At 41.0% G+C, this 70,235-nt stretch overlaps 14 protein-coding genes across 14 annotated transcripts; 7 read left to right on the top strand and 7 right to left on the bottom strand.

Annotated features, from left to right (window-relative positions):
* Positions 1-1,075: 1,075 nt before the first annotated feature.
* Positions 1,076-2,902, top strand: MELLADRAFT_86486 (uncharacterized protein; the record flags this gene model as incomplete). The annotated part of the gene is made up of 7 exons (XM_007410052.1): positions 1,076-1,090; positions 1,161-1,458; positions 1,531-1,608; positions 1,680-1,772; positions 1,864-1,893; positions 1,976-2,017; positions 2,097-2,902. 7 exons carry the CDS (start codon positions 1,076-1,078, stop codon positions 2,900-2,902), a joined length of 1,362 nt encoding a protein of 453 aa, XP_007410114.1.
* Positions 2,903-3,818: 916 nt separating this feature from the next.
* Positions 3,819-6,444, bottom strand: MELLADRAFT_86485 (uncharacterized protein; the record flags this gene model as incomplete). Its single annotated transcript, XM_007410016.1, has 6 exons — positions 3,819-3,854; positions 3,896-4,027; positions 4,134-4,556; positions 4,629-4,931; positions 5,036-5,503; positions 5,614-6,444. The coding sequence occupies 6 exons, from the start codon at positions 6,442-6,444 to the stop codon at positions 3,819-3,821; spliced, it is 2,193 nt and encodes a 730-aa protein (XP_007410078.1).
* Positions 6,445-7,747: 1,303 nt separating this feature from the next.
* On the top strand, positions 7,748-9,155 carry MELLADRAFT_106589 (uncharacterized protein; the record flags this gene model as incomplete). The annotated part of the gene is made up of 6 exons (XM_007410053.1): positions 7,748-7,819; positions 7,891-7,974; positions 8,051-8,137; positions 8,450-8,464; positions 8,644-8,892; positions 8,961-9,155. 6 exons carry the CDS (start codon positions 7,748-7,750, stop codon positions 9,153-9,155), a joined length of 702 nt encoding a protein of 233 aa, XP_007410115.1.
* Positions 9,156-11,648: 2,493 nt separating this feature from the next.
* On the bottom strand, positions 11,649-13,144 carry MELLADRAFT_56116 (uncharacterized protein; the record flags this gene model as incomplete). The annotated part of the gene is made up of 7 exons (XM_007410015.1): positions 11,649-11,959; positions 12,031-12,141; positions 12,233-12,459; positions 12,531-12,673; positions 12,737-12,816; positions 12,882-12,939; positions 13,014-13,144. The coding sequence occupies 7 exons, from the start codon at positions 13,084-13,086 to the stop codon at positions 11,890-11,892; spliced, it is 762 nt and encodes a 253-aa protein (XP_007410077.1).
* Positions 13,145-13,715: 571 nt separating this feature from the next.
* MELLADRAFT_86483 (uncharacterized protein) lies at positions 13,716-15,599 on the bottom strand (the record flags this gene model as incomplete). Its single annotated transcript, XM_007410014.1, has 9 exons — positions 13,716-13,863; positions 13,940-14,070; positions 14,136-14,228; positions 14,306-14,389; positions 14,452-14,601; positions 14,658-14,771; positions 14,828-14,953; positions 15,021-15,286; positions 15,347-15,599. 9 exons carry the CDS (start codon positions 15,597-15,599, stop codon positions 13,716-13,718), a joined length of 1,365 nt encoding a protein of 454 aa, XP_007410076.1.
* A 1,964-nt stretch (positions 15,600-17,563) lies between these two features.
* On the top strand, positions 17,564-18,744 carry MELLADRAFT_106587 (uncharacterized protein; the record flags this gene model as incomplete). Its single annotated transcript, XM_007410054.1, has 2 exons — positions 17,564-18,060; positions 18,153-18,744. 2 exons carry the CDS (start codon positions 17,564-17,566, stop codon positions 18,742-18,744), a joined length of 1,089 nt encoding a protein of 362 aa, XP_007410116.1.
* A 1,414-nt stretch (positions 18,745-20,158) lies between these two features.
* On the bottom strand, positions 20,159-21,567 carry MELLADRAFT_106586 (uncharacterized protein; the record flags this gene model as incomplete). The annotated part of the gene is made up of 5 exons (XM_007410013.1): positions 20,159-20,590; positions 20,665-20,741; positions 20,829-21,053; positions 21,185-21,446; positions 21,544-21,567. The coding sequence occupies 5 exons, from the start codon at positions 21,565-21,567 to the stop codon at positions 20,159-20,161; spliced, it is 1,020 nt and encodes a 339-aa protein (XP_007410075.1).
* Positions 21,568-22,403: 836 nt separating this feature from the next.
* On the top strand, positions 22,404-26,320 carry MELLADRAFT_106585 (uncharacterized protein; the record flags this gene model as incomplete). The annotated part of the gene is made up of 9 exons (XM_007410055.1): positions 22,404-22,857; positions 22,935-23,194; positions 23,519-23,545; positions 23,858-23,935; position 24,009; positions 24,348-24,591; positions 24,617-24,891; positions 24,961-25,584; positions 26,211-26,320. The coding sequence occupies 9 exons, from the start codon at positions 22,404-22,406 to the stop codon at positions 26,318-26,320; spliced, it is 2,073 nt and encodes a 690-aa protein (XP_007410117.1).
* A 2,571-nt stretch (positions 26,321-28,891) lies between these two features.
* Positions 28,892-31,267, top strand: MELLADRAFT_86480 (uncharacterized protein; the record flags this gene model as incomplete). The annotated part of the gene is made up of 6 exons (XM_007410056.1): positions 28,892-29,913; positions 29,977-30,059; positions 30,127-30,368; positions 30,442-30,667; positions 30,732-30,770; positions 30,849-31,267. The coding sequence occupies 6 exons, from the start codon at positions 28,892-28,894 to the stop codon at positions 31,265-31,267; spliced, it is 2,031 nt and encodes a 676-aa protein (XP_007410118.1).
* Positions 31,268-38,145: 6,878 nt separating this feature from the next.
* Positions 38,146-39,540, bottom strand: MELLADRAFT_63255 (uncharacterized protein; the record flags this gene model as incomplete). The annotated part of the gene is made up of 5 exons (XM_007410012.1): positions 38,146-38,568; positions 38,643-38,719; positions 38,812-39,054; positions 39,173-39,449; positions 39,517-39,540. 5 exons carry the CDS (start codon positions 39,538-39,540, stop codon positions 38,146-38,148), a joined length of 1,044 nt encoding a protein of 347 aa, XP_007410074.1.
* Positions 39,541-43,261: 3,721 nt separating this feature from the next.
* Positions 43,262-44,690, bottom strand: MELLADRAFT_106583 (uncharacterized protein; the record flags this gene model as incomplete). Its single annotated transcript, XM_007410011.1, has 5 exons — positions 43,262-43,684; positions 43,760-43,836; positions 43,921-44,163; positions 44,276-44,537; positions 44,667-44,690. 5 exons carry the CDS (start codon positions 44,688-44,690, stop codon positions 43,262-43,264), a joined length of 1,029 nt encoding a protein of 342 aa, XP_007410073.1.
* Positions 44,691-45,833: 1,143 nt separating this feature from the next.
* On the top strand, positions 45,834-47,076 carry MELLADRAFT_63253 (uncharacterized protein; the record flags this gene model as incomplete). Its single annotated transcript, XM_007410057.1, has 5 exons — positions 45,834-46,060; positions 46,162-46,208; positions 46,287-46,460; positions 46,523-46,594; positions 46,745-47,076. 5 exons carry the CDS (start codon positions 45,834-45,836, stop codon positions 47,074-47,076), a joined length of 852 nt encoding a protein of 283 aa, XP_007410119.1.
* Positions 47,077-49,423: 2,347 nt separating this feature from the next.
* MELLADRAFT_77793 (uncharacterized protein) lies at positions 49,424-51,486 on the top strand (the record flags this gene model as incomplete). Its single annotated transcript, XM_007410058.1, has 4 exons — positions 49,424-49,490; positions 49,683-50,336; positions 50,468-51,168; positions 51,265-51,486. 4 exons carry the CDS (start codon positions 49,424-49,426, stop codon positions 51,364-51,366), a joined length of 1,524 nt encoding a protein of 507 aa, XP_007410120.1.
* A 1,080-nt stretch (positions 51,487-52,566) lies between these two features.
* MELLADRAFT_71895 (uncharacterized protein) lies at positions 52,567-53,628 on the bottom strand (the record flags this gene model as incomplete). The annotated part of the gene is made up of 5 exons (XM_007410010.1): positions 52,567-52,937; positions 53,030-53,183; positions 53,246-53,280; positions 53,358-53,417; positions 53,508-53,628. 5 exons carry the CDS (start codon positions 53,553-53,555, stop codon positions 52,788-52,790), a joined length of 447 nt encoding a protein of 148 aa, XP_007410072.1.
* Positions 53,629-70,235: the final 16,607 nt, after the last annotated feature.

Here is a 70,235-nt window from a genome sequence, read left to right as displayed (position 1 = left end):
CAACCATATCCATACTGTCATCCCAAATACCCTTTTCTTCACAGCCTCCGCAATCAACCATGATTCTACCCATATTCCATGCAAGTATGGATTGTGCGCATCTATCACGCTGTTCTTTGAAGGAATATACTATTCATGTGGACATCAGTTGAATATATATTCCATTGGGCTTCAATGGATCTGTTTTACTGCAAAGAATTGAGACTATCTATGCATAGCAGACAAGAGAAAGATACACAATCTTTGCAAACTCGATATTGGCTGTATTCCAAGGCTGTGAAGGAAATTGGAAACTAGTTTGAAGGTTTAGTATCACCTTAGACTTGCCTATTCACTTCTTTCCTTGCAGAACTTTTTGACCATTTATGAAGAACCTGTATCTACATGTACAATGTACTTGCTGGTGAGTCTCGAGAATTTGATGTATCAAATGGATGCTTCATGTGATACAAATTTCACGTCAAGAACAAGAGTTAATGGCTGTGTGGCCGGACTTATATATATATATACGTTTTTCAAACAATGCAGACGCTTGTAACCTTTTTTACCTCATAGAGCTCTGAGTGTCAAGGGTATTGGAGTCTATGATTCACTTCATTGTTCAAAAACTTCATGTGTCGAAAGCCATGATATTCAAAAGCAGTCAATACAACACTGTGGATTGAGGTTCTTGTACAATCATTGTGACTGTTGCAGAAAAAGGTTCAGTTCGAGCTTTCAACTGGGTAGGTATCTAAAACAAGACTTTATCTCTCGCAGCGGTGACTTGCAGTCTCAAAATCGAGGTGATATTCCTTCCGCCAGCTCCATAAAAACCAATGTGATGTTCGCCATATGTTAATTTCCTTCCCTTGCAGTTGATGTACGCAGCATAATCCGATAAATACATTTTTTTGAGATTTCATAGTCTTTGTGAAAATGTTCGGATTGATTTCATTCCAACGGTGTGCGCTGTATGTTCTATTATCCCTTTCTCTCCTGGGAATTTTAAATCAAAACAAAGCAGAAGTCGTTGGTATGCATCTACGTAAGGAACCAAAACTTCTGATGCTTACAGAATCGGATAGGCCTTTCAATGGAGCTCAACGCGGTGAGTCCTCAAGCCGCTTCAAAACGGCCAAGGAGACTTTGTTAGGAAATTTCTCTATGAAGCTTAACAGGGAACCACTTTAACAGGTGCATATCAACAGCTATCGTGTGATAAACCCAATGATCAGAGCAGAGACTCATCATGGTTGGCTCCGAAGACGCACTCGAGCTTAAAGCGAATATCGAGGGACAACAAAGTGTCTTCATGCAGGATGTTGTATAATGTCGTAGACAGTGTGATAGGAAATCGCGACGCGTTCAAAATCAAGTCTTCGCGAAAACTTAGCCACCTATGGAGCAAATTCTCTTCATCGAAACTCGAGCATCCCAAAAAACCTGTCCTTGAAAGACTACATAGTTTACAAGAAGGTTTGCACTTTTCCGTTTCTTCCTTCTTTAAAAGTATATATTGGTTTAATGATTCCTCTTGAACTTATCCAGGAAGGAAGGTGAGCGATAGATTGTTATTCGACTCGCCTGATGGTCCCTCACCCAAAACTGTACTGAGTGGTCCACCAGGTTTGTAAGCTTTCAAAATTTGACGCCTATCGAGATGAAGTTGATTGTGATCTCTTTTGAGCTCTGTCCAGATGAATGGAATATTGTAAGGAAGATGTTCCAATCTGAACCCGGAACCCCAACAAAATTCCACTGGCAAAGCCTTCTGAGCCCCAAAAAGACAAGTATGTAGGATTTTAAGATGTTTTCTACATTTGAAGTTCAAGATCATCTTCCTCTTACTTATGTAATTCAAAATCTCAAACTTTTGCAAAGTTATTTGGTCTCCAGAAGTATTAGAAAAAGGTAAACATAGTCCATATTTGTTTCCCGTGATGATAACAACTCTAATGTATTAAACTTTACGCGTTTGATTTCGTACCGAAAGCTCCAAGTGGGCAAGTAGTGGTGGAAAAATACATAGACTCTTGTGAGTGCTTCATCACTGCCCAGTGACAAGAGATATTTTCTGATTTGACATGAATCTCAAAACTTGGGTTTGTCTTCAGTTGATGCCGAAGCGTTTACCCAATATATTGCGGATCAAGAACGAAAAACTAAACAACCTCAACTCTCAATCCTAAAGAAATTGACAGAAGGAAATGAGAATACAACTCCAGATCAGTTCGCCGAAATGATTGACGTATTAGAGCCTGTCTTACGCGTCCACAACATGAGGTTGTTTCCAGAGGCAGATAATTCGGATTTCTTTCAACCTGTATTTACGATCACCAGCGACTTGAAAGCGAGCATTGAAAAAATTATTCTCAAAACGTTGAAAGAACATCTAGAACTCAACAAAACCTTTTCAAACCCAGAACAAAATTTATGGATTTTCCACCGATCTTTGAAAAATCGACTATACGAGGAAGCCAAAGGGAGATTTAGATATGATTTATTATCCCTTGAAAAAGTGGCCAACAAAATTTTCAAGAAAGCAAGTGATAAAGAATTTTTTACGATAATTGATGATGATCTACAAGAGATTGCCGAAAGATATGCACTTTCAATTCTTTTAGCAAGACTTCCTATTGCTAAGGGACATCAAAACTTGACAGAAGACAAAGCGCTTTACATACGACAATGTTTAGGAAGTGTATACGCTTTCACTTTAAAATACAAAAGCTTGACCGCAGAGCCATTACCGAACGCTATCAATGGTTATTATTCAAAAATCTATCACCGTTACTCGGATTGTCCAGAACTTCGTCATTTTGCAGAGAGATTACATCAAGAATATAATTCAAAACTTCCTGAAAGTGAGAGGCATGATATCACTGAGATCACTGTAGATGATGAGTACATCAAAGAATAGAAAATTCAACTTCATCTAGTGGGCGGGATTTGAGAGATGGGAAGACACTCAATCTTTTATAAACATGACATGTTTTTTCTCTTTGGCAAGCTCGCCCATTCTTTCTCCAAAAGTGAATTCCGCTGAGTTGATCACTCACATTTTTCAAGAATTTCCAAGGTATTGTTTTCTTTGTATTTTTTTCTTTACTAGATGCAATACAATAGGCATGATGGTTAAGCAGGATGTCTTTCTTGCTACTTTTGGGTGTTGAACCATGTCTTTACCTTGAAAAACATGTTTATGTGTTCTTTGAGAAACAGAAGTGATGTAACGTCTTTTTTTAGCCTATGATTTTGAGCCAGCAAGGGACTTGCACCAAACTTGCACACTTGATAACCTCAGGTTTGAGGCTTTTGCAGAAAGCAACCTCAACTCACTTTGACAAAAGGGGATTAATGTCCTTGTGAAAATCAGTGTACACCCAGCACACTGTGTTGGTGCACAATTTTCTAACCCACATAGAAATCCTCGGTAGGCAACCATAAAAACCATAAAAACTTGATAATAAACCAGTTAACATCATAATAAAAGTTTTAAACCAAACCAATTAATAAAACCCAATGTAATTAAATGTAAATAATTTTCCCAATTACTCAAAACCCAAATAACCAAAAAACCAAAGTTCCTTAATCAACATACATACATACATACATAATCTGATGAAATGCTTTTTTTTTCAATTATTTTTTTCTTGTTACAAATTAATTTCCATGATAAGTTTAAACTTTAATCCATCTATTTCAGTATAAAAACATTTCTTTCTTCATTAAACTCTAAGAATATCTAAACTAATTCCATAAATAATATTTAAACCCCCAAACCCCCAAACCCCCCAAACCCCCAACCCCAAACCCCACTTCAATCAAACCAATTCTTACACCACCTCTTCAAATGTAAAGCCAAATCCCTTCTATTCTCAATCAATTCATCAATCTCACTCAAAAAACAAACCAATCTAACATAATCAAATCGGCTTCCAATCAATCCGTTTTGATGATTTTCATGATTAGAATTCGACAATTTCGATTCGTTCAATGGTTTGATGGGTAATAAGATTTCTAATTTCATTAATCTTTCCCATCCCTTTTGATTATCAATCAATTAATCAATCAACAAAATCAGAAAATCAGAAATCAGAAAATCAACCAATCATGACCAAATCTTCAAGAATTGATGAAAGTAGACATACCATCTCAAATGCATCCCGACCATAAACCTGGGACCTACCAACCCCAACGCCCACAAGTTTCTTCCGATCATCTCCAAACCCACTTCCTCCAATTCCTCCAATTCCTCCTGTACCAATCTCATCTTCATTCAAAACCATTCTCTTTAAATGTTTTCGATAAGAATCCCAACACATCTCTAAATTAAACATTCTACTCTCATAAACCGAACTCAAATGTTTAGAAGCAATCAAAATCGTTAACTCAATACTACTTAACAAATTCCATTCCATCCACCATACTATCGGTTTAGGTTTTTTGATTGAATTATTAGTTTTTTTCGTTGGGATTGTAGATGGTTTGAATGGAGATGAGTGGCTTAGGATTGGAAATTCAATGGTTTCGTCATTGGTTAGGTTATATGAAATCGTACTGATTAATTGATTCTATTGAAAATCAAAATCAAAATCAAATCAATATTTTACCAAGTTAAGAAACTCCAATGAACGAAACTCAACTAATTCTTGTAAAACCTTAGGAACCCCATCCGAAACCAATCCAAACAAATTCTCCAACCAAACCTTCAAATCATTGAACTCTAAACACCCCTCAAGTTCTTCATTCCATTGTTGTACAAAACTCTTTATCATCTTTTGATTTTCTTCATCATCTGTTTTGATCTTTTCAACTTGATTGTGCTTTAAACTTAATAAGGATTTAATTAATTCTTTTCTTTCGATTAACGTTTTTGGGGAAAATAAATATTGGATTCTAGATTGACATCTAGACTTGACTCTTTTTTCTAATCTATCTAAACAATCCTATCAAAAAAGAAAAAAAAAGAAACCCCCCAAAAAAATCAATTAAATCTTTCTTTTTCTTTTGATTTCGAACAAATAATAAATCCATTCAAATCAAAACTTACCACCACAGCAGTCGTTCCAATCACACAAATCCCACCTCTTCTTTTATTACCCTGAACAATATCCAATAAAGTATACAAAAAAGCTTGACGATCAAGTAAAGTAAACCGATCAAACTCTTCCAAAACGATCACCAAGGTTTTCGAAACCTCAGCACCCTCTGATCTTTCCTCTGATGGTGGTTCAAGTAAATAAATTAAATTCTTTAAAGTTTTTGCATACGTATTAAAACTTGTTCCATCTTCAACGATCATCAATTCTTCTTCTTCTCGATTTCCTACTACTTCTTCTGATGATAATCCTAAGTTTTCAATCTTTTCTGTATTAAGTGCTATGATCAATTGTCTTGACATTTCTCTTAATGCTAACTTATCATTCGTTTGAATCAATCCATTCAACCTGATCGTAATAAAACTATTAAGTCCAAACATCTTAGGATCTTCAAACAAACCTAATGTCCTATTCACAATCTATCTCACAAAGTTTATTGATTGATACAAAACATCATATCAAGCCCAATCAAGTTCACCTTCAATCGGTGTTCTCTTCATCATCAATAGCAAAAAAAGTAATCACTCACAGCTGTTTTTCCACTCCCTCTTCCTCCACATAACAACAAGACGTTTCCTTCATGTTCAACAATCGTTCGGTTCAAGACCATCCTTAACTCTAATTCGGTTTCTTCTAATCCAACTAAACATTCAATCTCATTTAACATTAATTTCTTATCAATGACCTCCTCACCATCATCTGGATTAGGAAATTCGATCGGTAATGGTGATGTTCCTGATAGATGTGGTAATAGAGAATGAAGTAATGGTAAGACAATCTCTTTACTATAAACTTTCCTTTTAGTTTTAGAATTTTTCGTTGGAGTTTTAGTTATGTTGGTGAGTTCATTTGGTGTAGTACCTGTTGCAGTTTTCGAAAGCTCAGTTGATGGTGTTGGATTTGTCCTTCCTACGACTGCCCTTGTTCTAGATCTTGTAGGTGTTGAAGGAAGTGGTGAAGTTAAATGTGGGCTTGTCTTTCGTATAGATGGAACTGCCACAAAAGGAATTGAAATAGGTTTAAACGAAGAAATCGGACGAGACTGTAAAAGGCTTGAACTTGGAGTAGGTTTAGATTGACTTTCTAAATCTTTGAGAACAGACACTGAACGAGTTGGAGATCGAATCAAAGTTAAATCTTTATTAGATTGTAAGACTGAGTTTTTCTTGATTCTAGATGATTGACGAGTTGGAGAAGAGTTGGGAGAGTCTTGAGATAAATCGATTGGTACATTTCGATTCGAGAAAGCGGATGCCGGTGGTACTGGGGTATTGAGGGCTAATTCTGCTATTACAGCATCATCTTCCTCTTCCTCATCTTCCTCCTCATCATCTGGATCTGGTTCAAACCCACCACTCATACTTTCATCTGCTACTGATAAACATCTTGCATCCACTTCAGATAAAAGGCAATCACTCAATACGTAGCTTTCATCCAAACCATCTGGCTGTTTTCTAGATTTAGAGTTTGAAGGTTTTTGATTTGATTTATGATCTGAATCCGATTCAACAAATTCTAGTTGGATCAAAGCTTTCAACTCGTCTAGAAAACTTTGATGACTTTCATCTAATTGTTTCAAAGAGTTTGATTCTTTATGATTGACTGATCTTCTTGTTCTATGATTGGGTTTGTTAAGATTAATAGATTGTGATAAATGGTTGAGTTCATCTAAGAGTTCACCTTCTTGATTAAGACGAGTATGATTTTCACTGCCATTGAGTTCAGATCTACGATCTAATCCAGATTGGATGATCGAAAGTAAAGATTGAGGATCAGTTGTGATGATATTTTGTAGTTTAGATAACTCTAGTTGATGTTTTTGAAACAGTCGAGTTAGGTTTTGAGATATGAAATTAGGTAATGAAGCAGGATTTGAAGATGGTCCTGATTGATCGTTTGAGATTTGTTTTCCTTTGATTTGATGAGAAGAAGAAGGGTTGATAAGATTTGAATGAGATTTAGATGAATGAATGACATTCTTTTGATGGTTTGTATTAGATTTAGTTAATATTTTCGAATTAGATCTAGTGATAGGTCTCTTCAATGCTAATTCATCATCAGAAGTAGGTTCTTCAAGTCTTTGTTGATTTTCTTTTGTATCTTCTGATTTCTTAATGATCTGATGATTTGATAATGATGATGGAGATGATAATTTGATTCGTTTTGAAGAAGATTGAAGACTAGTTGAATCTACTAAATCTTTAAAAGGTGTGATTGGAATTGGTCTTTTACGAGTTGATGATCGAGTGAGTTGAGATCTGGTGGGTGTTAAGTTTGATGCTGATTTATCGAAATCTGATTTAAATCCAGTTGACCTTTTAGTACTTCTTTCTGATGAAATGATAGTTTGATTAGTTCTTGTTCTTGTTTGAGTTCTTGTTCTTGTTCTTGTTCTTAATCCTGATGTTGGTATTGGGATTGGTATTGGGATTGGTGTTATTGGTTTTGGTGATGATTTGGTTTTTCTCATCTTGTTGTTCTTGTTTACCTTTGATTACCATTCACCAAATCCGATTCAATGGTAAATCATTCAATCCAAATGTCATCAACTGTAACATTTATCAAAACATCTCATCTATCTGTGACTCTCTAGGTGACATTCCTCTGAAACTAAAACCTCCAAGAATGTTCAACACCAAAAGACACAAATCACCACAACAAACATGAACCAACCATCACATTCACCACCACCACCACCACTAAACCAACCATCACTCATCACTCCACTACCAGAAGTAATCCATCACTCTATCAAATCCAAAAGAAACCCTTCATACTAATACTAATCCCAATCATTCAAATCTAGATCCCAATCTCGATTCTCATCTCACGACATTTATCAACCAAACCCATCAAACCAACCCAACCCCATACGATCCAAGACTTAATCGTAAGTTTCAATATTCATAACCTTTCATCTTCAACATCTTAGAACTTTTATTGATGATTTTGTATCGGGGTTTCAGGAACAAAAGTCTTGGAAAACTTTAGCTGATGTCACGGCTGATCAAATCATCCAAACCGATCTGAACGAAACCCAAAACCTTTTACAAGTAAAGAAATCATTCTACACCAAACCCATCCTTTGATTTGAAAATGAAACTGATTTTACAATCGGGTTTGAATTCTTTTGGATCTATAGTTATGGTCCATCAGATTCGAATGTTTAATAAGACAAAACCAACCGAGAATCCTTTCCAAAGAACTTACTCAATTCTTTAAACTCATGCACAAATCGTATCACTTAAACTTTACCAACTTATACCAACTCATTCCATTTTCGATTCTCATCATTCAAGCAAGACTTCCATTCTTATTAAACCAAAATGAAACCTCTTTGAACAAATCAATTAATTTGGTTCTAGAATTGGTTAGGTATTGTAAGTTGATGTGTTTGAAAGGTATGGATGTAGGAGTAGAAGAATGGAAGAGTAAGTTGGAGTGGTTGAATGAGTTGTTAGTTTCGTTTTTAAGTGGGAATGAAACTTTTTCGAATCATCAAAAACTTACAAGGATTGATTACGATTTGATCCATGATTTGGTTCTTGAATCTGATCAGGTTTCAAAGTCTCAAGTTTGGATCGAGAATGGTGATGTAAGATCTTTGGAAACTTATTTGAGTTCCATGGATCATCATTCGCTTTTGGATACGTTTCTTTGTGTGGCTAAAGGGGATTGGAATAGATGTGAAGTGAAGTGTCAGGAAGCTTTACAGAATGATACTCTTCTTCAACTTGATTCGAATTCTAGAATCCTTTTTCAAAATTCATTGGCTTTGAGTTTGTTATATCAAGGTAAAATTTCAGAGGTTCGTGGGTTTTCCTTGACTTAAAATCAAAACAAATCAAACTGACCCGTTCGAAAACGTCTCTTAAGGCATTAGAGATCATGAAAACTTTAATCGATTCGTTGAATGAGAATACGTTATTGAATTCATTGGTTTTTAATTTAGTCACTATTCTTGAATTAAGATCGATTCATGCTCAAGAAGATAAACTTAATCTTTTAAATCAACTTCAAAATCAATTCTCAATTGAAAGTTTAAATCCAATCGTATTTAAATTAGATTGATTTTTGACTTTCTTTCCTTTGTATTTTATTGAGTTTGTTTAGATTTTTTATGGGGCTTTTCTGGGGTTCGTTTGTGGTTATGATCTATCAAGTGTATATTTATTTGAATTAAAAGAAAGGATTTTTTCTTATCATGTTGGGTTTTACTGAGGATAATTCAAGTAGTATGTTTCCTGAATTAGTTTTTCACTTATGAAGATACTTACAGCTGATTTGCAAAGAGTTTGGAAACTTTGATCTATGTATACAACTTCAATAAATCGGTTTAGAACTCTGATCAACCCCAAAACAGAACGAGAAAGAAAATGATTATTATAACCCGAAAGAAATCTAAATCACACCTGGATTTCGAAACCGAATCGAAAGAAGAAGAACGAACGAAGGATAAGTAAGTAGATGGTTTGCAACGATCAAAAGAAACCAAGTTGATGGATGTATCAAAGAAAAAAACCACTAACGAAACATATTACGTTTAACGTTTTGTTTTAGACCACTTAGTTGACCGTCTTGTAAATCGATCTCAACTGCATTAATCCCACCTGATTGATCATTTAAAATAGCTTGGATTTCTTCATCTTTTTCTTGGATGGTTTTCTTTTTCGATTGAACTTGTGGGTCTGGGTTTGATGGTTTATGAAATTTCTTTGGGGGAAAAAATCAGATTAGAAATCGGTTTATTGAATTTTGGTTTGAGTGCTTTGAGGAAGGATACGAACTACTAGATTGGGTTGATTGGGGGATTGGTTATTGATGAGTTGGGTTGGGGTTGGTTTGCTATGGTTTTTTGCGATGCGGTTGGACTTGAAGTGATGAGGGATTTTGAGTTTGATGGATCTTGTGATGTTGGAGAACATTTTGAAAAAGTTAATCGAAATAAATGGAATGGAGGGAAATCAGAACTGAGAACTAATCAAACTTAGCTTTTTGAGGTTGGAACATCTTCATTAAGTATATGAAAATGAAAGTGTTCATTAGTTTCGAGCAAACCGTCGATCACAAAACATTTGACCTGTTTCCATCAAACATTCACAAAAGTCTCTGCATGCAGAATGAGCTGGAATACCAACATCCTCGAAGTTGTGATGATACCAAATGACACGACTGACCAGCAAGTGGCAGGAAGGTGCCACAAACGTATCAAGGTCATCGGATCATCAGAATCCTTATATACACCATTGAGCTCAATCAAACTGAAGTTCAATTATCACATCGGCTTTGGATCTTGATATGTACCTCAATCATCACCATTGCCACAACACAAGAAAAGACCAACATCTTAAAGATCTCAAAAATATTATGATTCAAGATGATGCATATAAACTGGTCTTTTGAAGAAAAAAATTACTTGAGTATCGTCGAATGAAACTTTAGCATGTTGATAAAAATTCACCAAGTCATTCATTTTTCAATTCATACCTACTTGAAATTCAATTCAATTTGACATTAGCTGACTGATCAATTTCTTTGCTGGTGGCATTGTCATCAGGTATTGTTTCTGGGTTACCTTTTGTTGATGGAGTGTTAAAGATATAAGGGAACATCTCTCAAATGATTGCTTCTTCTGAGCAGATAGAACCACCTGTGTTATGGTGGTTCATCCCAGACAATAGAACTTGAATTCACAACAAATTCCTTGGAGATTTTCCATGTTGATATTTATAGGATGACAAAATTTGCATCTTTGCAAATACTGCCAACAGGAAGTTTTGGACTATGGATCTGTGGGGACTGAGGTGCACTGCCTTGGGTTACACAATCCAAGGCATCCTCAGACTTGCTTAACTCTCTGACATGTTGTTATGCACCAAAAAATACCTTGGATCAAAACCTTGGAAAGATTTTGTCCAAGATTTGAGATCTGAAGACACCTTGATATTCTCAATCTGAGGCAAATATGCTGGCAGTGGTGGTAGACAAACAGACATTTTTTCTAAAATGGGAAAACTGCCTGGCTGTTAAGTAGGTGTCATTGACTGCAGGTTAACTGTCATATCTCAGGCCACCTGAAGACAGGTCCAAAAGCATCTTACACATATTGTTCAGGAATTTGGCCCTTGGGGTGAAAATGAGGTGATGTGGAACTTGGATTTTCTGGAGGTCTGAAGATGGTGATAGTAGGTGTAAAAGTCCTTCCAGAAGTGCCATTGAGGTGGTTACATGGTTGAACCATGTTTGGAAACCTCAAACTCTTTGTCTGAGAACAGTCAAGCTTTTAGTACTATTGCTCCAAGACCCACTTTGTGGCTTCCAAATATGGTTCATCCTCACCCTTTCTGAGGACATGGTAAATGTGAAGTGATCAAAAGGGGCTTGCTTAAGCTTGGGACTCTATACACACAGCTCAGCACCAATCCAAAACATGAATGTTTCACATAGCTAAAACACCAGCATTTGTGTGGCACCAGTACCCAGCCTCAATTCATATGCATATAGAAGCCCAGATTCTCTTCCCTTACCTCACACTCAACTTGATCCTAGGTTTGAAGATAAAAAAACATGATCAAGATGCTTCATATATTGCCCTCGCCTTTCCTTCATGGCCACCGCTCATACAGGAAGACAAAGAAAACGAGTTTACAAACAAAAAAACGCTATGACTACAGATGTCTTGCCTTTGACATCAAGATAAAGCTTTCAGACGTGATTCTCTGGCTCTCAAGCAAAGGAGATAGATAAACATACCATCTTATTGATGGATTTTGATGTCTTTGCTAGGTAGATCTGATCCAGTTTTTCACTTTGCGGAGCTGTTAGTTAAGACTTTGTTGATTTGAGATCGAAGACCAAGAATAGAGGATACAACACTGTTGAAGAAAACACATAGGATGAGATTATGCTAACGAGGTTAAATAAGATGAGATGAAATGAAACTGACCCTGCGGCTCCAATGACACCATCATTGAGAGAATGATATCCCAAAGTAGAGGTAGGAGATAAAATATCACAACTGTCTTGAATTAATTGCAATCGAAGACCAGTAGATTGTCTGTCAATTCAATGAAATAGAGTCAATTAGTTTAACATGTTTGGAAAGAGGTGAGCAGGAAATCAAAAGGAAAAGGGAAAAAAGATTCAACTTGAGATAAGATTTGATTTGATATTTCTTATGATCTTCTTTTTCTTCTTCATTTCGATTATGATACTTATCACGTTTCAAACTCAAAACTTTTTTCCTAATTTGATACAATTGTAAAATTGAAGAAACCAAATTCATTGCGATCCCTGCCATCCAAAACCTAGCAGCTCTTTGATTGACAGTCGCCAATGTGGTTTTATCCAAAAAGATGAATTTAATCTTGTCGGCCTATGTCAAACAAAAAAAAGTATAAATATGACGGAGATTTAGAGATAGAGAGGGAAACAGGCGAGTCTGACCCAGATGAGCATATCATTGAAGAGATACATCGAATAAGACAGTTGTCTACCGATCGCTAGAGTTGAAACAACAGGATCTGAACTCGTCTTGGTAGCTTTCAAAGCAGCTTGTAGATGCTCTAAAGGTTTTCCGAGTCGGAAGACTGTTTTACAAGTTTGATCAGTTGATGCGTAGAGAGAAGAATAGAAAGATTCATGGTAATTACGTTTACGTGATACTCCAAGTGCCGACTTGAGGTTATTGAACCTAGTGATGGTAAGTTTATCGTATCCATTGGATTGTAAACTGAAACAGAGCAAATCAGCCGGTCAAATGGTTTTTGATAATTGAAATCAACTTGTTTAACTTACAACCAAACCAAAAACCTTGAGAAGTATTGTATAGTCCTATATAACTTATCTCTACCAACTAGAATGTATGAAGAATGTATTAAAATCGAGATGGAATGTAGTTTGGATTTGAATTTGAATTTAAAATTTTACCAGATGTTGATCCTACTTTGAGTGATGAAGTGATAAAAGGATGAAGGATAACTTGATTTGCTAAGCTGGCCATCTTTCAATCTTGTCGTCGTCGTCGTTGTTGTTGTTGCTGCTGGGTGGTCTTGCTGGTGGTCAACAGGATTGCAATGACGTTTGATCGACTTTCAAGTTTGCGGTGCAAGACTGGAACTTAGGCTTAAGTCACACTTAACCCCGGCTAATTAATCATACCCGAGGCCGGATCCATGGACTTCCACACCGTCCTCCAACCTGGCGCATCCAAGGTGATGAGCTCCACATCATCACATGACTGTTGGACGGAGTGTTAACAAGGAGTCCGCACATGCATGCATATCCAATGGATATCGGTAAGTGTGAGGGCAATATCAGAAAGAGGTCCTTCTGACATCTAGTATGGCGAGCTCTAGACGGATCCTACACGAACTGTAGCCAAGAAAGTATCTCGAGAGGATGTGCAGTGGCCTGTCCTGAAGACAAACGTCACATCTAATTTCAACTAGTGAGACCAAGCTTGCGTCTTGTTTCAAAATTCAGACGCATTCAGCAGCTGAGGTTGCAAAAGAAACATCCTTTAAACTAAAATGTTGCACATACGGATATTAAAACTATCACAAATTATACTGAGAAAGTGAAAACAAAAGCATAGAAACAAGCAAGTACCATGAAGGATTTGTAAGTCGATCAAGTTGCATACATACGCCAGTCCCCAGTTATTGACTCGATTTCATGATCTGTGGGTACCCTGCATTGATAACGTTTCTTGATCAATTTTACCGTCATACGTCCATCAAAGAAACCTTCATCCCTTGTGAGGACAAGAACGCCAAACCTATAATGAACGTAGAAGAAGTAATACAATCAGAAACTTGTTCATCTACCTTGACTAAAATGAACAGGTGACCTACGCTCTTTGATAAGTTCGATCTTTCTCACAAAGACTAGAAAGCTTGACATCTACGCAAGACCATGGAGAAGAATCGGGACCGCCCCTGCGGTTTATAGGAATGGTCAGGTGGTGTTCGACAACTTCGAGTCTCTATAGCAGAAAGTATTAGAACATTAGACAACATGAAGAGAAAGACTGAGAGAAAGAGGGATTACAAGGTAAGCAAATCGAAGTGTGGCCTTTGGATCTATCTGCGCGTTGATCTCTTCGTCTGTACGACGGTCATTCTTATCGAAAAACCGAAACAACTGAAAACAGGCTCAAAACCGGATCAATACGACAAGAATAGGATAAAAGCGAAGTATGTCAATCAAACCTAGCTTACCAGTCCTTGTAGGGCAATTATATCTGGCACTGCTTGAACAGGATCATCTAATTTTCTTGTTGGTGTGTATATGTGAGTCAAAAGCTACCAGATAGTAAAGAATCTTAGCTCAATGGATAATATACAAAATGTTGCATCAGACTTACAATCAATCTGAATTCCTCTAGGACTTCTCTTAGTTTATCTCTGAAAAGTCTCATGAATATTTCATGATCATTCTTGTCTTCTGAAGTGGTTCCAAATCTTGGAGGTAGATACTCAGACTTCCATGAGTCAGATTTGCTGTTAATAGCTTGCTATGATTCGATTTTTAGCAATCTTGAATGAAATCCATAACTTAAGATCTTCGTACCATAGCCTTCTCATAAAATGAACCCTCCATCGGCTCGGTTTGGGAATCTATAATAATGTATGATTCGATTGTGTGACAGCGTAGGGTGAGGCGCATCATTCTCATCAATTCCGGCTGGAAAGATGGATAGTCAGTACGCGGAACGGGATCACATAAACAAAAGCACATACACCCAAATCCGGATCTGGCTTCCAGTGGTCAGAAGAACAATTTCCCAGTTGCTGTTTGGCAAAGTCTTGTCGCAACTGGTGCATAAGGCAGACAAGTGCGTGATACCGATTGTTGTCACCTGTGATCTAAATGATATCGTCAAGTGATTACTAAGCAGGCCCAGCATGTAGGGTAAATATAGATACAACTTACCGAACTGATGTTTAGAGCCTGTGCATGAGAAGTAGGATTCAGATCAAACAGGCCAGCTACCTGATCCCACTTGGCTCGATCTTCTGGTGCCATAGGTAAGCTTATTGACCGCTTCTCGGTATTTTTAGGGTGAGATGACCCTGGTGAAGGTGTGTCTTGAGCTTCTGGGGATTCCTGGCCAGAGGACAATCCTTGCATGTCAACCTCAGAGCTCGAATTAAGAGCTCCATTCATGTGCCCATGTACATCTAGATCTGCGTCATTGGCTGAAAACAAAACTTTCAGTAAGCCCGACTAGACTGAAGATAAGAAAAAATGCACACCACCGGGATCTGACGACCTCTGTCGGGAAGATGAAGGATCGTTCTGGCTGTAGATAGCCTGGCGCATAATAAGTTTGGAAACTTCATTCGTGCTCTGAAATAATTTCATGTCCTCTTCATCTTCACTAGGATAAGGAAGACTTTCTTCCATCTTTGTTAGATCGCGAGTACGTTCTTGAGAAGCGACCAAAATCCTGTGGTTAAGTAATGCCTTGTGACGAGTCGTATCCTTCATCGTTCTGCCTCCACACAGCATACAATGGTAACGAAATTCATTGTTGAAAAGCTCTCTTTGAAAATCTGCAATGAACTGCTTGTTAAATAGGTCAGGGTATTGATATGGAAGTCCGAAATAGAAACCCACATGTATCGACAATATCGGGACTAGAACAATCCATGTCGAGAGAAGGTTATGTGAAATGGACAGATCTTGTGATTGTAAAATAGTGAGCGCGTAACGAAAACCTCCTTTTGCTGATAAATCGAGTGGGTAAGTAAAAAATGATTAATAAAATCATATGTGAGAAAAAAAGAACTTACGATGGATGCTCTGAGCTCCGGCGTATCGAGACCCAAAGCAAGGGATGAGGAACTTGGATAGGGCCTTCTAAAATTACGTGATCAGCTTCAGAGCTTCCAAGATGAACACTCCGTGTGTGTGTCAAGGCGAGGAGGATAGACTTGTCACTTTTTGACGAAGTCGGAAAGCCGGGTTTCAAGATCCCGAAGCTGTCTAGTGTGACGGTATGACGATCGAAACGTGGCCTGATTCTGAATTAGGAATTCACCTCCTTTGAGAAAGTTGGGAAAGTACAGAAGCCACAGAACTAAAGAAGACAAAGCCATGGTGATCTAACCAACAACAATAAGGATCTTGAGTATCTTGAGCTTGGTATTGTTCTTTCACAGTCAAGGTTGATGGTTCGTCTTGGGTAAAGGGTTTGTTATTGTCCATCAAACCATCTGGGTTTCTCTCAAGGTCAATCTTTCATTTTAAAAGCAGCGTGATCAAAAGATATCACATACATTACCACGTGCAGCCTCTCGAAAAGACAGAAAAATACAATGTTCTTGACCGAATAAAGTTGAGTCTTTCAGATACATAATATGGCCGTGAATATCAAAAAGGAAGGTATGAAAAGGAAAAGGGGTATATTTCCTTGCCGCATTCACTTTGCATAGTCGTAAGGAAGTTTCCAAGTGCCGATGTCAGCTTCGACCACTTGATCATGATTCTCAAAGGAGGTTCTGGAACTAACATTACTGGGAGACATCATGCTATTCTCTTCTTTCTCCTAGATCAATCAACCAATCCCATTGGAAATTGCCACAGTCCATAGCAAAGCATACTTGATGACGTCATAAAATGTAAAAGTTACCGCTGGACTAATGTTCCACATCCGCTCTCGGCATAATGCATGATACAAGAACGCACAGGGGGAATGCTGGAAATACCTGCAGTTTATAAGATCTTGGTCTGGTGGGCATGCGCGGTTGACAGTTCCTCAAGTCTATTTCCCATTTCTTGTGTACCTTCGCTGGAGAGTTATGAGGAATCAGAATAACTCTTTCTTTTTGGGCTGATACATAGCACATATCTTCAACGTGGTCTTGCTTATGGGTCTATACATAAGGGGGCGTGCGGTCCTGTGAGGCTGTGCGGTGAAAGTTGATTCTGGTTCATTGCCCAAAGATAGAACGCACTGAAAGTTAAGCAGATGAGAAGAGTCGAGCACCCCTGATGCCAAAAATATAAGTAGCACCTGACTGCATTGTGATGCATTGAGCCTGCCGGGGCCAGATTGAAGGTCCGCAGGATATCTCGGAGCCGTTGAAGGTTTCGAAATCTCGCTCAGCATCCTCTGAGTACGACCTCTTCGATCGAACTGGTCTCCACAATTTAATTTCAACTTGTTTAGATACACAGTGTTAGATGCACCGCAACTACGCACTTTTTACAAAATCCTCTTCGTGCTTGCCCCATTGCCATCAATACACCTGACGGTAAGCCGTTGGAAGAGCCAAGTTCAACTTATTCGACGGTTATTCATCTCCGCCTTCCTAAATTATAAAGAGACGGGATCAACTCGCTTTGTTCTTTATTATGTTTGCAAACCATCTACAATCTTAACCACTTCAATACACCCAAGGAGCTGTTTGTATACAAGTTAACCTTTCAACCCAATCCGAGAAGTCGGTTAATGCTTGCCAATAACAACAATGATCGACAACCTACCACATGAAGGTCTCTTGGCCGATTTATTTCGTTATGTCGGATTACTAGCACCACCTTATTCCAGCTCTCCATCATGTGTACCACCAACACTTAGTTCATATGCATTTATCATATCTCTTCTTTTTCAATCTGCATTACTTCATCCATCTTTCAAATCAAACTCCGAAGCTCGTTTGGCAAGATTTTCTCTTATGATTCCAAATCTCTATTGGAGTCTTCGGTTCCCTTTTCGAAACTGCTACGCTCCTTTAGCGTCCAAAGGTTCTGCTAATATGACTTTGGCTGCTGTAGCAGCTTATTTCTCTATGAAATCTATTGAATGGGGATGTACATCTGGTCCTTATCATTCAAGAGATCTGAAGAATATCAATGGGGTCAAACAATGGACATCAAGCGAAGCTGACTCAAAAGGCGCTCAAAAAAATCAAGCTCATATTGAAGAAAAGGGGCTGATGAGTTGGACAATTTCTCATTTCCTTTCGTTCGTCATTTTGCATCACCAAAGTTTTCTGTCCCCAAAGAAAGTCCTGTGGGGATCATTGACAGTCACACCTTTTTTTGGGCCATGTATAGATTGCGCGGGCATGAATTCAGCTGGGGACCAGATGCATTAGCAAACCAGTTGTCACCAAGCCAGCTTTTTGTCAAAATCATAAAGTTTCATTTCATCATGAGACCAGCTTTAGCTTTGGTAATCCTCGCACGCGATTCTAAGGATCAAAGTCTTAAACCATCAGTTCTTTCATCAGGCATACCTGATTTCCCAGGTCTAGGTTTAATCCTTACATCTCTCTTGAACCTCAGCTTTGGGTTACTCGGATACGGGTGTCTCGAGCTAGCAGGATCATGTATAACACTTTTTGCATACGCCATTTACAATCTCAGCCAAGCTTTGAGGTTACCAAATTCCTTTAGAGAGTTCTTCAATCCTGAACTATACCCGCCAATCAATCGACCAGTTTTTCAATCTACCAGTCTTTCTCATTTCTGGGGAAAAGCTTGGCATCAAAATTTACGTCGATGTTTTTTAGTATGTGGTGGTAAACCCGCTCGTTGGCTGGCTGCTCAGTTAGGATTGGGTCCGAATTCGATAAAGACTTTTGGCCTCTTTGGAGCTTTCGCAGCGAGTGCTGCACTTCATGAATACTGTGACGTCATCCTCTAGCTATCACATCATCTCTCTCAGACGCCATGATCGACATGGTCAATTTTTACTTACACGCCTTTCTTTCCTTCTTAAACAAAAACCAATCCTATCAAACAGTGACGATGGTCATCAGACAACCACCTCACCCCGAACCGTATATCTTATTCAAATCATATCCAGGCTCGGCGATTTTCTTTATTCTCCAACCAATTGGTATATGTATAGAGAAGTATATATCTCAAACTCGATTTCGACAATTTGTCACTGGTCCACTTTGGACTTCATTTTTCTTGATCATTACTCTGGGACCTTATCGAGAGGCATGTAATCCTTTGTTTTCTAACATACCACCTCTAGAGAATTGGAATTGGTCAAATTGGCTACTTCCTAGTCCGATTGCAGGTTTAGTTTCTGGCCATCGTTGAACGCAGCCTAAATTGTATATTTCTGAAAATGTCTCTTTCTTCCAACAAAATTATCGAAATATATGAATTTGATACTTGGCTTGTTTCACACTGAGACCTAACCTTACTGTGCTCGATGAGCGGATGAGCTTCCAAGTATTTTGATTCTTAAAGCGTTAAGCTCTGAGTGATCATGTCAAGACGCGAACCGGCCGGCTAGTCTCGAAGGTGGCCGCTGCATATATGTCGATATCATCTGATTGATATGACATCATATAATCAAACCATCTCCTTTACTGATGTTGAGTCCATTGGGCGATAGACGACGCGTCATATCTTGCTTTACTATAAAGAAGACTTTCTTTTATGGATTTTCTGTTTTTTCTCTTCATCAAGTCACCAATTTGTTTACGATATTTATCTCTTCAGATCATTCTTATACTTGGGGTTTGGCAGCTTTGCCAGATTAGCCAATCCACCAAATAGTTCTCAGCTCTCTATAGGGCTTTGCTGAACGTGGTCAGTGAACAAACAAGAGCTCAAGGATTTTTGACGAAGTAATCAGAGGATAAATGATTTAATTTGAACTTATTCCCCAAAAATATTTGAATAGAAAGAATTGTTGCGAATAGGAAGATGACTGAATACATAGCACGCACATCCTCCAAGCTTATCTGATCAAGATCACATTTTGTCTTTATCAGTGATAAAGACAATGCCCACCTATTCACATCTCAATTCAGGACTAAAACAAAACTTCAAAATTCACACAAGGGAAACCAACTCAAGATTTGATTCAAAATTCACCCCAGGAGCATTTCACAATATATCTTGTGGTTCAGAACATCATTGATTCCCAAGCAGCTCAGAAAAGACTCATAAAACCTATTGCCCAAAACTTGAGAGAGAGAGACTCGATCGATGTCGTTAGACATCGAGACTATGAAACACCATTTGGAAGACGACAACACGATAACAAAATACACAAGAGGGAAACAAGATCAAGACACTAATATAGCTGTGTCTTATCAAACTTTCTCGGGATTCACGTGAGGTTGAAGCTTATGAATTTCTAAGCAATTCAGGAAGGTATCACGAAAGGTTTCTTCAAAAGATCGAAGAGAGAGACCTAATGTTGCCTTGACATGTGATGAGTCAAGATAATACACCTGATCGGATTGTACGTGGATTCCAGGTTGGCCTCTGGGGACAGGCTTTGACTCTTCATGAAATGCTTTATGTAAGAAATCAGCAACCATTTGATGATCATATAATCCAGCAGAAACTATGAACCGGTCGTTAGCTTTTTGAAGAATAGCTTGTATGTGTGCTTCTGCAACATCTCGAACATCCACAAAAGCTGGAAATTTTGTCTTCATTATTTCGTCTGTTTGACCGGAAAAAATTTCATACAGCCTGCGAGAAGTCATGTTCATGTCTTTCGGGTTTGAAGTGTGGATCTATTGATCGTTTCAGCAATGAGGCGGTCTCGTATCAGAACACCAAATCAGATATCAACATTAACGTCACTTACCACTGGGCCGTATATAGACGGCGGACATATAGTGGCAAGACTCCATTGTTTCCCTCGGAGTTTTTGTATCTTCCAAGCTAGAAGAGTATAAACATCAGTGAAGTCATAGCTTCTTCAATACCTCATTTTACCACTTGGATAACGTCTACATGATTAGAATTTACCTTCTTCTTCGGCTAAAGACTTTGAGGCAGAATACCAAAAAAGTTCTCTTGTATCAGACGTTGCCTCTTCATGACTAACCGAAAACCAGTCAGCTTCGGTGTAAATTTTCCCACTCTGTTCAAGCGCAGGTGTCTGGGAATCCATGATAGCTCCAATTGAAGAAGTAAAGGCAACAGCTTCAACTTGAGGTGATTCTTTTGCCGCCAGAAGTAAATTTCTTGTGCCTTTGAATGCCGTGATGACTGATTAGAAAAGGATTCGATAATTTACATCAATTTACTTCTTCGACATATTGACTATACACATGGGTCTCGATCATTCTGCAGCGCAAAGGAAGCGAAAATTTATCCCTTACAATATTCATCAAAGCTTTTCCCCTCGTAGTGACATGGACTAGCGGTATGGGCAATTGCATCGACATCGCGCAACACAGGAGAAAAGTTGTAGGTGGGAAGATCTTCAACAACTATATAGCTTAAGGATTTGGCCTGGGCGGCGTCACGGAAAGCAGGTTGCTCTAGCAGAGCATTCCCCTTATCGGCTGAACGGACTGTTCCAACAACGTCGTGATGAAGGTCGAGGAAACCCTTGGCTATGTGCGATCCAACAAATCCATTCTGCACGTTAACACCACTCATCAGCAGGTTATTCGTGAAATTCTTGGAGTTTGGGTAAGCCATGCGATAATGCGATTTTGCTCAAGAGTATACTTACTATACCAGTAATTAAAATCTTCATGGCAATGACAGTGACTCTTATTTAAGAAAAAGAAAGTCGGTACAAATCAAATGTAGAGACTTGGGGCCTGATTCGATGCTTCTAGAAAAGCATTTAGGAGCTGGGGTATATGCACGTCCACTGCTGGCAACTGTTTTAAAATGCCTGTCATGCGGCCGTCGATTTACATGCTCATGAAGATCGGCGACCTCTCGAAGCTACTCCTGAGAGTGTCTCCTCTCGATCGGTTTGAATGAACCAGGTTGCGCCCGGCCAGGCCCGGCCGGTTGAAGAGTCAGAAACTCTAACTGCGTATTTCGAGGAGGTTCATCAGAATTATTCATTTCTTGTATAATGTCGAAGGAATTTAACAATGCCATGAATCTTGTTTTAGGGCGTCGGGGTTCACACTGACAAATATAAGTACTGCCAAAGGAAAAAGTCACCTCGGGGTGCCCTATTCAACCATTTGAAGTGTCGAATAGAATGTACCATACAGCCGCTTCTATCGTCGAGGGCCCTATCTCGACTCATCTCATTCATCTCCCGATTTTGGTAACCCAAAATCGGCAAGTCCCCAAGAAATTTTTTGAAATTTCATACATACAACTTAGCCAAATAAGGCTTAACAAGCCTATGGCCGTGTATCACACTTAACACCATATTACACATCATAACACCTGTAGCCGTCGGACCATACCCGTAGCTGCCGGACCGTACTCGTAGCTGCCGGACCTGCACCATTCCATCAACTTCACTGGTGGTGTACCCTCCTAACCCACTCGATAACAACTCACCACCACAAATCACCATCGATGGGGCGTCCCAATCTCAACCTCGGTGGATATGAATCAGATATGTTTGGCCAACGACAAACCCGTCAACGACGAAAAAGCCCCACACCACCTCCTATGACTCGCGATGAAGCTCTGCGTATCAGTCAAGGCCTTGGTCTCCTCGAGCGTTCACAGCCTCCAGCCCCCCTCCTCTCTGAGACAGACGACGATGCAGACAACAATAATGAGTGGGAAGACATACCTGAAGTACCTTGTACCCACGAAGAAATCAGGCCGGACTCACCAGGCGATCAATATGCAAAACATCAGAGATCTCTTCGACATGCTGAAGCCCGAGCTAGGAATCAAAGCAAGTGGATGGCCCTTGAAGCTCAACTTACTGCCACATATCTTCACCTCCAGTCCTTCACGCAGAATTGGACCAAGCAAAACTCGTATCTGACCAATGAGATTAAATGCCAGTGTCCACCTGAAAAATTCCGACGACGTTGTGTTGACTTTGTTGACATTCTTAGTAAGTTTATTTATTGATTCATTCATTTTCTATTATGTAAGTCATAATTGGAACTAATACTTCCTTCCTTTTTCTAGGTCATGCCAGAAAACGTCGGGTCACATTTTGCGACTGTGTACCAGACGTTATCCGTCTGCTTCATCTCGGTTATATCGCTGGATCTCCCCATTTCCCTCGCACCGCCTTCTCTATCCGGCTTCTCCAGTTTCAACATCACCTCTGGAACCACACTTCAATATCAATTTCCGGATTTATCGACGCACTCATGTCATTTCTCGATGTACAGTGCCCATCTAGATTGACACCTCAACAAATCAAGGGCAATTACAAGAAGAACGTCAATCGAGGCTTAAGACGTCCTTTCACCCAGGCAATCGACATATATCGACGAATTTTGATCGGTCAACAAACAATATATGAAGAAGGCCTTCAGCTCACTGCACTCGACCTCTCTGCCGCTCGGTGCTCTCGGTGCTTTGGTCCAGCAGAAGGAGAAGTGAAAGACTCTCCAAACGAACCGGATTTCATGATTGCGATGGATGGAAATTTCCAACATCGTCACCAATCACATGCTAGCAAGGACTGCCCTCAAGACGATCAATACCCCACCTTTTTCATTCGACCTAGCAAGCTTGAACCACATGCTGCTGCCTGCCAACAGACCGATGCTCAAGCAAAGGACATCAAGGTAAGTATTCTCGATTTATCATCTCAATTTTTGATCTGCCAATTCCCAATACTGACAGTTATCTGATTACAGAGCTCGTGTTCGGATTCCCATACTGCTGCCAACGATGTTCGCAGTGGCATGTCATGGGACAGATGTGACGATACAGGTCTCTTCGCAGCAGCTTGTCGCCATGATGTACCCCTTTACTTTGTGAATATATTCCAGAGTGGCGAGAAGTGAGTGCATTATTGATATTGAGAAGAATGCACCAAGAACTGACACGTTTCTTTTGAATACAGACTGCATTATCCTGTGACAATTCTCAAACAGCTTCGAGAACTCTACCCTGACAAGTTTATAGGTGTACTATATGACATTGGCTGCCACTTAGGCGCGCATATCGCAAAAGTAAGTCAATAAGAACTATCACAACTCCACCCAAACCCAATCTGATCAACATGGAATCTATTTCCCATCATAGCGTGAGCTATTTCCCCCTGACAACCTCAAGATGATGTTCGGTACCTCGGTATTCCATGCATACGTGCATAAGTGGGATTGCCAGATCAAGTTCCACCCTCGGTTCAATAAATACTGGGGACTTTCAGACGGCGAAGGCCTTGAGAGGCTCTGGTCGTTTCTATCTGCTCTAGTAGCACCTCTTCGCATATCTACTCGCCTTCATCGCCTCCTTGCTATACATTGGCGTGCTGTGTTCTATGCTTCCAGGGTTAATGACGGATGTGGTAAGTTGTACCTCTTGCTTTATTCATTCTTGGTTTATTCATTGTATACTGATGATCTGCGCTTGATTTAACAGGACTGTGGCTTCAAAACCGATACCAAAATGCAGTGAAGGTTTTGAGCGAAGCTCAATCTGCACTAACTATCCTATATGGAACGACCAATCCAGCTGCACCTGGCCAAAACTATTCAGCCGAATTTTTTCGTGGGCAATGGACTTTGGAGCGAGAAGCATATTCCAGTAAAGAAGCAATCTTACAGAGGCAGAAGTTGGAGCTTGGTCGACTGCTATCCTTAAAAGAAGAGCTAGATACTGCATGGTAAGTGGTTGAATATATTACGTAGGACAATGTTAACAGAAATTGTTTTGGACAGGTCGCTGCCCGTAATCACAGCCGAACAGTCTATTGTCCGTCTTCGAACAACAGCAGAGCTCCAAGAGAAAATCGAGAAGCAGGTCGCAAGAGTAGGCACAGCAAATGTTCCAGTGGATGACGAGGAGGAGGCATTCCTGAAGCTCTGGTACAGCAAACACGAAGTTGGACTGAGGTTTATTGCCATATGTGAAGAAAAGAGACCACTTCAACAGAGTCGCTCAGATGGACATTCATCAAATCTAGGTAAGTCAAGAAATTCAAGAAATCAATACCAATTTAAATGCAAAGCTCACTACCTTGCTCTGAATCTAGGTCATAAGGGTCAGACAAACCTCCTCCTGGCGGTTCGGAGGCACACAGTCCAGCTTATGAAAATTGTCGACACATATCGCACTCGACGGGCAGAATATCACGCAGAATATCCACATCGTCAGCTCCCTGAAGACATCGAATACACCGAATTACTTCATATCAAAGCCGATCACCCTTTCTGGAATGATTCACTCTTCACCAAAATTGACGCACCTTGGGCAGTGGATCCAAAGACAAGGCTAGGGATGCAACAGATTGCGTATGCTGATCGAGCAAAAGAAGAGCTCAGGCGTCTCGGCTGGGAGGCTCGCCGAGCTATGCGTTGGGCAACAACTACCCACCATCGCAACCTCACCACTCTCCTTGCTCTACAGTCTGACGAACCCGACCTTGCACTTCCTATTGTTTCTCACCAAACTCTTTCACATCTACCACCACAGTTTCGTCGAAGCGCAGCTGCCGTTGTCATCAAGAATGCGTTTGTTAAAATCACAAACACTCAGCTCTTATGGCACGAAGGGCTACTCGAAGTCTTTTCTCGAACACAAAGCCAAACCGGTGATGAAGAGCTCAAGAGAACTTGGGACAGTCAACTAGATCACATCTCAAAACTCCATGAAGAAGGTAAGATGTCTATGATACCTGGTGATTTAGATCTTCCAATCGGCGCCGATGTGATTGAACAGGAAAATATGGAGGATGCTATGCAGGAAGATATACAGGAACTGGAAGAGCCGGGCGAACAGTCTGCTGTGAATATTTATGATGATGATAGTGATAGTGATAGTAGTTCTGATGGCGAGGATGATAATGGGATTTCTGGGCTTGTACATCAGCTCGATTTGGTAGATATAAGCTGTGCTGTAGACCCAACAACATTGTTTATTTAGCTTGTTCTTGTATTGTTTCTTTCATAAATGCAAAGTTAAATGAGATCTTTGATATCGAATTGAGAGTGTGGCAAGATGTGAATTATCTTGCCACTTGAATGGTTTTTTTCTTTTCCACTGGAATATATATGTATCATCCCTTACACGTTCCATCTCGATGGTCTCATCTTAGCTGAAGACTTCAACCTAGCTCATTGTTGTCTCGATCTCTCAATATTGTTGTGGCCCCAGAGAACCGCTTGATTCATTCAATATTACTTTCAATCCTAACGTAAGACATCTAGATAATCAAGTTTCTTCATAATCGAAAAGTAAATTTCATTCATTCGTGTTCTCAACAACTTCCGCAAAAAATACAAGAGTTCAGGGAAGGGGAACGACTTCAAATTCAGAACGGCGTTAAATTCAAGGTGAAATTTAACGCTGAAGTAACCAAACCAAAGAGTATGTCAATCATACCTCGATCTTGACTCCTTGCTTCCATCACCAGACTCGTATGTATAACTTTTGATCTTGACTCAAGACTTCAAGATGATTGAATCAAAAGCCAATAATTAAATTGAATCGATAGAGAAAGCAGGATGATAGATTGAAGATGAACGACTTAAGATTGAGCTGAAGGAGACTTCAAGATGATCAAATCAAAAGTCAAAGATTAAACCGATTCTTTAGAGAAAGCGAGATGATAGATTGAAAATAAAAAAAAGACTGAGATGAAGTCAGGCCCAACACCTTTCAGGCTGTTTCTCTCCATTCTAGCTTCTGAGTTATGCGTCGAGCTGATCTCAAGGTTCGAAGCAATCAATGGAGAGGACAATCCTGAAAGGCAAAGGCCTTGGAGGTGAACAGGGGAGACTCGAGTTGGAGGTTTATATACCAGAGATAATGACTTTTTCATTTAATTATAGGGCCCAGTTGTGGTTTCCTCATTTACCTGCCAATCGGACAACCGACACCAATAAGGGTTTAATTATCCCAAAGCACTCTTTGCTGATTCCGAATGTAGACATCAGAAAAAAATCGGTTGAAACAACAAGGCACCAATCAAATCCATACAAAGCCTGGTATGATGAAGTGAATCGGGCCTTGACTTACCAAAATTGAATCCTTACAAGGTACAGAAATCAGATGTTTGACTTCTGCATCTAAATCACTCTCTCTAATAGGTGTAGGTGGTGGAGAAAGCACTAATAAAGTTCTCGTTTGCACAGGTTTTGAGAAAGGTCAAAAACATCTTTATTTTTTACAAAAAACACAATAGGGTGACATCGCATGGCACAGTGTGTTTGTTACTCATAGAAATCCCATAAAAACTAGACACCTTAGTCAATATTGATCGAAAGTTAACTGTGGTGATAATGAATATGCTTCAGAAATAAATTTCATGGGGGTTTACCTGCAGTCGTTTTTGGCATATTCAAGGTCATATGAATTGAGAAGTGCAAATTCGAAATGGTACAAACCACTCAACAAATCACTCAAAAGTGGTATCACCCAGCCAAAACCCTACAAACTTGTGGATATATTAATAGAGGATGTTCCGGAAGTCAATTCATGCATAGTTTGATAAGGGGTTTTTCTCATATAAGAGGCTCTTGAAGGTGATATGGGATATCATATGGGGTATAATGTGGAGTTTTGAAAAAGTTATGAACCACAGAAAGTGGTTTAACTCAGTGAATATTTCAATAATGAAGTGATGCAATATTGAAATATATTCAGAGAAGAAATCCATGGGGACTTCATAATTATCACCAACAAAGAACTTGCTTGCATCAATGACCATGAATGTTGTTATCCTTGCAGTATGATATTATGTAGTGGAAATATGGGTGAGGTGACCAAAAAAAAAAAAAAGTTGAGATTTTTGGTTTTTTTCATAGGTTTAAGTAAAACAAAAAAGGTACTTTTTTTTTTTTGGCTTATCTCAACAAACAAAAAAGTTTTTCTTATAGAGCATTTTCCCCAAAACAGCCCGAAATTTCACTAATAAGCCCATAAGTGGTCCATGTGAGGGTGTGCGGACTACGTGGTAGGGTAAATATCAAGGCCAAAATATCCCAAAACATTTTTCAATTTCAACTTTTGGGTTTGAAGCAAAACTGCAAAAGTTTTATTTGTGACATGTGTTGCCGAAACATTATCAAAAAAAACTATGTGACCACTCAACACGCCATAAGTGGTATACACACCGGTGATCTGGCTGAAAACTGTGATAAATCTAAAGCCCATATACTCCAATAATATTTTGCAAGTTCAACTTTTGGATTAACTTCAAAACTTAAAAATTTTTCATTGTGGCATGTGTTGCCGAAACATTATCAAAAAAAACTATGTGACCACTCAACATGCCATAAGTATTCCGTAATACACTGATTTGACTACCCAATGTGATCATTATAAAAGCCAAAAGCTACAAGAAGAAGATCCAATTTCAAACTTCTGGTTAACTTCAAAACTCACAAAGTTTCAATTGTGGTATGTTTTGCCAATTTTCCATTGGTACTACATGCATGACTGCTCTTCAGCCCATAAGTGGTCTGTAGGAGGGTTGTTTGTATGCTTGATGTAATCAAGACAAAAGAAAACAGCATCAAAAATATCATAGAACTCCCAATTTTGGTTTGGACTTGAATCATAGATCCTTTATTGAAGCAACACAACTCACAAGTGCCCTCAAAATAGTAATTGACTTCCCCAAAGTATACATGAGCCGCCTCTAGCCTGCCCAGAAAGTGGCTATAGATTAGACAAGTCATTACTTGAACAATATGACCATGTACTTACCACTCAAATTCTGAAATAATTTATCTCCATATGGCTTCTTTCAAGTGCTACTTGACTGTGAGGTCAAATTTCCTTTCACGGTGAGTTTTGATTGAGTTTTGTCCAAGTTTATTTAGGTCAGAAAGGTTTTTGATCAATTTCAAATTGAGATAGATAACCTTTCTGACATGCATTACTCCACTGAATCTGAACTTTGATCCACACCTTGAAAATTCTCAATCTCTTCCACAACATTCTCGTTGCAAACCTTCACAATGTACCAACCTGATCCTTATAACTCTAGAATGCCAGCTCTCAATCCCACATCACCAGCACACGCATCTCATGGCCAGGTAACCCAAGGCCAACCAAATCAAAATGACCATTATCACGCCCAGTTTCATGGTGTTGGTCAGCAGTTTCAAGATCACGGTCACCCTCATGAACGTGCTCACATCCCTTCATTACAACACCAAATTGGTTCTCAAAATCAAGGTCAAGGTCACGTCGGGCAGCAGAACCTTTACGGGCAGAACATCTATAATCCAAATCAAAACTATCATAGCTCTCAGAACTACAATACCTTTCAGAACTATGATCATTCAACTTATCGACCTAGTCAGCAAACTCAACACTGCCACACTTCTATCTATCCCCCTGGCTCGCATGATCATGGTCAAGATCAACACTCAAACCATTGTCAGCAGAACACCGAGCAGAATCAATACTCACGCGATCCAAACTTCGGTGTGATAATTCCTCCTGCAAACAATCCACGTGTTGCTTCGCTCCGTGCGCTGGACTCGCATACTTCTGTAACACAACAATCATCTAATCACGTTTCATCTACTCCTCCCGCCACCGGGACTACTCGCCCGATTCAGCCGTCTGTAACATCTCAGAAACGCAAAAATGGACAGCGTTCTCAAGGACAGCGTGCTGGTGTGCCTCAATCAACATCCACAACTACACCCTCCAGCACAATCACACCGACTTCAACACAGATACCGGCGCCTGCAACTACAAGGGCCGTTGTTAATACGTTTCTTCCTAACTCACTCAAAGGAAAGAAACATGCTTCACAACAAGAATCAATTGATATTCCGACAGCTGAAGATATGATGAAAAAGCCTTCTGTGTCACTGCGAATGCTTGCTGAAAAGCATGCCAAGAATAAGAACACTGTACCACCGGCCTTGCAAAAATACTACATGAATTTGTACGAAGAGTTTGACAAAGTATTAGCAATCAATTGCATCAATAATCAGGTCTCTGTCAAGGCGGTTCGTAAACTATGGTATGTAGATATCTTACATTTTGACATAATCATACAAACAGACACTGACATACAGCATCACAGGGGTCAAAAGGTAACAAGGAAAGGCCCGAACACCTGGCAACGATTTTGTGCTACCAAAGAGATTAAAGGGGTATACAAAGATAGTAAGTGTGTTCGAAGATTAAGTGTATATAGTAAATTGAAATCAGCACATTACTCTTTCAGCCTCAGGTGTGGCAAGTGGAGAAGGCTCAACTTTAGCTTCGCTCCGATGGGCTGAGAAGTCGCAGGCAGAGAAGGATGCCTTCAAGAACCAACCTGGAAACCTCAAGGTTGCTTCTATGTCCAACTCTGACGATCTAGCCCCCGAAGACGGTACCAGTAGCAGTATGGAACTCGTGCGAGCCAAAAATATGTCTTTGGCAAACGCACGATCAGCTGTGAACAAATTCATGCTTGATTGGCAAAGCGAGGTAATTATTTTTTCTTTTTCGAGTGATAGTCATAGCTGTAGCAAAAGGTTGTTACTGACTAACTTATATGCAGGCTAACGATATGGCTGAAACATACGAGGGCAACTTTGTCATGATAGGCGTATCGAACTACTTGGGTGATGATTCCTATCAGATTGTCCGAGCCACGCCACGTGCTCTTCAGTGGGTGGGGCACGACAAGATGTTGAACTCAAAGAACCATATCGCCGCACAATTACACGCGTTTGTCACCGGGACTGAGACTGGGCAACTCAACTTGAGTAAAACCAAAGTCGATGGTAAGTAGATATCAATCTACATACAACACTGGTTTACCTACACTGATATATCCCACTTCCACAGTCCGAGCAAGATGTCGAGAGGCCCTGTCCGAACTGATTGGTATGTTCTTTCTTTACAATCTTATTTTGATATTTCTCTAACTTTCACACTTTTGTCTTCTCCTCTGCTTAGAAACAGAGACAAAGGGAATGCCCCCAAAGTGGCCGTGGAAAGGATGCAAGGACAAGCTAGCCAATGCAGGCTACTTTGTACAATTTGCTCAAGATTCGAAGTCTGAAGCCAGTGATATAATGCAAGACAGTAATCAACTGACCCCGATGCAAGCTCGTAATGTGTTGGATGATCTTCTCGCCAAAAAGATCCTAATTCTGCCAACTGAAGCGGGTCCTATTGGGAAGGCCAACCGCAAACGCAACCGTGCCTCTAGTGACACACCTATCAATACACTCCCGGCTGACGATACCAACACCAACGACACATCTGCCATTGCCAATCAAGATGCGCGCGCCAATGATGCGCTTAACGCCAACAATCCGCCTATTCCTGGCGACCAATCCATTGCAAATAGCACAACGGCGAATACAACCGAACAATGACTAAGGACTGGTAGTTTCTCTCTCGACTTATGATATTAAATCCCTTTTCAACTTCATTTTGGTGATTATTTAGATCGACTTCATTTATTTAGATCATCTTTTGAAGAAAATTCAATCCTTATTTGAGTAATACATAGTTCGTCTTGGAAATTATGCCATCATGAAAGTATTGAAACCCACATGTAAATATGACCGAAGCAAAACTATTGTATTACTTCAATTTTCACCCTAAGATGATATTGATTTTTGCTCAAGACTGAATTCTTTGATGATACTAAGATCATCTTTAATTATGGGTGCGTGTCTTTCAATGTATTTCATCCGTATTCGTATGTACATACCCTAAACACAATCAAAACTTATCGCCGTTCTGGCCAATGCCCACATCAATTGAGCTTGTCGCTTTTTCTAATTCGGATTTTGTTCTTGATTGCTCAAATGAACAAAAGCAAAACCAGAGCAATGGTTTCTGGTTTCACTTAGTCTTGCCTAAAGCAAGGACCCCATTGATGTCAATCGTTGACAAAGCTACAAGCGGTCACAAACCACCCCAAGTTGCTCTCCAAGACTTACTTTGCTATCACTTTTTATCTTTTGTTAGATATTTGACAAGTCTCAAATAGTGCGAAACTAATCAAATAGTGCGAAACTAACAGTGTGTGCCTTGCAATCATAGATCTCACTTCCCTCTATCGAATTTTAACAACAACATGAATGTCAAAACCATAGAATCAGCAATGAACATTATTCATCTACACAAGTTACTTATACCAATATTTGTACATAACACCATACAAGAATCGAAGTATCATGATCCAACAATGAACAAAGAATTGAGATGACAAAGCAAAAGAAATCGATCGAAAGGTCCTGATTTATGTTCAATAACTTGATCAAAAGCTACATCAACACTCTTCATAGATATTTTCTAATTATAAGAATTGAATAGTTGTCACCAAAACTTTTTAATCGAAAGAAAATAATTGGAAAGGGATCCGAAGGGTTCTTCTTTTGAATAATCTGTAATGAGAGTCTTGCAAATGAGATTTTTTTATCGTCGTTTGAAATTCTGTTTGAGATCAACTGGCTGATGATGGTAAGCAAAGTGAATCAAGGCAACCAAGTATGGCATTTCGATATGATTTTTTTCACGTTCAGTTTAATAATGTTGTGGATTGAATAATGTTGTGCATTGAATGATGTAGAGCATCGAGTGAGGTTAAGCATCAAGTGAGGTTGAGCATCGAGTGAGGTTGAGCATCGAGTGAGGTTGAGCATCGAGTGAGGTTGAGCATCGAGCCGTCGAGGATGAAGTGGTGGCGCCGGTACTAGAATCAAAAGTTGAGCTGAAGACGCATTTTTGAACGACGATGTGATATAGAGTAGTGCTGGTGATTGGTGAATCAAGGTGTGGTGGTGAGTTGTTATTTGGGCGGTTAGAACGCCGTGAGTGAAGTTGATGAAATGGCAAGTCCGGCGGCTACGGGTATGGTCCGACGGCTACAGGTGTTATGATGTGTAATATGGTGTTAAGTGTGATACACGGCCATAGGCTTGTTAAGCCTTATTCGGCTAAGTTGTATGTATGAAATTTCAAAAAATTTCTTGGGGACTTGCCGATTTTGGGTTACCAAAATCGGGAGATGAATGAGATGAGTCGAGATAGGGCCCTCGACGCTAGAAGCGGCTGTATGGTACATTCTATTCGACACTTCAAATGGTTGAATAGGGCACCCCGAGGTGGAAAAAGTGAAGAGGATGCATGCAGAAGAACTAATGATCCTTCGGCAGCATGGTGCTGTGACTAATTCCATTCAGTTTACCAACACTTGAAGCTGCCCTTTATTTTTTACAGCTGTTGCTGTGTTAGGGGCCGGCTTCAGATTTGACCCAGATCTGTGTCGGAGTGAATGGAGAGAGTCAATGCTATAATTTGGCGTTTCAAAGGCCTGGAATAATATCAAAGTTCTCAAAGTTGGCCTGGTTTCAAGAAAACCCAGTTGACCCGGTTGCTTTTTGGCAGTAACCTTGTGTATCGAGTTGACATTTTTTGACAGATCACAGCCAAAAAGTCAACTGGGTCAGGACCCAGGAATGCGCCTATAGAGGTATGTAATGTAAATTCCGACATTTTGTTGGCGGGGTTTTAGGGTACTAAATCACCTTATCACAGCACCTACAGTAGCGCAAAATGTGCGTGAGAAGGAGGGCTTTCATTTAAGCTAGCTTTCAACCTCATAGCACCTATGGTTCCAGAGATAATTGGATGTAACGGCCAAAAATGGCTCAAAATTGAATGTCGGAATCAGGCCTCGGAGGCCCAAATTTTTTTTGCGCCTTTCCATTTTACGCCAAAAGTAGCAAAGCCTCGGACCTCGGGCTAGGCTCATTCGATAGCTCTAGACCATGCGCATCTTTTGAAGTGCTCTGGACCTTGTTACGACAAGTGGTGTGTAGTGTAGAGCCCAAAAACTAAAAAACGAGTTACATTACATACCTCTATAGGTGCATTCCTGGGTCCTACTGGGTCAACCGGGTTTTTACAAACCGGGTCTACTTTGAGAACCCCGTTGCTGAATCAATGGTTTACACAAGTTACAAGATACTTTACAAATCCTGCAGTTTTACATAATCTTGTCATTCTTTCTCCACCCATCTTCACGTGTCGTGTTTGTAGTGGTAGTTGTAACCTTGTCTATTCTCACCCATTCTTCAAAGTTTTCAACATTATGTGCACCATGCATCATCTACACCACAGGTTAACTTTTTGTTGAGATACTGTTGATAAAGTCGAGAATGTGTAACACCTGTCCCCACATAGAGTTTTGGGTCCGAAATTTTCAAAGATTTTGGCCAAAGAAATTGAGTTAGGGGGTAGGGGTCAGGGGTCAGGAGTAGGGGCCATACATTGTGTTTTTACCAAAGATCCACACTCTTGGGGTTAGGTTTGGAATTGATATCCTCTGTTGCAGTCAGGTAACCACTCTCTGCAGATTGGCTCTTGTGTTCTTTCACCTCTAAAAAGCTCTTGGCTTCATCTTGTCTCACCTTATTCCCCATCAAACCATCTGTGGTAAGTCTTTCCTGAGCTCAATACTAATTACAATACTCAATACTGAATTTTCCTCATTAGGATCCATATTGACCCCGAGATGGTTGTCAGTGCTGCTAAGAGGTCTCAGCAACGGCAACACCAACACAAGGACCACATTTGCCATCAGCACAAAATTGAATGAGATTTGTGTGACAAACACGTTATTAGCTTGATTATAAAAGCTAACACACTGATCAAAATGAGATTCAACAATCCTCGTTTCTCAGATTGTTAAACAAAAAGAATTGAGTTTGATGAATTTTAACTAAAACAACAAACCAAACATTTAAGACTTACACCTGTGACAAACAGATTATTAGCTTTATTATAAAAGCTGACACACTGATCAAAATGTGATTTAACAATCTCAGAAATAAGTATTGTTAAACAAAAAGAATTGAGTTTGATAAAGAAGAGAAGGGAAAATGAGTATGAACTAACCCTAACCCTAACCCTAACCCAATACCCTCATCGCAACTTGAGAATTGTTCTTCATTACCCGTCAGACCAGTCTGGAGTTGTAGGCGCTGGATTTTTAGCGCCTACAAATGCAAGACTGCATGACGCCTCAATACACATGTAGGTGCTCAAATTTTATGCCTACATTGCTTCTTTTGAGATGTAGGTGCTTGTTTTGAGTGCCTACATGCCGGAAACACAATGTAGGTGCTGGATTTTTATGCCTACATATCCTTTTGAGATGTATGTGCTCAAGAGTCACACCTACATTCACAAAATGAGATGTAGGCATAATTTTCAAGCACCTACATTTGTTTTTTGCATGTAGGTGTAATATTCAAGCGCCTACATGTCAAATTTGACATGTAGGCATAACCAAAGTATGCCTACATTTCATTTTTTGAATGTAGGTGTAACCAAATGACGCCTACATTGGTTTTTCAACATGTAGGTGTCATTTTGGATGTTTCCAGCGCCTACATCCTAAATGTAGGCACTTTTTTGCGGGAAACACCCATGTAGGCGCTGTTTTGGAAGCACCTACATGGAATTTTTGCAGGCTGCAAATAGCAGAGGTCACAGCTACCAGGAGAGCTGTGACTTTCAGGCTCTGACACTGACACTGACTGTCAGTACCACCCATAACCCATGAAATCATGGGTACCCACCACCAAAAGCTTGGCTGCTACCTGTTGCATCCCCTGTCTTTACTCCGTTCATCCCGTTCACAGACAAAAGACAGTCCTGGGAAGTATCATTCAAATATTTCACCCATTTCCACCCTCTGTTACAGTACTATATACCAACCAAGATAAAGAGTATTACTAACCTATGAAAAACATTTTAAACAAACTCAAAGTGCATTAAGAGAATGAGAACAAAGAGCTTCATTAATTTCCTGTGTTAGATCTGAAATTTTCCCAATTCAAATGGCCATGAAACAAATCAGATGATCATCATCATGTAGGTGATTGAGATAGGATTTATTCAAGTCATTGATTAGCTGATGATAGCTTAGATTGGGCTTATGCTATGTGTTGAAGATATTAAGTTTGGGAAACAAGGAGGCAAGATTGTGAATTAAGTTATGTGTTTTCTCTGAAAGAGGATCTCTCCAATAGTCCAAAAACTTGAGATTGAGTGTGGTAAGCCTATCACAATAAGAAAGCACAGTGGATAGGTCTTGGGGACAGAGGCCTCCGGATGCAATTAGCATGATGCCCTGTTCAACCCCAAGGATAGATAACTGAACGTGAAGGGGTAGTTTCTCAAAACGGACAGCTTTGACTCCCTCATGCCACTGGCACTGGTCATACTACAATTCTTGATAAGCTTGACGTTGTTCCAATCACAAAAGTGCGGTGTGTGGCAATAGCTGTTTTTGTCTCTGATGTCCCAGGTGTGTTTGATAGAAAGAGGGTGCGGGACTTCAGTGTGTTTTCACATTCCTCTTTCAATGTTGCATGCAGAACACTCTGACCTTATTTGTTGAATCACAATTGTTTGATTTTAGCTTTTAAGGTCTCACCAAGCTTTCATTGGGGATTTGATGTGGCGGAAAGGAAGGGTGAAAGATTTGTGCTGGCTTTCACGGGTGAGGGACAGGTCACTGAAAGGCCTGACTGTCAGGGTTGTCCTGATTGCCTCTTGTTCTGGCAAATAGCAATGGCCTAGTTAAAATGCAATTTTTGGACTGTTTCATCATTTTTTCATTTTTGCACTGTGAGAGGCTGAGCTTAACACACACCTTTTTGTCAAAAGCCACACCTCCATCCTGATCTTGCACTCGCAATGTAACTATTGATCAATGACCCTTGATCAATGCTGATTCATCCAGCTTGCAGACAATCAACAGCCATGTATTGTGTTTTGGATCCAGTCCAACAGTAAGTCTTCATGATTAGGCTTGCATACAGGGAAAGTTGTTTACATAATTGGGTGTGTTTCTAATTAGTATGGACAGCTCAGCCTCTACTGACCTTCTTCCAAAAGAGGGAGACCTTCTCAGCCCTGTACACATGTGTATTGATATCCACTCAGATCCATGTCCACCATATCCAACTCCATGCAGTCCTCCAGAGTTCTGTTGCCTTCATACATATCTATATCTAGTTGCCACCAGCCTGTATGCCCAGTGTACAAAGAGGGACCATCCTTTGTACTTTTTTGTTAGTCTCAGGAAAGTCTCAGAGCATGTTAGTCTCAGAAAAAGACTGACATGGTGATACCTGCAGCACTGCAAGGATATATATGATGAAGAGGTTGTGTTGCTGTGATGTCCTAAATAAAATGAGTTTTGGCATACTAAAAAGACATTCTTTCTCATTTGCTTGTCGTTCCTATTTACATATACCTCACATCTATCCACAGTCTCTTTCTCATGAGATGATTCAGATTGTGGCTTGTCATCATCTTTATCATATTAGCTGATTCACCTGACAGTTCTGTCAGGTAAATATCACCATAGGCATTTGCTAAACCTGGTCAGTGAACAAAGATCTCAAGGAAGAAATGACAAGGCAACAATACTGGGATGGCTTGAAATCCTTCACTAAAAGTACACATCTATCTCTGCTCTAAGGGTAAGATCTAGGATTACAAGTTCTTTTTATTCTGCATATATCTAGATTACATGTCTATCTATCTATATGTAGGTTCTCAGCCTTATGCCATCCTAACTTAGTCTGACCTAAGTTGAGAATAGTGTGGGGGGGGGTCTCGAGCCCGGGGAAGTCCTGGGTTTGCCACTCCGGGGCCTACATCTGAGGCCCTGTGTGGTCTGAACCACGGACCGTTCCGTGCTCTAGACAGCGTAAAGTGCCTGAGAAGGTACCTGAGAATTAAAGTCCTAGCCTAGGGATTGGTGGGTGGGTCAAAAAAGAAATTAGTCTATATAACTATGAGCAACTTGTAGAGCTATAATGCTCCAATCTACGACTTAGGTGCAGGAAAAGATCACAGTAGCTGGAGTGGAAAATTTTCCCTCCTTGCGCTCTGTATCTTGTCCCACCCGACTTTGCCGTGTGTGTAATGTTACATGTGCACCTAGTCTCTTCTTACCCACCTAGCTACGATAGAAGCTGCCTAACACGTCGTGCCTTTGGTGGGAAGATGCAATTAATGAACTGTTGTGTGGAATTGAAACTCAGACTTGAACCATATTCAATCAAGAGCATATCATCATGATCAGACATCAACACAATCCAGACTTGGCTTTCAAGGCTATAGCCATTTCAAAATCCACACCATGCTTTCTGAAAATATATCAAAACCACAGAAAAAAAGAATGATTCAATACAACTGTGCCTTGTCAAACTCTTTGACTTTAACTTGAGGTTGTGTCAAGCTTTTTAATTTCCAAACAATTTTCAAAGGTATCACCAAAAGTTTCCTCAAAAGATCTGAAGGAGACATCCAATTCTGCCTTGACTTTTGATGAGTCAAGAACATAGACCTGATCAGGTTTCAAGTGATTTCCAGGTTGACCTTTTGGAACTTGATGTAGTGCATCATCAGGAAACTCCTTATGGATAAAATCTGCCACCTTTTGAAAATCATATAATCCAGCAGATACTATGAATCTATTGTTATTTTTTTGAAGAATGGCTTTGATGTGAGCTTCTGCAACATCGCGAACATCCACCCAGACTGGAAATCTTGTCTCCATTACTTCTTTTGTTTGACCACAAAAAAGATCATATAGCCAACGTGCGGTAATGCTCATCTCTTCCGGGTTTGAAGTGTTGATCTATTGATAGCTCGTTTGCGGCGATCGATTATCAGACAACTTGCTAATCAGATAGACACATTAATGTCACTTACAACTGGTCCGTATATCGAAGGGGGACATATAGTGGCCAGACTCCATGAGTTGCCCCCAAGTTTGTGTATCTTCCAAGCTAGAAAAGAGTATGAAAGATAGTGATATCAGACGTCATAGCTCAATATATCATTTAACGACTTGGAGAATGTCTACATGATTTGATTTTACCTTCTTCTTCTGCAAAAGCCTTTGAGGCTGCATACCATAAGCCTATTTTTGCTTGAGACGCTGCGTCTTCATATTTAACCGAAAACCAGTCAGCTTCAGTGTAGACTTTCCCAGCCTGCTCGAGTGCCGGTACACGGGAATCGAGGACAGCTCCAATGGAAGAAGTCATGGCAACAGCCTTCACTGTAGGTGATTTTTGTGCTGCCATCAGTAGATTTCTTGTACCTTGGACTGCTGGCATGACTGATTGGACAAGGGATCAATGTTTAAGTCAGGGTTCATCCTCTTTATATCGATTTCGTCTGAAGTGTAAGCGGGTCTTGATCATCCAGCGCAAAGAAAGTAGAGATTTAACCCTCACAATAATCATCAAAGCTTTGTCCCTCATAGTGACATGGACTAGCGGTATGGGCAATTGCATCGATATCTTTCAAATCTTCAGAGAAGTCGTACTCGGAGATATCTTTGACAACTATGTAGCGTAAGGTTTGTGCTTGAGCGGCATGAAGGAAAGCAGGTTGCGTTAGCAGAGCTTCCCCCTTCTTGGCCGAACGAACAGTTCCCACGACTTCGTATTTAACGTTCGCCGTGTTAAGGTCTAGGAAGCCTTTGGCTATGTGCGATCCGACAAATCCACTCTGCACGTAAATACTACTCATCAGGAGGTTTTATGTAGTCACCAAATTTTGTCGAAATTTCACTTACTATGCCAGTAATTAGGATCTTCATGGCAATAAATTTTTATCCAAGAATGCTCTTTGGATGAAAATTCTAGATTGATGTTGAATAAGAAGGGAAGAAGACAGCTGGGACATTTCCGTTCGTCTGCTGCAGCTTTATCACCATGTATCTGGGTTGACAGAACTTGGGACAAGCTTTTCGAGAACGACAGTAACCTGTTGCAAGAATGAATATAAGTACAGTCAAATCGGAAAAGCTTGACCGATTTTGCCCGCAAAACTCGAGCAATTTGGCGGGGAATTTGTGACAAGCTTTTCCGGTTTGACTATACATGAACAAATACCTGTGAGGCTGTGACCCCGTCGTGGGTGCGCATGCCCCACAAGATGGGCGACCTCTCTCATCTTGATCTGTAAATGAATCAGGCTGTGTCCGATTGAAGGGCTAGAAACTCTAAACTCAACAAAGTTTCAAAATCAACAAGATCCCACTCTCAAAGAAAAAACAATATGATGATGAACAGGTATGACCAGCCATCTGTGATGATTAACATCAGTCATTTCATTCAGCTTATCAACATTTGGACAAACTTTGTTGTGTTTCACAATTATTGCTGCGCCAGGGAAAGACTTCATATCTGGCCCATGTTTTTGGGGAAGTATAAAGATCTCAAACTGACAAAAGTCAATGCCTTCCTATGCTGGGTTTTGCAAGGTCTGGCTCAAAAGTGTGTTTCAAAATCAATGAACTCTGCATCATGCCTTCCCCACAATTTTCAAATGTCATGTTTGCAGTTTGTATTTTGCTTATCACTACCTTTTTTTTAAAGTTTCAAACATCATGGTCTACACATGATCATATGTGTAAAGACAATTCAACAATCCAACAGTTTCATATTTACTTTCAAATGTTGCTACAACAAAACTTACAGTTTCTTCAAACTTGAGGTTAGCTAAGCCCCTCTTCCAATGTGGCCACGTCTGCTCCTTAAATGAAGCCCTTGTCCAACACGGCCATGTCTGCTCTCAAACAGGGGCTTGGGGCCCTGACTTTGGCCTGAGACCAGCAAGATTTTTAAGCACTTTTGCTTGAATGTTACAGGTGCCCAAAGGGACAACAGCACCTGTTCCATGAAATTATGGGATGTGTGGTGATACAAAACACTTGGTAAAGACAAAGATTTTGGTACAAAGGAAGAATAGTCGCGTTCAAACCTAACCCGATTGACACAAAAACCCGGTTACCCAGTTGGTTTTCTGGTGGTAACTTTGTGTATCCATTGACAGTTCTTGACAGCTTCCAGCCAAAAAGTCCACCAGGTCAACTGGGTTTTTTAAAACCGGGTCAGGTTTGAACACGGCTAATAGGCAAATACCCCCAACAATTTTTGAGAAGTAAGAGATTGTAAATATCAAATACAACTCTATTACCACTCAACAAAATCAAAAGATCTCCAACTTGTCCTTTTCCTTTCTCACAACACAGTACGTAATAGGAAATTAGTCTTCTCTCCCTCCCCCACACACGTGATGTGAAATATCACACCTGTTATACATTACATATTGTTCATGGTCTTATGTCTGAAGTAGCCCTCTTTGTAAAGGCATTTAGTATTGTGATAAAATCAAAAGACATTGAATTGAAATCAAAACTCAGAAATATAAAACAAAATAAGAATAAATAGCCAGGGTAGATTACAAATAAGAATTCAATGGAAATCCCTTTTTAAGGGCTCCGAGTGCCATGAAACCTTGCAATAAACTTGGAAGATCTTCTCATAAGGCTTCTACACACACTCATGAAACTTTAAACACCCCTCTACTTGAGAAAAGGGGCAAAGTCAAGTTGTTAAGTTATTGTAAGTCTGGGTTTTATTCAGCACATGGACCTACTGTTGATGATTGGCAGCGAATAGTGTTTCATGAGTTTTCTCTCTTGGTGTGAATGTTTCTCTCTTAATGTTTTCTCTATTGTTGTTATGCGCAATCATGTTTGATTGTCTCTTTTGTCATTTGATATGTTGTTGTGTGTGCTCACTATTCTAGCCTTAGCTTAACTCTTAGCTGCGTACATATGCTGATTTTCCTTTACAAGCCACCTATGAGTTGATAGGTTTTGAACATCATTGATTTCAAACCTTTCTACATTTCCCTCATCTGCAATAATCTTACTTACAACAATATTGCATCTCTGTGAATGACTCATAGGTAAGCTAATCAGTCTAGTCTCTGTTTTCTCTCTCTTATCTCATTTATTTTCTATCTATGTGTGTGTGTTTTGCTTCTGCTTGTGATGATTGATTTCAAACCTTTCTACATTTCACTCATCTGCAATAATCTTACTTACGACAATATTGCATCTCCGTGAATGACTCATACCTACATGTGCGCTGAGCCCTTCAAAATCACTTAATATTGGAGGTATTGATAAATGTAGTTCTTTGATGATTTTCAACCTTTATTGTTAGTACATTGAACAATATATGTTTGTAAAATACAAGAAAATACTCTGGATGGAGCTCCCAGACTTACACTACATGCAAAGAGGTCACACCGTGGGTGTGGGGTTGCACTGACCCTGCACTGACCCCATGCTGTTGCAGGACCCCCCCTTGGGTTGTGAGCACTTTGCATGTAGTGTTAGCAAAAAGATGAATATTTTTTTGGATTTTTTGCTCTCTTGCTGGTGTCTGACTCTCAGTACTTTTCCTCTCTGTGTGGAAAATATTATATCTTTTGTAGTGTGCAGTAATGCAAAACGATTACGTACACCAGTCTCAGCACATGCAGAATGAGAGGAAGCACAGGATTGGCTGGACACGTCTAGCTCACAGCATTACACAACGTAGCAGATTTTTCTTGGAAGCAGAACAGGGGAAAAACTATGGTTTTGAAAAGCATTGGAAAACTGTGTTGTAAGGCAAAATAATGTTGTGAAAGAGTGTGGACAAGAGCAACTCAGTTCACAAGAATTGGTATCTACAAAGTCTAGGGTTCCAGTATGAGAGGTAAATTGAATGCTACATTATGTTGGCAAGAGTGATTTTCTAATCAAGTGGAGAAACATGATCTTGCGGCTCGGGACAGAATTAATCCGGTTCTTGGGATCTAAGTCTTTGTAGGAATCTAGAAAGTTTATTAAATTCCATTCAATATTAGAATTTCCAACTTTCATCTTTGGACGCAAATAATTCTACAGTGGTTTAGCGCTTTGATTTGGGCGGGTTTTGATACTCAAATCATAAGAATTATTAGGAAGTTTCTTAACATAATTGAACAATAAAGGGAAGCTTGAGGCACCACCAACATATTTACCTCGGATTACAAAATCCAAGGTATCCTCGGATGCAAAACCTCAGACAGAAGCTTCCCAAGGTTTTGATCCGAGGTAATTCTCAGGGCAAAAAAATACCTTGGGCAAAAACCTCGGACAAGGTCTGTCTGAGGATTTGCCTCCGATGATGCCTCGGATTTCTCAACCCGAGGCATCTATGCTGGCAGTGAGGGTGTTGAACAGCCAACAAAGATAAGTAGATTCAAAAGCTATTTGATTGAAATTATTGACCACATATGCTTCAGTATAAACAATCATTATGAATTGTGAGGTAATCAAATGTGAGACAGATCTTACAAAGTCATTGAATCATCTTCCAGGAGTATAACATTCTACCAGTCACCAACACAATTACGCATATTAATTTCAAGAAAATAACAAGATTGTGAAATTAACAAAGAGGAAACAAACTCAAAAATCCAATTACCAAACATTCTCAAGATCTACTTGATGTCAAATCTTTATTAATTTGTAAGTAATTCTTAAAAGTATCACTAATAGTTTCTTTAAAGGATCTCATCGATAAACCCAAGACATTAACAACCTTTGAAGAATCCAACAAATAAACTTGTTGAGGTTTTAAATAATGATGAGGTTGACCTATTGGAGCTCGTTTTGCTTCTTCACCAAATTTCTCATGTACAAAATCAGACACCTTTTGAAAATCATATAATGCGGCAGAGGTCAAAAATCTATCTGTGGTTCTTTGAAGTATAGCTTTTATATGAGCGTCCGCCACATCTCGAACATCTATAAATGCTGGGAAATCTGTCTTGATGACATCTTTGATATTTCCAAAGAAAATGTTATAAAGTCTACGGGAAGTGACATTCATGTCGTCAGGGTTTGAAGTGTGGATCTATCAACAAATTTGTATAAGAGGATTCCATATCAGAGATTACTCCTATTCAACAAGAGTGGTGACAGAACTTACTACCGGGCCGTAAATTGAAGGCGGACAGATCGTGGCAAGACTCCATTTTGTTCCTTCGAGGTCTTTGATCCTCCATGCTGAAAGAGTTCAATTCAATTCATGAGTGTTTTTTCATTCCATCGATTTCAAAATCCGACGACATCTACAAGATTGAAATCTACCTTCTCTTTCGGCTAAAGTTTTTGAAGTAGCATACCAGAAGCCTGCTCGATTCTGAGCCGCTGCTTCCTCATAAGTACCCGTAAACCAATCATCCTCCGTGTAAGTTTTTCCACTTTGTTCGAGTGCAGGTTTACGAAAGTCCAAGACAGCTCCAAATGAAGAGGTGACGGCAACGGCTTTTACTGTAGGTGAATCTCTTGCGGCCATAAGTAAATTTGATGTGCCTTTGACGGCCGGGGTGACTAGTGAGGTAAAAGTATTGAGCTTCAGTTTGAATCTTATATGCAGTATTTTCGTTCTGATACACATCAGTTTTGATGACAGGAAAGAAGTTGATGAGGAATAGATCCTTACTATATTCATCGAGGCTTTTACCAGTGAAGTGACATGGACTAGCGGTGTGGGCGATTGCATCGACATCTTGCAATCTCGTAGAAAAGTCGTAAGTGGCCAGATCATCAACAACTATGTAGCGTAATTGTTGAGCTTGAGCAGCACCAGAGAAAGTAGGTTGTTTCAGAAGAGTCTCTCCCTTCGTTGCTGAACGTACGGTTCCTACGACCTCCCAATTGAGGTCTAAGAAACCTTTGGCTATATGCGATCCAACAAATCCAGTCTGCACGTAAATATCACCGATCAGTAAGTCTGTCGTGAAGTTATTTCCATGCTGGCACGAGCCATACCATGGTGATATCTTACCACGAGATAAGAACTTCGATGGAAATCAGTTCAAATGTGTACGTACTATACCAGTAACCAAAACCTTCATGACAATAAAAGTGATTCGTATTCGAGTCAAGGAGAAAAAATCGGGACACAAACTAGCTGATTAGATGACCTCGGGGGAATTAGAAAGACCTGCACATTCCGTCCTCTTATACCCTTCATCGCTGACAGGACTGTGTAGGCGATATTGCAAGGATCTTACGCACCGCAAAGATCTGTGACGCGGTCATTCATAGACACGAACCTATAGCTCAGCGCTTACCCTCATCCTGCACTATCTGAATGAAACGGGTTGCGTGAGATCGGACGATAAGGTAAATACTTTGTGATTAAGTTGTTTTAGATGCTGAGAACCAACATATCTTCTCATTCAATCGGATTGCGAAAAACATTTACCCCGATTCTTCTAGTATGCTTGACGCCCCATGACTAACCCAAACCTTTTTGGAGGAGTCTTGCGAAAGAGAAAAGAAACTAAAGAAAAAGTCAGTAAGCAGTCATCTTACATCACTTTGTGTTTCTAAATTCATCATTTAGTCTTTCTCATCTAGATTCAGACATTGCCATGTTTGTATGTACCCAAAGTTATATCGTTCCGGTTTCGAACAACAAGTCTTACAAAGATATTCTCTTCAGTCAATTCTGAATCATTAATGTTGTACAAAAGTTGGTGTTGATACGAAACATTCAAGTTAGTTTTGAGACACAGCAGGAAGCGTAGAATCGGCAAAAGTAAAGAAGAGGAAGAGTCATCATCCGCGGGTGAGGCGGGTTTGAGTCTGACGAGTGCAGACTCTATTGTCCTGCTTCTCAGGGGGGCATTCTTGGATGTCTTCACTTGAGAAACGAAGTAACATGAAGTTGTGATGTGGCAGTACGGTGGTTTTGTCCAAAGTTCTGCTGAGGGCTTTGCAAAGTGGCAGGCCCCGGTGGTGACAGGTGAGGCAGGCCATTTTGCCGCAGAAGGTTGAACCTAGCTAGTTGAACCTGGTACAACTGCATCCAGCACCCAGGTGAGGTTATCTTACCAACATTTTTGGAAAATCGATTCGAGATATCAAGATGAGCAACCGTTCAGAACTCAGTCTACAAAAACTAGTCAAAAGCTATCAAGGTACATCGCATCCTCATCAAACCTATCATAATATGACGTCTGATATCAACCTGGTTGGATTTTGTTCAAGCAATGAATAATTCAGACGTTGAAGAATTCGATAAAGAAATGCCAACTGAATCAGAATTCTCAAGTTTTATTCATTCAAATAGACCATTAGTAATCAGATCTTATTATCAAAAACAATCGCAGTCTAATCATCATCATATCTCAACCATTGGTTCTACTTGGTCAGAAAAACTTTTGATCGATCGATTAGGAAATGAGAAATTATTAACAGTAGCAAGGACACCTAGTGGGTCAGAACTTCAATCATTCATCTTCTATTCCGAAGTCCAATCAAATCTCTTTCGAAACTTTCATTCTGATCAATATTGGACTCGTTTATTTTGTGGGATAGAAATTCGGATTCGATAGTCAATGAAGAATACTTTGTGGAACCGAACTGTAAGCTAGCCGTAAATAATGAAATTCTAGATTAGAGCTCAAGATTATCGAAGAGACTGATTATCTTTTGTTTATCAGATGAAAAGATGACGTTAGAATGTTTAATAAATGAACTTCGACCAATAAGCCCAACCGAAACAGAACAGAGAGATGTAATTTATCTTCAATCTCAAGATAATAACTTACATAAAGAATTCAACGCCTTAATTCCAGATATAGGTCTAGAGGTTCCGATAGCCAGTGCAGCTATAGGTGAGTTATCTTTTGTTGTTGGATCCGATTTGAAGTTTTACTGAGAACTGATGTGTTTGTAGGTGGCGGGGTCAAACCTGATGCGGTTAATATTTGGATTGGAGATGATAGATCAATTACATCCCTGCACAAAGGTAAGATCACATCACTTTGGCAACGCATCAGATCCAAGTCATCTCTCCGTACCCGAATCCCCCAAAAGAAATCTGACATACTCTCTCTCTCTTTGAAACTTTTGAATCTTGAAAAAAAATCTCAAGACCCATACGAGAATTTTTATTTAGTACTTGAAGGTTCGAAAACTTTCACAATCTTCCCGCCCACTGAGTTCTATTGCATGCATGAAACAAGATACAAATCAGGAAGATATATCAAAGATTCTGAAACAAATCAATGGACAATAAAACCAAATGAAGATCAAACTTTAATACCATGGATACCAATAGATCCACTGAATCCAAATATTGAAAAATTTCCTAGATTTCAATTTGCTAGAGCTATGACTATTACTTTAATGGAAGGTGATCTTTTGTATCTTCCTTCACTTTGGTTTCATCATGTTCAACAACATAGAACTACTCCAACAGGTTTAGTTGTGGCTTGCAATTGGTGGTAGTTGAGTCTCTTATTACTCTATCTTCAAGTTTTTTTTGGAAGTGTAAGGAGAATGGAGTGCTGACTGATGTTTTTCCCAATGAATTCAAATTTTTCAGTGATATGAGATATGATGGTTTGAATCATTCTCTTTTGACTTATATCAGAAGGGAAGTACTTGCTTTAGATGGTCAAATTGAGAGGGATGATGAAGATCAAGAAGATTAGAAGCAAGGTCTGATCCAATCTGAGGTTTCATTTTTGAATATATTTTTTTGATCTCTTTACATTTTTATACTTTATACTATTCCTAGGAGTGGTGCATCTTTTCAAAGAACACATTTCCATGGATTGTCACATGTTATTAATGTCATTTTGAATGGATCAGACCAGCCAAGTGAATCAAACAACTAGTGTATTAACAAGTCCACTGCATGAGACAATATTTTTGCAGATTAGTCCCCCCCTGGCCATTCCATCAAACATGATACCTTGTGCAAGCAATCACTGTATTTTGTTAGGTGCTGTTTCACCATCTTGTTTGCCATGACTTCAGGATCTTGACATTGACTCATGACCATGTTGTTTTGATGGTACTCAAATCAACTTACATTGGGACATCTTGGGACTGTTTAAGTGCCAATCAGGAACCCTTGAGAGAGTCCAAACCAACAATCCTGATAGCTTTCAACAAGTTGCTTACTTGTTTCCTCTTTTTTCCCATCTGGATTCCTTGTAGGTTGTTTTCTGTTTTCCCTAATTGAATGAAAGTACAGAATATAAAAGCCCATTCCAGGACCAGAACCATGATAAAAGTAAACTTGAAGGCAGGAGGGTGAATTTCATCCAAATCTTTTGCCTTTCCAATGCTTTGGGTTACCGTGAATCTTGGCGCAACATGACTTGTGTCAAGTTAGATCAACCGGGTGTCATATTTGGGGCTTCAAGTTGGCTCATTGGGATATCATCTCCATGGATGGTTGCCAAAGTGTAAACCTGGTTTCAAATTTTGGAAGCCACACTCCCTTTTCCTCACATACCCAGGCCCAATGATTGAGTGGTGCAATTTGTATGAATGTACCTACAACACAGGGATCTACAAAGTATGTTTGATATGTGATTACAACCTTGAAACCTCTTTAAAAATAGATCCAGAGCTTCAGAAAGGTAGGGCTTTGACCTGGCCCTGATGGATCAGGGCCAGCCATGGGGCCAAATCTAGCCTTGGGTAGACCTGAGGGAATCAAAAATCACTCAGGGCCAGCCAGAGCACACCTTGGTCCTTTATAGGTGCAAATGTGTGGTGAAATGCAATGATTTTGACACATATTGCCATTATATGTCTATCAAGATGTATTTAAAGGTTATATGGAACACAACAAACTTATCCAAGTCCCTTGAAACTGTACTGGTTTGAGCCGGCCAATACAGCTCCAAGTGACTTATTTAATTTTGTATACAGAACCTATGTTGAAAGAATAAAATTGGTTTTTGTCTGTTCATTGAGAAAAAAAATAACAGGCACCTGAGCCACATGTGTGTTTCAGTGTGACAGGGCGTCAACTTTCAACTTTGAAAATATTGTTGGGTAGAGTTGGCTGGTCAGGCCTGGGTCTGGGTCACAGGCCTAAGAGCAACCCCAGCCATTCCCTAGATCCCTGCCATAAAAAGTGTTTGCATGGAGAGGTATTTGAGGTACACAGTTTGATCAATCCGTGTTTGTTTGGTGCCAAGTTTGATCATATCAATCAAGATTATGGGGCAAGCAAGGTACAGATGAATTTAGGGAGCAAGCTGAAATATAACAAATTTCTTCTATTTTGGCTTGCATGGAGGGAAATCCCTTAGATATGTTAAAAGTGAAGACATTGGCTGTGGATGATTTTGCCCCAACTTCCTGTACAACACAGTTCACATTACACAGCTGGGGATGCTCTAAAGAAAGGTCTCTCCCAAGTATGTAACTCTTGATGGTAACAGTATTGGTCAGATTGTGTGGATTTGGTTGTATATGGAACTACAAGGTCCAACTCCCAATCCAGAAACCGCTCTTAAGAATAAACAAAGTAATATTGTTGATACATAATTATCAAGCAAACTTTTGAGCTCAGGTCACCTCAATATTGCTGAAGGTCAATTACAGTACCTTTGTAGCATAAAAATCCAGAATCCGCAAATCAAGGAATTCCATTTTTTTTTGAAACTGCACTGACTTACTTCATGAAAGGAAGCAACTGATTTTACAGATTCATAAAACTTATAGACAAGAGGGCTTGAGAGAAAAAACATAAGATTCTTTAGGCTTGAGTGACGGCAAGTGGGGCAGCACTGCTTTTGGCAACAAGGTGACCAATACTCCTACTTACAACATGAATAAATCCAGGTTGGGTGGCAGACAAGGTTGGTGGTGTGGTGCTGTCAACTTAGACAGAGTATGTATGTACATATGTACCACGTATGATCATGATGGAGTGGTGGGGAGTGGTTGTTGTCATTGACCAAGAGTGGATTATGGGTTTTATGATCGGGGCTTTTATCCGTGACGTCTTTAGCCAAATCGGGGTTCAAGAATTTCTTCAGGCTCAAGCTTTTCCTGCTGAGCCAACCCTTTGAGACATCAACTCAAAGATAACATGCTCAGTAACTCGATACTTCCATCAAGGCTTTTGGCTTCAGCTCATCCATTTTCAACTTCATGTCGACATCGAAATATTTTCGGTTTATCCAACCTTTTCAAACGTACAAGTAAAAATCAAGGTCGTTCAACAAATTCTTCTCAGCCAGCACCACTCTTAGCTCCCGATGATCTTTTTCATCCTCTTTCATCTTCTCCTGTTCCTGCCATGAGACAGAAGGCAGAAAGAATTAAAGCTTCAGCTTGGTGTCCGATTCGACCAGATCTACATGTTGCATACGATTGCCCTGAGTCAGGCTATCCTACTCATTCAAGTCGAGAAGCATGGGAATCAGATCCAGAGAAAGCCAAGTACTGGCCTCGTCTACGGGAATCAAACGAGGACGAACATGATCTGAGATCGGGAAGGCCTATGAATGAATTTGATCTTCCAGGTTGTCAACCTTACGAGGAGGCGATCACCCTCTCAAACTGGGATTTGTTTCTTTACACCAGAGGATTTCGTTCAATTGATGAAGATCGATCAAGACGTCATATTTCAAAACTACTCACCTATCCGATCAGCATTGGAGCAGTTTTACACGAGTTCAGTCCTTATTCAACTCGGAATATGAGGTTGACCACCGAAGGTTATAGGTCATTGACCGGTACGCGGCACCCTTCAACCAACGTAATATATCTGTTCTATAGCCAAAGGCATTTCCATAACGTTCAAACTTTTGTCTTCTTACTTCACTTCTCTATTTGGTTATCATATGCGATTTGATGGGTACCTTAGCTTTGCGGCAGTCGTTGCATCCACCTTTAGGAGTCAACACAGCTCAAGTTTTAGGCCGAACCCTCAATCCGATCCGTATCTTCGTCCTTGGTGCTCGTGCCGAATCCTCTTTACCTCCAGCTGTATGGGCACAACTACCATTCCTGTTTCCTTCTCCCGACGTCTCTTTTCAGATTTTCTTCATCGGCCCCGAGGTTCTTCTCCCACAGCAACAGATCTCACCACCTGGAGTTCAACCTGAACAAACTCCAACATCTAGAGGATTTAAGCAAGAGAAATTCGGTGTCCCCGCTTTCACTCTACCTGTATCACCTACTCTAACATTACATTCACTTCAGGCAGCTTATAGAGAAGTTCACGACGTTCTGGGTCCCTTTGACCCTTACAATGATGTCTTCTTCGCTTTCTCTCCTGGGTTTGGTTTCCCAACCGTTCCAGTCACATCTGATGGTCCTACTGCACCAGGATCTGTGCTAAGGACGGATACCGTTCAACTCGAGACAAATTGGCACGAGGATGTGAAGATGATCTTGGATACCAAGTGTGCCTTGTTCGCAGGTGGTTTCAGTCCAGCTGACGTTGAGAGGGATGTAGAAGCAATTGAGAAAGTAGAGGGGATCAAAGATCAATTCGAATGGTTACTTCATCCTGGGGAGAATGTATTTGCAAGTCAAAGATGGGAAGTGGCAGAATTTGATCCGGTAAGAAGCTGAACCATCATGTTCACATGGGCGTCTTTTTTAGTTTGGATTGAGACTTGAAAACTGATTAAGGATCGAATGTTTTGACTCCTATAGAGAGTTGCTGTTAAGTCTAATTATGCGATCTGGGGAATTCGAGGGAAACGCTATGATCTGGATGAATTTCACGAGCGTGAAAAACTGAGACAACTAACTTGATAGCTATATACATCAAGTTGATATCCTATTCATATCAAACATTAAATGGGACAGATAGAGACAGGTTATCATAATCGTCTAACCAATTACAATGAAAAAGAAAAAAACTTCTCAGGCTCTTCATTTTCGTCTTGAGCCATTGAATCTTTGGCTACGATAGTGAAGACTTGTCAAAAAATGAATGAAAAGCCATAAAAGGCTACATAGATTAAGGAATTCCAAGCTACCTTTTCATTTGCTTGGGTTCTTCACTTACATTCTTACATTCATTGATTATTTCTTGACCTGAAAATTCTCAAGTGTATCAATTTCAACTCAAGCTCAAATAAAAAAATCTTTTGAAGATGTGTTGATTCATGGGGAGTACCTCCAGCTGCCAGTGTCAGCATTATACACTTCCCTTATCAGGATGATCTTTTTTTCTGCCCATGTATCTCGATCCCCATATTTTTGGATGGCTAGAAATCCAAGATGCAGCAGCAAGATTTCGATTCGAGTTGTGAAAGTTGGAAACCAGCAGCATGCACATAAGGTGTTTGAAAGCATTCAGATCTCTGGGTCATATATGCACAATCGAGGTTACCAAAAACATTCAGAAGCCAGCCAAACTATGCCTGTTGCTATTCTGCCGCAAATTCTGTGTGCCAGTTTGATTTTATATGTACCTGAAGTTTATGTCATTATTGCCAACGGGAAAATTTGCACAGCAGAATTTCTAAAAGAAAGGCCCAGGGTGTCCCGCTTGAGAACAGTGCTTGTTGAGTGGAAGTAACAACAGGTAACAACCCAGTCTCGACATTCATATCATGATGTACATTACAATTGTCCATTGTGGCGTCACTATTTATTGGAGACTCCAACTAAAACCTGGGGTGTACTGATGGGGTTTGTTGATGGAAAAACAGAAAGATACCGTTGTGTGTCAAAGATTTGAAACTACTTTTTAACCTGGCTCCCAAACCTTCAAGTTCAACTCCCCAATGCTACTGTCACCCCTGCATTCATCCATACCATGTCATTGTTGGAAGATTCTCCAAGTTGATCATATGTAAGCCCACACGCCATAGTAAATCAGGCACGTCGTGGTTCAAAAAAGAACGCCCACCATGTGAGCTGACAATGAACAATTAGATGAGTCATTTGCATTTCGTTACTTTACAATTGCAGAACCAGTCCATATCTTAGCTCTTCACTTATCATAGTACTGAATTCGTTAAAAATTGATGATTGTACAATCCAAAAACATCTTGAGCTTAGTAAGTGGATGAGGTGAAGAGATAAAGATAAGGAAGATGAAAAACTTTGAGTAATGAAGAAAAAGCTTAATTTGTTCGTAATGAGGACCAAAGGAGGTGGAAAAAAAATTCCCGTAGTAAATAATCGTTTAACATTGTACGTTATCTTATCGTAAAAACATGAGTCTAGGATTTATATATTTTTGACAAAATTAAAAACAGTTTGTTTTCCTTTTTCTTTGAACTTGGAGATTGTGAAATTTGATATTGACCGTCTTCTTCTGTTGATAAAAAGTCTGGTTGATAATTCGAATTATTTGATGAATCGTTTCCTGACTACAAAAAAGATAAGAAAGAAAAGATCCAATATGTGTGTTAACATCTGTATTGAACATCAATAAAAAACTTTTTTGTTCAAAGAATCTTACATCCGTTGTCGTAGCCTGCTTTTCAAAGTAACTCGGTTTAGAATCGCATGTCAAGTGATCAGGTGGCATGTCATAAGTAGTGTTCACGGTAGCCTCTTGTGTACGACATTCCTCAAGTTGTTGGTGTGAATGGAGAATGAGAACAAAGATAGATCTAGAGTATAAGAGAGTCAGATAAAGATATCTTCTTGTGTATGAGAATTGATCATGACTCACATATTCGCAGTGATTGATAAGGGAAAGTGTAATCCCTGTTTATATGAAAAGAATTTCAAGTATCAGAAATAGTTCATTGGGAAGATGATTGAAGATCAGGAAAAAAACTGACTACTGATGCTATGATCCTCCAGTCTAAATTTTGGAAATAGTGGTCACCCTTGAAGCGGAGCTAAGGATTTGTTGAAAAAGGCCAATCACCTCAGCCAACGGAATCCACAATCTCTCGAGAACAAAATCATATCAAGATTTCGAGTCTCACCAGAATCGCGATGACAGGAATATGAAGCAGAGTACTGAAAAAAGTCATTAAAGCGTGAAAGACTAATCTTGCTCTTTGTCTGCGTGTCTTTCGACTCAAAATTGGGATCTCATGCTGTGTATTATTGCCTAACTCTTGAAGTACGGTCTGAAGCTTCTTGCAGGGGGTACAACCTAAATAAAGAGTTACTATGGAAAACCCAAGTAGAGGAACATAGAGCTTGGATATCCCCACGGCCGTGTTTGATAAGTTTTGTGAACCTTTCCTGATTTCAGGATTGATTACTTACAGCGACGAAAAAGATCAATAGCGAGATATAGATGATCATAGATACCCTTGTAAGATGAGCCATGACGTGCTATGCGAGGGCCAAAATGTGCATATATTTGACATCTGTTTCAGCTCGATATGGTGGATTCAAAGCTATCAATCAAAGAAAAATGATACTCACGAAGTGTGACGTGATTTGAGCGGCAGGCATTGCATACACCAATGGAGTTTCGAGACTGGATGTACTAGGGTCGTACTGAGGTGCCAGATGATGGAGAGTTTTGATCACATCATCGGTGATATGTTTGATTGTTTCATATTCACCATTGACTTTGGAAAAACAATAAACAACTCCAGCTAAATGAACAGATAAATACCGATCCAAAAATCTCAAGTAAGTACTCTTGAGTCAGATTTGAGTAAAGCTCGTTATACTTGACTAATTACACGAACAATCAGAAAAGGAAATTATTCACGTACGGATTGGAAGAAGGATCATCACGACCAGAATAATATTCAAGAAGTGACTTATGACTGGGTGTATAAAACGGCGTCCAGATGTATATTCTTCTCCATAACGACACTCATAGATTATGGATACGCACTGACAGGCACAGGTCCATAGAAAAACTGACGGAAATTCAAATGAAAAAAACCAAAACAAATAGTTTAGCAACATCACCGGATGATCAGGGTTTTATCAATGTCATGAAGAATCAAAAACTTACTCCTGATAATCAAACAATTGAAAGTGATGAGGAAAATTGTATGAAAACCTTAGTTGATGCCCATTGACTTCAAAATTAAATCCTATCATCTCTTACCATGACACAGTGAGGGCTACTAAGAATTTAGAGCCTGAAAGGATAATCTTTCCTGATATATCATTATTTCCATCGTTCACGAACTCGGACCAGACCAGATCGGCAACAAAAACTAAAACTCGCGAGAGTTTCATGGTCATGTCACATGAACGAGATGGTACAAAAAGGCAAGATTTGAATTTTTGATTCAGGGTTGGCTCCAAGAACATTCAAGAATGTACTCACGTGGGGAAAAGAGCACGTAAGCAATCGCAAGGCTACTGGGGATATCTAATCGAAATATTCCCACTGCAACCGCAACAGGGAAGGTAAGAAGCAAGTCAACATTAATCACAGTGTAATTTTGTCTTCTTGATGACAAGCAAACAATGAACATACCAGGTGAAATTTTCCCAAAGGTGAATGCTTTAGCTTGTGTACGAAGATAGATGAGATACAGAGATTGGAGGAAAATTCTAAACAAATCAAAATAAACAACATCAAGTTTGATTAGAATTCTTGCAATTGGTATGCTTGTGAGTATACGACTCACACAGTAAACGCCCCAATGGCACATCGTTGCAATACTAGAACCCAAGTAGGAAAAGCCGCAAGCTGTACTTGATGTGTATCAGGAAACATATGATTTAAATCAATAATCGCAAAACTCTTGTCGATATAAGTTTGATCTTAATCGTACATGAACATCGCTTTTAATTTTTTTGGCTATCGCTAGATATGGGTTCAAGTCTGATGGTAAATGGGTGATAAATTCGAAAAGCTTGAGTTCATCAGGTGTCATCGCAGGCTCGCGTCCTTGAGTTGAAGAGTATCCTTTCTCGGTTGACGATACTGATGAAAATCAAGTTCCAGAGAAGACACCGCTGAGGGAAGAGCCAAAAAGTTAAAACACACAGGAAGAAATTGACATTGCAAGTCATCGATCATCATAAACAGTTCATTGTAGGCGCGCCATGAAATTCATCGCCCAAAAATTCACATTCGACAGTCTCCCCACGATCCTTCGACTTCGGATGTGGAAGAAGCTTGTAAATCAGGTGTGAAATAACAGAACCTCATGGTAAAATCCTGGGTGTATACAATTCCTTTCACTTTTGTAGTTGATGTCGGCACATGGGAAAAGGATAAACGAGGATAAACGCCAAAGCGAAGATCCCCAGCAGTCCCCACTCCCAGCTTCACGGAGGCGCAATGGGTCGATACTGTCGTTCTCGAAAAGCTTGTCCGAGTTTTCCCGCAAAACTTGAGCAATTTGGCGGGAAACCTTGGACAAGCTTTTCGAGAACAACAGTACATAAATCTTCGCAGAACAACTAACTTAACTAAGTCCCTCCGAGGCTCGACACCTGTCAATCAACAAGTTGAATCAGGACAGGGATGCAGGTGTGAGCATGAGCATACCGAGCTCACACTCACTCTGTAATGTATTTAGCCCCGTGGCGGAGTACATACTCTCGATCGGGACATACATGTGAGTACTACAAAAGCTGTACTCACATGTATGTGTCAGACGAAGCCCTCGTACTCATTTCCACCTCCACCTTCCCGCCCCATCACTCATGCTCTAATCAACCCTCGCGCCCGTTGTTTGGATGAGCAAACTCATCCAAACAAGCGGCACCGCCTCACGAACATCGATATCCGATATTCTCCTTCAAATCAAGATTCCCACTTCCGATTGATCATTAATTCAAAAGGTTTTATTAACCTCCCTCCACCATTTCTTCCAATCTCGTTCAGCCCTTCAGCCTCAAGTTCCAATCACAATCATCTCGAATTGATCTATTTGTTTTATCAAGCCCAAAGTAACCAACCAATTGGATTACCTGCCGCCTTGGATCTAGTTTTACGATATCTCGATCGATAACGTAGTCATGGCTCAACAATCATCAGGTAGCCACATTGTCATGTGGCTACCAGCGCTGGCGTGGGTCAATTGCGAGATGAAGGGAATTCGTGACCTGGAGTGGACTTCTGACCCTCGGTGAGACTATACTTCACGCTCCAATCTTCACCGTCCTCCCAGTCACCGAGTTGCTTGCTAATCCTCTCGTTCTATACCTCGATATCTTTTCTTTCGATTTCCTTTCGATTTCCTCTCAGTCCGTTAGCTTATCTCTTAACCAACATGCCTAAAGTTACTCCTAAATCTACTCCTACCCAATCAACTTACGCTCGTTGGTTTGGTGCGCCTGTGTCAACTCCTCGTGTCAACTCTTTGTCTACGAGCCGTGTGACCACGACGAGCCGCCCATCCAATGGCTTGGTTGTGCTTTCGCAGAGCAGTGCTCACCGTGTGGCGATTCCAGACGAGGAAGACGGCGACGACCATCTCTCGAGCGCCGGGAAAACCCGCTCTGATGTTTACCTGTATTACGATGTAAGTCCTCTCGTATTTGTTTATCCAATCTCATGAGTCCCAAACTGACTCATTGTATTTGACTTCCAACGTTTTCAGGATCCCAAGGCATTGCCTGACGTGGCCAACGGCGACGATTCGAAATGGTATTCGTGCCTCCACTGCCCGTACGTATCATTCCTTTTGTTATTGACAAGTCGAACGCAGCTGACCTTGTTCTTGAACAGGATGGATGTTCAGATCACCGGCCGTCCCAATTCGGGCCTCCACAAACATCGGCGCAAGTGCCCAGGTTTGCCGGACGCCTGGATGAATCGGCAGCCGGGAAGTATTCCTCCTAACGAGGACCCAGTGCTTGCAGCCGAAAGGCACAAGCAGCTTAGGACGTTATTAGTTGGTGCGGTCGTCAGCAAGAACCTCCCTTTCTCGATTTTCGAAGGCGACTTGATGCAGGCGGCGTTGCGCGCTATATGCCCTGGATTCCGTTTTCCTGGTCGAATGACCATCAAGGCCGACTCCGACGCGCTCTTCTTGGATCTCGAGAGAAAGCTGATTGCCGAGATAGCCCGGGTACCGGGGTCAATCTCGACGGCGACTGACTGCTGGACTTCGGCGGATTTTGCTCACACCTACATAGCAATTAATGGTTTTTTTTTAACTCTCAAGGTTTATTCTGTCGCCGTCTACTGGCTTTCAAGGTACGTTTTTTTTCCTGATTCATTGTATATGAGACTAACATATGTATTTCCTTTTGATAGACGCTTTCTGGCAATCACACCGGCGAAAACTTGGCAGGTGTGTATTGGGAGGCACTGGAACACGTAGGAGCCTTACGAAATCACTTCTCAGTGACCGGAGACAACGCCTCGTCAAACCGGTCCATGGTACGGCTTCTTGGAGAACAATACAAACATCTAGGTATTCATTGGCCATTTGAATCACGGTTCCATGGCTGCATGTGCCACGTGATCAGCCTGGTGGCCAAAGATTTCCTCGAGGGCATGGGAGAATTAACAGACGCTGATATAGCCGCTTTTGAGACTTCGGGTCTGGCCGAATCACGAGAGACCTTCGAGCCTGACGAGTTACCGATGACGAATGATGACCCTCAGGTTTCAACTCAGGGATCCCTTTCGGCTCTTGATCAAGCCTCTATGGACGCGCACGGGCCGACCCAGGACGATTTCGATAATCTCGATATCGATTTCCCTCAGGAGCCTTTAACGCAGACTTTTACCGAAACCGAGCCCGGCGCAACGGCGTCTCACCCCAAAAAGAAGACGACAGTGGTCAGCCGTATCAGAGCCTTGGATACTCACATACGCAAAAGTCCTCTAGAGCTCGAATGCTATATTACGATTCGAGACAGTGTCCAAGACCCCAAGCTCCTTCCTCTTAGCTGTCCTACAACCCGATGGAACTATTTTTATTACGTCGTAAGTATACAATTCTCGAATTCAATCCCTAAGTATTTAATTCTCGTTTTCTTCAAATTGTTGAAACAAGTGTGATACTTGTGATACTAACGATTTGCTTACTTTTTGGAATCATAGGTCCAACGTACTCTAGCGCTCAAGAAGTCAATCCAACTCTACACTACATCGGATCCCAAACGCGCCAAATATGCCATTTCTCAATCTGACTGGGGCTTGATCAAGTACATGCGGCCTATACTCGAAATGTTTGAGTCCGCGACTCAACTTTTTCAATCGAACGAACCTACCAAGCAATGGGTCCTGCCAACTATGTGGGCATTACAGAAGGTTCTCAGGAAACACCAGAATGTCCCGGGCGCTTGGGGTCGCGCTTGCAAACGCGCCGAAGATAAGCTGGTGAAGTACATGGATCGCGAAGAATCCAATGTACAGACCTTGGTTGCAACTTTACTCGACCCGTATAATCGAGACACGGTTTTTCGTGGTCGAGAAGATGTGGAAGCGCAAGCCAAGAAGTGCTTTCGCGAAGAATACGATCTGTGGAAGCCCATCCCAACCGAAAACCCGCGTGACAAAGCTCCCCCTCCCGTTGCTGACCGCCGCCCGGTGGCGACCAAACTTCAGGCGATCTACTCGTTGTTGGGCAGCCACTCCCATACCCCAATCAACGATGTCAGCCACGAAACCGACGAAGTGTACCGATACTGTTCCGGAAAGGAACCCCTTCTACCAGGCGAGACGGTTGGACAATACTGGACGGTAAGCCAACTTTTTTTTTCATGTTGGGCCACATTTGACCTTATCTGACCTTGCTTTATATTTCAGCGGATGGCCAAACCAGGCGCGCTGCCAACTTTATCAGAAATCGCACTCCAACACCTCACCATCCCAGCTTCAGGTGCCTCGGTCGAGCGAGTGTTTTCTATATCGGGAAACATAGCAGTCCCGTCCAGAGGGCGTCTAAACACTGACGTCATATGTCACCTTGTCCTGATCAGGCACTGGCTCACCAATGATGACGCTTCGATGGACTTAGAAGACTAAGGGTGTTTCATTTCATGTCCTTTCAAATCGATGGTAAAATCTCACGTGATTTTGCCAGGCATTTAAATCCAATATGGCTCTTTTATTTCTTTAGTTCAACTGCCTTTATCTAAATAAATACAGATGTTTTCCGAGATACAAGTTTGAATTTTATACATGTCATGTTGTTCTTTCTTTCTAAAAACTTGTCTTTAGAAAAAATGGAATCGGTCACTTCTCATGATTGAGAAAATTTGAAATTATTACTTAGTGTTTGATGTGTCCTACAACCACATTCGTGGGTCAGATGAGTAAAAATGAGCCTAATGTCGACCTCTTCTTTGGGGCCGAAAATGCCGCCAAAGGCAGAGTACTCATATGAGTTGTGAGTACTTGCCCACTGAAGAAATGTGAGTCTACTCACTCTGAGCAGAAACCCACGTGAGTCTCGCATTTTGGTGAGTCGGGTATTTTCCCTAGGACTCGGAGGAGGGACCATAGTGAGTCCAGTACTCAAGGCCACCTAAAGATCCGTGACAGCTAGAGTATTGTACTCTAACTGTCACTGGCTCGGACGGTACTCAAAATGAGTCCCTCGGACCCCGGGTCAGGATTGTGAGCGTGAGTTGCTCACACCTGCATCCCTGAATCAGGATGTCTTCACCGGAGGGACTTACATACATGTAAACTCGACTTTTTGGCCTGAGGGGTAAGGATTTCTTTGCAGGGGGATTCTTGTTTTCCCCTTTTCTGTGAGCCCACCGACGATCTTTTTACCGCGCATTGTGAGCATAGGCATTGACCCTTGCTGCATAATGTACAAGTAGAATCATCGAGATTCCTCGGTTGCTCACTGAGCTACATATTTTTCTATTTCGACATTTTCGCATGTAGCTCACATGTAGCTCGCATGTAGCTGGGTGGTTCTTGGAAATAAGTCCTTGACTTAACAGAGCTACATGTGAGCTACCGGTGAAAATCACAAAATAGCAAATTATGTAGCTCGGTGAGCAACCGAGGAAATTGGATCATTTGACTTGTACACTTTGCAGGGAGTGTTAACGCATATCTCAGTGAAGCGCGGTAAAAAAAACCCCGGTATGCTCATGGGGAAGAGAGATTCAAGAATTCCTCTGCAAAGAAATCCTTACCCCTCAGGCCAAAAAGTCGAGTTTACATGTAAGTCCCTCCGGTGAAGACATCCTGATTCAACTTGTTGATTGACAGGTGTCGAGCCTGGGAGGGACTTAGTTAAGTTAGGCAGAACAAAGTCCCCCAATGGCTTAGTTTAACTAAAGCCCCTTGCGCCAGAGGTCGTGGCCACCGGGAGACAACACCACCGGCGCTCCGCCCGAGATAGCGGCAGCGGAGCGGTAGCACAGCGCGCGCTCCGCCCGCGCTCACCGTTTTCCCATATAGCGGGTTTTGGGCTTCACTATAGCTACAGTGAAACCCAAAAAATTATAGCGGTTTTGTTAACCGCCCTGTATAGCGGTATTCCGCTGCGCTACGGGCCGCCAGAGCGACTCCAAGCGCATAGCCACAGAGCGCCACAGAGCGCGCCGTAGCACCTCGTCAGCAACTGCCAACAATCATACATATGTCATTAGCAGGTAAAAATTGAGCTAGATGGGCATGATCGAGGTAATATAAAACCCCTTTACATATGATTTTGGAGGGAATATACATGAATAAATCACTTTTTTGAGGCAGTGAGAAATATTATAGATGTTCAAAAGGAATCGCTTTGAGGGTCGATAGTTTTCAAAATGTGATAGAGCAAATTATAAAACAGTCAGAACAAGCAAGATAGTCTAAGAGTAAGAGGAGGAGAGATGTAACTCACAGTTCTACATTTGAATCATCATAATCCCTCGGGTGATGATGATGATTCAGAGGAGGAGTAGACCACTTGGGAGGAGGCAGTGATTGATTCAAATTTCAGATAAGTTGGTTGGTGGAGGTGATACATCTTTTCTAGTTTTCATTCCATTTCTATACATCTTTCTCTAGTTTTCATCCTTATTCCCTCCTCTTTTGAAATCGAATCTTCTTACTTTTTTCTTTGGATCACATCCTGAAAATAAAAACCTGTAAGTACATCTTCAAGAATCCATATAATCATGAACAGTCAGCTCTAGGCTCAAGATTTTAGCTGGTGATGAACTGACTACATAATCCTAGTCTATTCAATTCGGTATCCTGATCTACCAACACAGCCCTTCCCATTGCCGACTCTGTACCAATCGTTTCCGTGTTATTGACATCAGTTGTACCCTGCCTCTCGGATCCCGAATCTATGCATGCAAATAACAGATAAATTGATGTGATAAGCTCATGTAGTTCAACGTCCTGTCTTCTGTTTACCGGTATGTTTTCCCGCTTGTGGTTGATCTTGGTCATCTTTTTGCTCCAATACTACTCCTAGATCATCTATCGTTTTTGGAGTAACAGGCAAGTTTTGAGAAGCATTGCCTACTACACTCTCAATGCTACTGACACTACTTCAAACAGTCTGATCAGATTTTTGATTGTGGCCATGATGAAATTCTTCTATAGTAATCAAAAATTGCCAAAACCAGAAAAAACACCAATTGACAGCGCTTTTGAGCGCTTTTGACCGTGAGATTTGCTCATAGCGGAGCGGAGCGATCCAAAAGATCGCACCGCTCTCAGAATTCATAGCGCCTCAAAAGAAATAGCAGTGCAACTAGCGATTTATCATAGCGCTGAAACGCTCCGCTCGTGAAATTTCGAAATATAGCGGAGCGCCGGTGGTGTTGCGGGAGAGCTGTGACTGCCAGGGCCCCCACAAAATTCATGGGTGATACAGTAAATTTCAAAAGTCTTGAAATTTCTGATTTCAAGAAATCACCTGGTGGACCGTGCGAGGCGCAGCACCGGCCAAATGTAAACTGGCCGGCCTGTCAAGTAGGTACTCGCACGTAGGACGATCTGCAGAAGATCACACCACGGGAATTAACTCGTTTGAAACCCGATTGAGTGAAGTTTTGGTGTCCGGGTTTGAAATTTCCTCGAATCAAGAAACTCGTTCACAACTCGTTAGCAATAGGTTTGCCAATTTCCCTCGGGCTGTACCCTGTACTCTGCTGGCCCCGTGTATGTACAGTCACATGATACAACAACAACCTTTCACCATTCCTCACCTTCACCTTCATTTGTCAAGCCTTGATCAACCAAAAAAAAGAAAGGAGTTGGGTGGGGACATGATAAGGGGTGAGATACTTGGATGGTTGGAATTGGAGGTTTTGAAAGTGCTGTGTATGTGTATGTAGTAGTGTACTCAAGGGAAATCGGAGAACGTAATGCTAACGAGTTGTGAACAAGTTTCTCGATTTGAGGAAATTTTGAACCCGGACACCGAAATTCCGCTCAATCAGGTTTCAAACGAGTTAATTCCCGCGGTGTCATCCATCTTTTTTTTTTTGATCCTCTCAACCCCTTTTTTTTATCGTCTGGTTTGTCTGTTTAGTTGGGGTTGGGGTGAACCCTATCTCTTCACTTTCTCCCTCCCCCCTTCGTCTTGCTGATTTCTCTCTATTCGTTTTTTTCCGCTTTTGTCTTCCATATCACAAATCCGGATTTGTCAATCGTATCCGAGGATTCCTTGGCAAGGGCCTCAAAAATGGGTTTCATCTTCTACTCAGAAGCCATCAAGCTTCTAGCTGCCCAGTTGGCGCTGGAAAATGTCCCTCTCGCCAATATCAGCATACGCTTGCAAACATCCATTTCAGCCGTTTCAATTTACCGATGGAAACAAAGTTTCCTTCTCACCAACCGTGTCATCAAGGATCCAGCCACATATGAGCCCATGGGCCGACCGCATGCCCTGTCTGACGAAAATCTGGCAACACTATACAACCTACTCACCAATCACCCCTCTATCTACCTGGATGAGCTGCAATCCGAACTGCGCGATTTGACTGGGTTAGACGTCTCACAAGCCACCATAACCCGCGAGATTCACAATCGTCTAGGAATGTCCCTATTGGTTACTCAGGGTGTTCACCCCAATCAATCCCCCGAGGAAAGGACGGCGTTCATGTTTTGGGTGGCAGGTATTCCTCCAGAATGCTTTGTCTTCATCGGTGAGAATTTGTTGACATTTTCTCGGAGATCAGCCCACTTGCTAACACTGGAATTGTTTGCAGATGAGAGCGGAGTGGTTAGCCGCAACGCCTCAAGAAGACAAAGCTATGCTAAGCGTGGCACTCAAACCGTTCGAGAGAAGCGATACACCGAAAGGACCCATTGGACCTTGCTTCTGGCGGTAAGCGAGCAGGGTATGATTGCTGGAACGGTCATAGAAGGCCCGGTTCGCAGGATCGACGTTGAGCTTTTCCTGAAACATGACCTGGTAAGTCAACTTGGACTTGATGTTATTCTTGCTACATTAGTTGATGGAAGTTTGGTTACCTGCTGTTTATAGCTGCCAGTTATGAATCCATACCCAGGTCCCAACTCGGTCTTGATCTTGGACAACGCTCGAGTTCACCATGGAGGGCGAATTTTGGAGCTATGTTGAAGAGCAGGAGTGCTAGTGATTTATTTACCAGCTTATTCACCGGATATGAATCCGATTGACAACGGATTTCATTGTACAAAGGCGCGTTTGAAACGGGAGGGTCGTTGGTTGTTTGAAAACGACAAGGCCGATTATCTGCTTTTACTCGCGGCTTGAGTAATGACTTGACTTTTGATGCAACCGCTAATTGCCCATAGTGGCTTAAGGGTTTCTGTAGTGCGTCATTGAACATATCTTGGACTAGTCCCTGATGTTGTAACAGGGCTGGCTGAGGGTATGATTCGATACGCCTGGTTTGGTTAATTAATCCTTGCTGGTTGCCTTCTTTGAAGGTAGGGTTCTTTTTTAGTTATTTGATCACAAACGTAAAAGAATTTGTTTTTAGTTTGTTCCTTACGTTCTTTTAACTTATAACTGTTTATTTAGACCATTTCATTATACTGCACTCTTGAAACTCGTACCCAGGACCATTTTACGTTCTACGTATTCACCTTGGCAGATCATGTTAAGTGAGTGCACTTCTTGATATACTGGCAGTGGGTTTGTACCACACCATAGACAGCTATAACTACCAATTATAGTCTTTTTGACTTACAAAGAATTGAAAAGTAATTTCTCTCAGCAGATAGGAATCCCTCCTAAGCTCGATAAAATACATTTTGTAAGTATCTGTCTTTTGATTCTAGAGCAAGTTTACTCATACTTCTAGTGTCAAGCTGACACCAAGCCCTGGATAAAGACAACCGGAACCCCACACTTACCAGGATTCTTTTTGACTGTTGACAATGGAGCTATGAAGAAGGAGGTGTCAGTTCCGGAACAATATGCACCAATACCGGAACCGCTCCGCACCACTCTCGATTTTGACCCATTTCAAGAGTGGAGTGGAGTCACTGCACTAACACGCTACGCAGCGACATCGCTATTTTCATTTTTTTTGGGCTCAGGGAAAAGTGGAGCGGTAAAACCGCTCCGCACACGCTTTATTACGCGCTATAATCCACTGCGCTATAGAGCGCGCTAAACCGCAATTTATTGCGCGCAATGCGCTATATAGAGTGCTTTATGTACTGATGAGCAGACGACAAGAGAAAAAAAGTTTATTTCATGTTTGTAAATATTCAACTAGCTTGTATAGTATTTAGATAATAATTCTTCTGTACTAGCTCCCTTTCTTTGCCTTGCCCTTACCCAACCCTGCTATGTAGGCTTCAAGTGCTTTGGCAGCTGGCTCAAATACACCATCCGGTATGAGACCCTCCTTCATCCACGCTTGAGCCCCCACCAGCCGCTCCATTGTTCGAGGGAGCATGCTACCTCTAGATGGCGTACACACATCAGCAGCCGCTGAGAATGTTCGCATGCAGGCGCACGAAGTGGCTGAGATGGCAAGGTAATCGCGCGCCAGCTTTGGAAGGGTCGGGAAGCGACCTGCATGTGCCTGAAAGAAAGAGCAATGTAAGCAGAGTTAGACAAAGATCAAGAACACACAAAAAGAAAATGATAATACAAAAGAGAAAGTGAATTAGACAAACCTTCCACCAATCAAGCGGGGTTTCATCCCTTTTGATTGGAAAAGTTCCTTGCAGATAGTCCTCAAGCTCGGTCTTAGTTGAGGCCTGAGTACCTATGTTTGATTCCCCAAAAAGGTTGTATTCATCGGGCTCGGTGTTAGTTTCAGTCACGTCAGGTCCAGGAGTTACATCTTGAACATCTGAATCGTCTTCTAATCGAGTATTGAAAGCAAGATTGATGGCCTCCTGTGCAGAAGCCTCATGATCAGGGTAATGTACAGCAAAAAACTTCACCCGAAAGCGCGGGTTGAGAATGGTAGCCAGCACTATGGCTTCACACTCAACCGCCTCGGCCTGGTACTTAGAGAGCCATTCAATCATAATGTCAATAGAGTTTTGATGCTGGGAAATGTTGAAGATTCAGATTGGTGGGATGTAAGTTCGGAAATAACATGTTTGTACTCGGCTAGTACGATGCATCCAGTGGGTCCGTTACCCTCAACACGAGATGTAGCATTGACAAAGGTCTATCATATAATAAAACACCAATTGTCAGTATATGTCAAAGAAAGGCCAGAGGCGAAAGATACATCTTTACCTTTAATACTTTGTTTACCACCTCGACTGCGTGCCACTCTTCTGGGGAGATTGTAACACCCTTGAAGAAACAGGCCTCGCGGTCGGCGGCAATCATCGAGTTGATGACCTGGCAAAATCAAAAGACCGAATGTTATTATCATATCAATTAAAACACTTAGACTTACCTCTTGTGCCTCCAAAGCTATTTGCCAACTTTCGTAATGACTGTTCCACCTGGTCTTACAAGGGCGTTTGAGCATCCTGCCCTCGTATCCCATACAGATGGAGCGTGCCTTGAAATCGCAGCGGCGAGCTGCGCTGCTCGCAATCTGGCCTAAGATTGTATCGACCTACACAATCAAACGCAAAAAAAGACTAAACATTCAACATGAATATATCTAATGTTAGAAATTGTGGACTGACCTTTGTAAGCGCCAATGCGACCACATCGCCTGGTACATCCTCATCTGGGCCACCATCATTGCCTTCAACATCATCATCATCATCATCGATACCATCCGGGGTCCCAGGTAGCCCATCCGTGTCTTCTTCCGATTCGGGATCATCGATTTCAAGCTGGTCCACACCATCGTTTACCTCGAGTGCTGGATTCGGAAGAGGGACTCCATGTGGAGTGCTTGGTTTGGCAGTCGAAACCTTATGGCCGAGTGCCTTCAGGCCATGACCAACTACCAAGTTCAATTTATGTGCATAGCATCAAATGTGATGTGTTGACCCATCCCATTCAACTGGGTCTTCAGCTAGCAAGAACATCGATTGGAGCTCGTTTGCCATCGTCACGTTGTTGCCGCCACTGTCGGTGGTCTGAGCCAACATGCAAGTAAGTCAAACATATGATTAGCCTGGATTCATAGCAACAAAAAAGGTAAGAGAAAAATATCTTATCTTCTTGTGAAGCCCGTGTCGTACCAAGAATCGGCCAATGGGTCTGGCCAGAAGCGCCCCAAAATGCCGCCAACTTACCATCTTCAGCGTGAGGTGGCTTGATTGATAAACCCAATCACTGTTGATGTAATTCGCCGATGCTCCCACAAAGGCGTACCGATTGCCTTTGGTAGTCCACACGTCATGAATAAGACAAAATTTTCCTTCGTTTTGCTGAAGATTTTCATATATGATGATCAATAACTTTGCCGAGATCAGAAGATAAGTGAAACTTTGAGTTACATACCTTAATGTTTGTGATGACCCTATTGTGCAATCCCTCAAACAGATGGACCGATTGCTGAGCTGCCCATGTTTTCAATTGCAGTTTGGCACCTCGATTGACGCTGTGAAATGACGCCCGAAGTAAAGGGTCTTCGAATCGAATCCAAGCTAGCGCATGGCAAACTACCCACATGACTAGGATCATGTTGACCAAGTCGACTGTAAATGGTGGTCCAGAAACAAAAGCATCCAAGGTTGAAGACTTGGCTAGCTTTTTGTCAGCCTGCTGCTTTTCGGTGTACAAAAGTGGAAGCATGACACCAGCTGCAATGGCCTTGTGATGGTTGATGCAGTGTGGTCGTTTGTCGCCACCGTCACGGTGACCCCATAGGCCCCAGTACGATCGGTCACCACCAGTTTTGTCAGCCCTGAGCCCTGTGTACAGGACCACAGACTAACAAACACACATGTAAATATATGTAATACATATGTAAATATATGAAACTTGTCTAAAACCATAAGAATTACAACTCATGGCTCAGTTTCAAGAGTCAATTAAGTAACAAGCCTTATTATGACTTAACCAGTAATAATAAACCTAACCCAAACCTAACTCAAAGAAAAGCAAACCTAAGCGCCAACCACAAGTTGACGCCTAGGTCTAGAATATATAAACTCCTCTTCTTCCCACTTTGGAAGAAGAACCAACTTATTATCATACCACAACTCCTCATCACATCTTACTTGATTCTTTACCAAGAATATTGAGTATAGTGATATTGTTGTATCTTGATTATTATAGTTCTACTTTTATTCAGGTTATTGTAAAACCTCAAGTGGTGTTCTGAGCTGGTGGGATAAATAGCTAACAGAACAAGCTTGGAATTTACAAAGGGTTCCTCTGTACAAGAGTCTAAAGTACCCCGCGGCACCTCTGAATCCTCAGAGTCTAAAGTACTGCAGGCTCCAGAGTTGTAAGATCAACCAGAGCTCCGAGTAAGATCCTTAGAGGGATTACTCAGCCATCCCACTGGCATCAAATCCTCTCCTTAGAGGTCAACTAACTGCAGTCTTCACTTGGGTGTACCAGTGAAGACTTCTTCCTAGTCCTTTACACACTTCTTTTTAGTGAAGAGTCAGCCAGAAAGTAGCTGACCCCTCACAAGTGTAAGTCTTGGAACACCATCTACACTTGTATAGACGATCCTACAAATAAGTTCTTCAAGTCAGCAATGATACTTGAATGAAACAAGCGGAAAACATAAAGGAGAGAGACGGACTTACCACTGGATCATGAAAGTACGCAAGGAGGTCCAGCACCCGTTTGCTACGGACCACGTTATAGCCTGGTTCCCCGTTCATGTTGGAACACACGAATTCGATCTCAGAGTCTTGATCAAGATCGACATGGGAAGGGACCTCAAAGGCCTACATATGACAAGGAAAAAAAAGATACGAGTTCAATAACTCTGGATTTGTATATCTTAATGTAGTTGAGACTACTTACATCCACATTGCGTCTCTTTGCTGATCGAGAAGTACCGTTCGATGATCGAGGAGTCCCATTGGAGGATGCAGATGGTGATCTAGCACGTTTGGCAATTGAAGAACGAGTCTAACCAAGCAGAGTAAACATATAAATGTAAGCATTGGTCTTTTTTTCATCTCATTTCAATTAGTTCAGATATAATAACTTACCTTGCCTGCTTGGGACGCCTTGGACTTTCGTTGTGTTTTCTTTTTGATCAGCGGAGTCGGAGGTCGAGGAGATGCCAACCAATTGGCAAGAGGTCCAACTGATTGATCATCATCATCATCAGTCGTATCCTCAGGCGTAGGTACTGTTTGACGAGAGTCGTTTGGAGATACTACAAAACCTGGCTTGGGTTGAGAAGGGCTTGGGGGACGAAGTGTTCTGGTGGAAGTCTGACCCGGAACCTTGAGACTAAGTGAAGATTTTGACAAGGTTTGTGATGAAGATTTGGAAGGAGCCATGATCAAAAGGAAGATATCGAAAGATAAAAAAAAAGATATGAATAAGATAATAGGCAACGAGGAGAGTAAACGAAGGGAACGAAGTGAAGATCTGAACATACCTTAGTCGGATTCTGAAGCCGGTCATCAATAGGTTTGAAGTACCACAGGTCAGCCAGGAGGACCAAATTGATCGATCTTGCCAGGGGTTGTCCATGGTTTCGAGATCAGTCGAAGCGCCACTTGTCGCTGTTGGGATTGAGAATGGATGGTGTGGCTTGAATCAAACAAAGTGGGATGAAGTTAACCCTGTACCCCTTTGACTCCTGGGTACAGGGTTATTAACCCGCTATATTGCGATTTGGGAATGGCCCCGGCCCATCGCGGAGCGATGGCCCCGCTCTGGGTTTCTCGGCCCTGATTAGCGGTGCGGAGGCCCCGCTCTGAAGTGACGGAGCGCCTAGCGGAGGAAAACCCGCTAAAAAACCGCTCTGCAACCACAATTTGTTGCGGAGTGGTTCCGGTATTGTATGCACCAATGAAACATCACATACCACTTTCACTATCCTGAGACTCATGGCTGTAATCAAACTCCACAGGCGTATCACGGGAACCAATTCCGGAAGAGGGATTGCTGGAATCAACGTTTAGATCCAAGATATCGCCAAGGGCGAGCGGTTGAATGTGGCGTCCACCTTTGGCAACATCCACATGGGGTTCAAGCTGCTCGGGGTCCGGATGGGTCCTGCAATTGAGAGGTATGAAACCAATCAGTTCCATCAATTTCAAAAGCACCAAATTGAACAAACTGACAAATAAGCTTGACGAGTCGGTTTTTGAGAACCTGGATTGCTGCTACTAGGCTTGGAAGGACGAGAAGGGGTCTTGGGCATTTTGATCGAAAGATTGGAAAGAAAGTGGTGTCGATTGTTTGACACTGCAAAAAGTAAGAGACAAACAAAAGAGTCGGAAAGAGGGATGAAACAGGTGCCTGATTCCAGATCCAAAGAGGGCAATCCAGAAAACCAACGAC

The sequence above is a fragment of the Melampsora larici-populina genome (assembly GCF_000204055.1).
Source record: "Melampsora larici-populina 98AG31 unplaced genomic scaffold MELLAscaffold_18, whole genome shotgun sequence".
In the NCBI taxonomy this organism is placed as follows: Eukaryota; Fungi; Basidiomycota; class Pucciniomycetes; order Pucciniales; family Melampsoraceae; genus Melampsora; species Melampsora laricis-populina.
Note: the sequence above shows the minus strand (reverse complement) of the source record. Positions and strands in the feature narration are given on the sequence as shown.